We start from the raw sequence: 65065 nt of genomic DNA on the forward strand, positions 1-65065 counted from the left end.
ATTGTAATAAACCACAAACCTAGTGGATTCAATCAATGCAAATGTATCTCCTTATACTTCCGGAGGTAAGAGTTCTGAAATGGGTCTTACTGGGCCTATCAGTAGGGCTGCATTGCCTGTGGGGGATCTAGGATCTGTTTCCTTGACTTCTCCTGCTTCTGGGGGCCACCTGCATTTCTCAGCTTACGACCTCTTCTTCCATCTTCAAAGTCAGCCTTGTATATAGCATCTTTACATCTCTGACTGTGACCTCTCCTCTTGCCTCTCTTTTCCACGTTAAAGGGCCTGCTAGTTCCATCAAGATCAAGATTATAGTTGAACTTTAAGATGAGGAAATTGGACAATTTTCTCATCTTAAAGTCCAACTATAATCTTGATCTCTATAGATATATAATCAAAGTTGCTCAATTAAGAATCAATTGTGAAAAAAAAGAACCAATTGTCAATTTAGCATAAATATGTCATGAGGTCTTACCCAAATGTTGCTATAAGAAGTATTTATTAATCAATCAGCAAATGTTTGGGTTGCTATTATGTGTAAGCACTGTTGGAAATTAAAGGTGAATCAGATATAGATCCAGTCCCCAAATAGCTTTTAGCAAACTTTAACGAAGATAAAGTTTGAATATGTGTAAGAGGAAAACAAGAAAGTGTTAAGTGACAGAGACAAAGCTCTCTGAGAGAAAGTTATATCATTTGAATAGTATGTCCAAGATGGAGAGAGATGGCCAGGATTCCTGAGCCTACTACTGGCTACCTGTCATACCCCCAAATGGATCTCTCATGTCTCTTAATTGTGTGCGTGTGTATGTGTGTGTGTGTGTGTGCTCACATGCACATACATGGGCATGCATACATGTGCACACAAAGGACAAGGACATCCAAAAGCTAAAGTAGAGCTTTTTTCCAAAACATACATGAAACTCCCCACCATGGAAGTGTGTTGACTGTGGAAGCAAAGCGCCTCTCTCCCTCCTACCCCAGATGGAGGTGGAGTAGCTCTCTCAGCCCCCATCCCTCAGTCCCTCAGGTCACCTCCTAACCTAGGCCTACTAGATTGTCGCAGTCCAAGAGGGGAAAGAAGCCAGAAAAGATGAATTTAAGCAAAAACCTGTGAAGGAAAGAGGGCATTTTCCTCTCAGGCCATGACCAGCATTCGAAACAGTTCAGCCCAGTCTCCTTTCTGCTGGGTTTTCCAGGAGCTCATTGGCCGCCCATGCGAGGGGGGAGGAGCGAGCCCCCCAATCCCTTTTAGCTTCATGGCAGAAACATAGAAAGTGAATTCAAAATCAGAGTGAATCACAAGAAAAAGGTCGTAACTCCAAAAAGACGAAATCTCATTAACAATTCATATACAAACACTTGCACGTTTAACCTTCTCCATCTTCACATTAAAATGCCTGTGCCTAGTGCTGTTATCCCATAAGGACTCTGAGGACTCCACGTTGTCCCTGACCCAGGCCACTGTCACCCCCCTCCTCTTCCTGACTTAGATGAAAAGAGTCTTCATTTCCCATTAGAAGAACACACAGAGCATTGAATGAGATGCTTAACCCCTGTTGGAATCTCTCATGTCTTACAATTGTTTCCTTTGTGCATTTTTCTATTCTTCTTACAGGAAATTAAAAAGAAAAGTCTTCAGGGCTATCACTATTTCTGACCTAACTCAGGATCTGAACCACAGTTCAGTTTCACCTACTTTTCATTTTAACACACACATTATTTTCTCTGTGCACAAGAACGAACCAATCTCACCACTCAGTGATCCATGACTACATCTGAAAGGCTTACAGCCATCGCAGTATATTTGCCATACACTCGGTGCATTACCATAAATGTATGAAATGAAGTCATATATTTTTCAATTACTCCATTCATGGAAATGCCTTTTCAAGCACAGCTTCTTACTGTGAGCCCAGCTGTTTGTTTCATATTACAGTTCAAGAGCCAAGTTTCAAGGGCAATAAAAGTTGTGCTATACATCACTGTCTAAAAGACAATGACATACCAGCTAAGCAAAAAAACTAAGGTTTTACAGGCTTTCCATCGTATAAAATCTCCCACAGGTCAAGGGCAACAGTTTTCAATACTGATGAGGATTACTGAAAAAGTAACATAGCTAAGAAAATTTCCAAATTTTGCTGAAGGTGAGTTTTGTTGTTGTTTGCTTGACTGTTGTTGTTGGTTTTTTTGGCTATAAAATCATGCCATTGGGAAGATATACCTACCTAAAAACAGAATAAAGTATAATATTTTATGCTATACTTGTTGGCCAACCCAGACAATTGAGTCCCATGTCTAGTTTAGCCAAAAACTTTAAACAGAATAATGTACATTATTGTTGAAGATATATACAAGGATGAGGAATCCAATTTTTTTTTAAGCTTAAGGTACACAATTTTACCTGCCATTGATACTTTGGAATGGAGGCAATGCGCATGAGTGTCAACCTATTTAATATTTGGGCTGTTAACAATTACAGAGGCTGTTTCTACTTCCACTTGAGAAAATCACTTAAAGTTACATTTACTTAGCTAGAAGTAGGCGTTCATGAAACAAGAGTAGATGAAGAAAGCAGGAGATAGGTAGAATTTCTGTAACCTAAATTTAACACAGCTTACACTGAGCTAGAGAATCAAACTGTCCTTAGGAGCCTTCATCTTCTCCCCCACACATATATAATTGTTTTGATTGATTTTAGAGAAGGGCGGGAGAGAGAGAAACATCAAGTGGTTGCCTCTGATCCAGGATAAAACCCACAACCTAGGTATGTGCCCTGACCAGGAATTGAATCCACAACCTCTTGTGTACAGGACAACACTTGCTCAACGCAGGAGCTTCCCCCTGGTACCAGAAGCTGGGCTCAAGACTGGCGAGTGCAGTGGTGGTGGCGGGAGCCTCTCCTGCCTCCACGGCAGCGCTGAGGATGTCTGACTGATGGCTTAGGCTTGCTCCCCTCGAACTGCAAGAGGGCACAGGGGCGGGACCCCTCTTTCTCCCCCCCAAAGCCCCCCCCCCCCCGCCATGAGTGCACAAATTTTGTGCACCAGGCCTCTAGTTCCTTTATAACTTCATAAAAAATCACATGTACATCAATGTGATTGGGTTAAAATACTGGCATCTGAGGTCACAGGTAAAACATAGAGTTTAACCATTCAATGCTTTATTGAGAAAATATTTGTTATATAGCCACAGTAAGTACCTGTGATTTTATCCAATAACATTGAAATTAAATATCAAATTCTGTTCATTTCATCAAAGAAAATAACACCTAGAAAAATTATCACTCATAGGACTGAAATGAAATCCTATATAATAAAGAGCTAATATGCTAATTAGACCGAACAGCAGAATGTCCAGATGACCTTCCAGACGAAGCCGGGGTTGCGAGGGCTGAAGCACCTGGGGTTGCGAGGGCCAAGCCCCTTGCACAATTTTTGTGCACCAAGCCTCTAGTTTTATAATAATCCCCTCACAATGAGCAAACGGCCATTTTCCATATTACATACACTAGCAGTTCAACAACTAACAATAGCCATGTTTGGACAGTTTACTGTCACTGACAGCCTTAGGCTTAATACTTTCTAAATATACAAGAACTCTGAAAAGTAAAGTGCCTCTGCTCACCCCAACCAACCAGCTTTGTGAATTCTGCAGTCCTGTGCCTGACCCTGCAGGATACCTAGGCTGGTTGCTTCAGCAAAGTCAATGTGTGGTTTTATCTCCTTGACTCTTGCTTGTTTCTGGAGACATGCATTCAATTCTCTTCTACACTTGTAGACTGAAAAATGTTTTTCAGTGATGTATGTTGTTCAGTGTTTATCTCTCTGCATGGTCAGGAGAGAAAAACTGAGAGAAAGTAAAGACTTTCCTGGAAAATACACACAATCTAATGTCTTCTTTTACAATCTAAGACTGTGGGTGTAAGACTCTTGAGTGGGTCTAACCCTTAGTCTGGCTAACCGCCTTTGATTCTTCCTGTTTATATACAAGTTAATGTGTTTAGAATGCTAAGGATTTCACTTTACCTAATCTTAGCTGAGGAACTAAAACTACATAAACAGGAAGACTGAAAAAAATCAATTTATTAAATAGACCCAGGTTAGATCAGAGGTTAGCCTCAGATTTGAAAAAGAAAGTGACAGACTTTTGTACAAATATGTACATTCTTTTTTCTCTATAGACTATTTTAAAACAATAGGTGTATAACTGAACTATTCTTATGTAGCATAGTGATTTCTTATGTGAATATTATTATACACATAGGAAGGTCTAAACACCATTCATCATTTTTTTAAAAACATTACTATAAATATAAAATTAAAATGTCAGGTCATCAGATCCCAATCTACTAACCATGTTAAATTCATCCAAAAATTATGTGAGCTTTTGAAAAGCTAAGCTCCTTTAGACAGGCTCATGACTTTGCTGTTGTCATTGTTACTAACTTCTTGTAATGCCTGACATAGTCCATGATGATGTACAAGTGCAAATAATACTTGGTATATTTTGACAGTTACAATCTATCAGATCATTCCAAATAACATAATCCAGGAATGACAGTGCATGGGCAGACAGTAAGCCTATTTGGAGGATGTGAAAGATAACATCATTATAATGTTATTTCGTATTTTGATAAGATTATTTAAAATTCACTATGTAATAATACCCATGATTACTGGAATGGATAAAGATACACACGTTTAAATTCTTCTAAGCAACAGTTTTGCAACAGTGATAGTATCTCAAAGAGTAGGTTTTTTTAAAAAAAAGAAAAACACTTTCTTCATCTAAATTATTTTGTTTCTTAATGCTTGAATAATGGTGCCATTCCTTTGACATAAATTTCTGGTAGACTTAATAAATTGAGAAAATAGTGGCATGTAAATAAAAGGCAAACCATAAATATATTCCTAGTAGTAGTGCGTTAATTGCATATTCAGTTTTAACATGGACATTTAATTCATCCAAGGGAAGTTTATAATTATTCAGTTATTTCTAAAAATTATTGTCAGTGAAGATCTATAGCTTAAACTTCTTAAATTATTCTTAGTCATTTTATGTTTTTGAATGGTGTTTTCAACCTACAATATTTCCCATAAATTGCTTATAAATTGAGTAGTTTCCCATTTCTGCTTATTGTCTTGTTAAGCAGCCAACTTGCCTCTTTGCCCGTTTGTTTGTTTTAGTTCTTGGTTTTTCAAAGAAGAAAAACAGAGATGCAAATATTGACACTTTTTTCTTCTGGATCTATTTTTTTTAATCACAGTTCTTACTGCACTGATTAGAATTTTTCAAATGACATCAAATAATAATGCTGTTACAAACAGTACCTGCGATGTTACACTAGTAAGTATGTTGTTAGCTCTCATTTTATGCTACACATTCCACATTATGTCAAAAAATTCTCATCCACCCTCGCTGGTTTGGCTCAGTGGATAGAGCATCAGCCTGTGGACTGAAAGGTCCCAGTTCAATTTGGATCAAGGGCACATTCCTCAGATACAGGCTCAATCAGGGCCGGGTTGCATGCAGGAGACAACCAATCAATGTGTCTCTCTCACATCAATATTTCTCTCTCTACCTCTCCCCTTGCCTTTCACTCTCTCTAAAAAAATCAATGGGAAAAATATCCTCGATGAGGATTAACAAAAACAACAACAAAACTTTTGCATTACCTTCTTATGTTTGAGGATTTCTATGCATTATTGAATCTATGAATCCCCAAGTTAGAAGCCAGAAATTCATTTCTCCAAAGAGAATCTCGTTTCTCCTTTTACAAAGAGAAGCCCCACCACATAACACAGATCAGCTAGTCAGATATACACACAGAATAACCTAATGTCTACGTCACTGCCATGGAGAAGCAGGTAGTGCATAAACTCCAATCTGGTGAGCATGGCTGCTGGAAGGCCCAGCTGTTGAAAGCAGCAATGGCCAGGTTCCTGCATCCTCCACATCAGCAGCATAGCCGTGAAGTCTGTGCCCAGCAGGACCGGAGAGTCTCCTGAGCAGCCCCATGGCTGGGTGTGTGGGCCTCAGCCCCATCTGCAGAGCCTCTGCCCTGTGAAAGTGTAAGCTACACCTAGTAATTTTATTTCTACTAAAGCCAGAGTGGATTCTGGCTACAACTGATTGAATTAACAATCTCTGATTAAATTGATGTTCATTGAGGTCATTAATATATAATTAATTATATATATATATACTAGAGGCCCGGTGCACGGATTCATGCATTGAGGTGGGGTCCCTCGGCCTGGCCTGTGGGGATTGGGCTGAAATCAGCTCTCTGACATCTCCTGAGGGGTCCCAGATTGTGAGAGGGCAGTTCTCGGGTGATGCACCCCAGAATCGGGCTCCCTCCTCTCTGGTTCTGGGTGTGTCACCGGAGAACCACAGCTGCCAAGTAACTGCAGCTCAGCAGCTCCTGCGTTGAGCGCTTGCCCCCTGGTGGTCAGTGCGCATCATAGTTACCGGTCTGATGGTCAATGGTCGGATGGTCACTTAGGCTCTTATATATATAGATACAGCATTCTTCCCATATACAGTGTTATTTTATAAATAAATAAACTTTAAAAACTAAACCTCAGAGAGGTTGGAACTTGCCAAAGTAACTTAGATAAACATGTTTTCATTTCTGACACAGAGTCTTCTCACTTCTCATTTTTGCAGAAAGATTAAAATAATATCATTAGAACTACTACCATTGGTTGATATCCTATCTAATAAAGAGGGTCTAATTGACCCTCATGCTGTCACAAAGATGGTGGCACCCACAGCCAATAAGGAGGCAATATGTTAATTGACTGCCCTACCCTCAAAGATGGCAGTGCCCACAGCCACAAGATGGTGGTGTCCAGTCCCCTCAGCCCCACTGGGGCGGCAGGCTCTTGGCAAGGCCGGGCCTGGCCTTGCTGCCTGCCTGCCTCTGGAGTCCCCCAGTCTCCTCAACCCCCCAGCCACCCAGGGCAGGCTGAGGCTTGCGCTGCTGGCAGTGGCAGCAGCAGAGGTGTGATGGGGGCATTGCCTTCCCCTGATTGCCAGGTCACCTCCCACCCCTGAGAGCTCCTGGACTGTGAGAGGGGGCAGGCCGGGCTGAGAAACCCCCCTCCAGTGCATGGATTTTCATGCACCAGGCTTCTAGTTCAGTGGTTCTCAACCTTCCTAATGCCGCGACCCTTTAATACAGTTCCTCATGTTGTGGTGACCTCCAATTTCATTGTTACAAATTGAACATAATTAAAGCATAGTGATTAATCACAAAAATAATATGTAATTATATATGTGTTTTCCAATGGTCTTAGGTGACCCCTGTAAAAGGGTCGTACGACCCCTAAAGGGGTCATGACCCACAGGTTGAGAACCACTGTTGTTCTAGTTCCTATATAATAGGTACTGTTCTAATGCCTTCTTATTTGAGTCTCATTTGATGGGGGGGGGGGGGGGGTAAACACTATAAAAGTAAAATTATTTTCCCCACAATTGAAACTAAAAATAATTCATTCACCCAGGCATGGGAAGCCTGGAACAGAGGCCTAGTTGTTCCTCCAGATGTAAGGAGTGGGATAACGTTTCCTGTCTCCTTCAGCAAAAATAATCTCACAGTTAATGTCTCTCAGTAAATTATCCAGAGGGAAGGAAGGAAGGAAGGAAGGAAGGAAGGAAGGAAGGAAGTATGGAAGGAAGGGAGGGAGGGAGAGAAGGAAAGGAAAGGAAGGGAAGGAAAAAAAGGAAGTAAGGAGGGAGAGAGAGGGAGAAAGAGAGATTGTAGTCTATAATACTCTGCTTCAAATAATGCTGCATTTCTTTGTTAAAGAGAAAAATTACACCTGATGCTTGTTAAAAATAGCATGAAAGACTTTATTCAAGACTATTACAACAGTGGGTTAGGAAAGAGAGATGGAACTCAATCCCACTGAGACCAAGTGGGGCTGGGCACTGTCACTAGGCTATCTGCAGTGGCTAGTGGGTGCTTCTCAAAGTTGGATTCCAACCCTCACATGAGACTGAGAGACAGGGGCCTTGTTTCTTCATGATTGAATTCCCAGGTCCTTGAGAAAGACATTCCTGGACTGTAGAAAATTTACATGTCAAAGAGGCAGAGAAAAATTTACAATTGCAAATCAGGGGCCTCCAGTCTGGACAAAAACCTGTCTACAGTTTGCCAAGGTGAAAGAAACATTAAGACTGTGTTGGGCCTGACCAGCATAGCTCAATGGTTGAGTGTCAACCTGTGAACCAGAAGGTCATGGTTCGATTCCCGGTCAGGGCACTTGCCTGGATTGTGGGCTCAATTCCCGGGGGGGAGGAGGGGGCATGCAAGAGGTAGCCAATCAATGACTTTCTCTCATCATTGATGTTTCTCTCTCTCACTCCCTCTCCCTTCCTCTCTGAAATCAATTAAATAAATTAGAAAACAACAACTGTGTGGCTTGGTGAAGTATGTCATTGTCTAACCATTATACACATCTGAAGGGAATACAAAATACCATTGAATGTCAACTGCAATTGAAAAGATAATAATAATAAGGCTGTGTTGATCATCTTTGTCTCTAAATCAGATAAATCTACCTCACTCATCTCCTTAGCTGTCAAGTTCTTCTAAATCATAAGTGGTTAAGGAGAGGACTCTCTCACTGTTCAGCGTTTTGGACGAATTTCAAATGCTTCACAAAACTTGGAACATTTCGGGGTGGGGAGAGGCTCTATCTCAGTCCGCACTAGACACTACTGACACACGCACTGCCCAAGTTCTCATGGCCACTCACGAGGAAGCTCAGAGCTCCAAGCCGTCCTTGCCAATCTGCTTTCTGGGAATGCCTCATTGACCTCCCAAGATCACAGCCCTTGGGAACCTCCAGACTGCAGGGGCCACCTCACTGCCCCTCATGATCTGCCCTATGACCCATAACCCCCAAGGGGGAAATCCAAATATCAGCAAAAATTTGAATACTTTTTTTTCTGAAGAATGGCCTGTTTTTGCCTTTCTCATCATATATTTAAAAACAAAAGTATAAATGTACATTATTTTCTGAGTGCCTGGATACTTTTTCTTTTGGTCAGCCAACACAAAAGTCATAAATAAGAATTTTGGAGCTCAATATATGGCAACCTTCATAAGAAGCAAATATGATAATTCTTTGTATTTCTTCCAGATTCCTCTGGCAGTGAATGAAACAGAAAATAATAACAAAGTAAACTCATTCTGTGATTTAATTAGAAATATATAAACTTTGAGAATGAAGATAACAAAGATTAGCAACGCTGCCTTTTTCCATATAGATAGCAAATTAATGGACGAGTAGTATTTTATTATTTATGTTCCATTATCATTTGTTTTGATTTGTCTGCATGTTCTATGATAGCCAACATGATATCAGGGATCTCTTTTGAAATGAAGAAATAACAGAAATTACAAAAATCATTAAATATTTAATGTAGGTGAAGCTCATAAAGAAAAGAAAATCATTAAAGAAAGGAAATAGGAAAAAACCTTATATCAATAATTTTAGCGCTCCCAGAAAATGAATATTGTAGGTGAAAACTTGACATGAATAGCTAATATGAGATTTTAGGCATAGCAATCCAATTTTTTTCCCCATAATAGTCTCAACTATAATGGTCTTAGGAGAAATTAAATGGTGAAAAGTGACATATTGATAGAAATTTGAGCATGCACCTGGACATTCTAGGACAAAGTGTCTACTAATAACCTTGTGTGAGGGTTTCACACAGAATATCTGTTACAAACATGCTTCCATCTTATATTCCCCACACAATACCAAGCCACTATTAGTCTCAACTATTGAACCAGTTCAGTAAACATTAGTCGAGTAGGCTATTCTTCTCTTCAGAACAGTGCTTCAAATAGTAAAGAAAGTTCTACATTCTATGGGGGATTAGTTATATAAAAAAGCTGCTACTAAGAATAGAACAAAGGTACCGTATTACAAAAAGGTTTCTTACTCTCATATTTTCATTGTATATCTTTTTCCCTCTAGGGCTTGCCCCTGAGTTCCTCAAACAAAGTTTCCAATTAACTAAAAGGAAGTCCTGTCTAGACTAGATAACATCAGGTTTTTCTTATCTAAAGGATAACATTTCTTATATTTCTTGTTAATGTTCTAGATATGTTTGCCTATTTCAACTAGAATGTTACAGTCCTTACAATCTTGCTTCTCGAATCAGTGATCAAGGAAAGCAGCTTTAGAATAACTAGTGTTACTATAAATGGCTACTTTTTATTTTTAAGAATCAATAATTTTTTTAATAAATAGTTTTGGGAAAACTGGACAGATATCTGCAAAAAATTTGAAACTGAACCACTTTCTTATATCATATACAAAAATTAAACTCAAAATGGATTAAAGACTTAAATGTGAGACTTGAAGCCATAAAACTTCTTGAAGAAAACATAGGCAGTAAACTCTATGACACTGTTCTTAGAAAGAAAATTTTATATATATAAAATGTGTGACTTTTAATGTGTGACTATTTTTATAAATATATATCATCAGGCAAGGACAACAAAAATAAACAAATGGGAATACCTCAAACTAAAAAGCTTTTGCATAGCAAAGAAAACTTTCAACAGAACAAAAAGACAACTCACTGAATGGGAGAAGATATTCGCAAATAATATCTCTCATGAGGAGTTAATATCCAAAATATATAAAGCTTGTATAATTCAGCACAAAAATAACCACACACACAAAGAATCTAATGGGTAGAGGATCTTCATAGACACTTCCTAAAAGAGAACATACAGATGGCCAACATGAAAAGTTGTTCAACATCACTAAATAAGAAATAAAATGATATATAGATAGATGATAGGTGGGAGGGTGAGTGGGTGGATGGAGGCATAGAAGAATGCATGCATGGATGGATGGATGGATGGATGGATGGATGGATGGATGGATGGATGGATGGATGGATAGATGAATGAACAGACAAGTGGACAGACAAACAGACCAACTGGACTATTCCCCAACAATCTTAGAATTGTTCAGCTATTTCCCCAAATAGAAATTCCTCTGTCTATTATCAGATCCTGCCTTAACAATCTATTCTTTTTCTTCTGACTGCCCAATTTAAACTCCCAAATTTCATTTATACATTTCTTAGAATCTTAATGCCATGAGATACTTATTTGTATAAGGATTGGGACTGCCACCTATTCTTTCTATTTTCTAACATGCATTGTGAGTTGATCCCTGAGACATCCTGCAGTAGGGAAGACTGTTTATGTGTGTTTAACCAGCATTTCTAAACTCATTTGACCTTGCAACTCTCTTTGGGTATAAACTTTGAAAAAAATGGCTCTTTTCTATTTAATTTCATTTTATAGATCCCAGTCACTTCACCTGGGATAGAGAAAACAGAAATCAATCATATCTGTCTATTTAAAAGGGAAATCATATTAAGTATATCACAACAGCACAAATTCCAGCACACACATTCCTTTTTTATTTTCCTCTACATTATAATGTGTGACTATTTTTATAAATGAATACATGCTCACTGCAGAACAATTCAGGCACAGATTTTTTCACTGGTCATTCCTGATTGAACTCCTTTCTGCAGATACCTTCAGAAATGTGATCTAGCATATTCAGATCCTGGTCCTACCTCTTTGCTTGAAATAGGGTGGTGAATTAGACACAGCCTCCCTAAAAACAAACAGCGGGGGGGGTGGGGTGGGGGGAGCTCTGCAATTATCTGTCACTGTCAGTAACACACCTGTAACAGGTGAGGGGCCAAATATAGCAGTGCAAGAGGCAAATGGACTCATTTTTAATAGTAAAAAGTAAATCCGGTCACCTCAATACAAATAAAGCAAAGTAGTTTCGATAATCCAGCAGAGCAGGAATATCATTACAGGGGTAAATGTCCTTAAATATTTTTTCAAACAATATCTTTATTTGATGATGTTAATAAGATTAAAAAAACAACCCTTTATATTTTAATTTTTATTAAAGCAATATGTGTATATGCTTTTAAATTTTAAAAAGCAATCACTATAAAATAATCTTCACATGGAAAGCAAAAGTCTCCAACCCCACCCCTACCCACCCAACCCCATATACCACTTCCTACTTCAGTTTCTGTTTTTAATTCTTGTCGTGGTTCCCTGTCCCACTCAAAAATAATACGCATAATGTATGATTTATTTTGCTTAAACATTTAAGGCACTATCTATTTACTTTAGCTCTCAGAATGAGAATTCATTTTGTTATGTTTATTTTAATTGTATTAGCTACACTTGTATCTGCTAACTGTATACTTATTTTGTTATTCTGTTTACCTTAAATATTGATAGTATTTTTGTTCTGTGCTGCAGCTTTATTTTTTTTTTTTACACCTTCCATATTTTACCTATAGGTTGATTCTAAAAATTGGAAATAAATTACCTGATGTTATCCTTAGTGGAGGATTTTGCTTATTGGTAACCCACATGCATTCCCAATCTGTTGTAAACTCTGTCTTCTACTGCGGGGGCGGGGCGGGGGCGCATTTCCCTCATACTCCCTCAGTAAGATTCCATTCAGAGCGGTCCAGTGCGATGCATTTGGAGAAATGTTGGCCGGCAGAATGGAGGCAAAAGCCATTCTCTCCCTGGCAGAGGTGGTGGCAGGCACACCAGACTTGCAGTGGTGTGAGTGTGTTTAGCCGACAGATAGATTCCATGTGACCCGCCAGCCCCCTGCTCTGGGGCCAGCAGAGTGCCGTAACTTCTGGGATGATTTCCTGCACCTTTCACCCTTCTGGGGCAATTGCAGCTTCCAGAACTCCAGATCCATCTTGCGCAGGGGGGACCAACGATTCTACTAGTGGCAGCTTCCTTTTCACTCCTCCAGTCCTTTCCATGATCACAGGAGCCCCTGATCCCCTGCCTTAAGCCCCTTTGTCTTTGGAAGACTTTGCAGTGTTTTTCCACAATAAAACCTGACTGGCACGTATTTGTGTATTTTTCATTGAGAGAATAGCCAACCAATGTGTTAGAAGTACATTTTCTTCTCCATAGGCCCAATGTCATTATCACTGTGCCACTCAAAAGAGAACATTCTCTTATTCCACATCACCTGCTCCATTTCACACCCCATGTCTGTGCTTCACACATGAGCCATGGCTTTGTTTATCATAGAATTGGCCTGTTTTCTGGTTGAGGACAACTATGCTTTCATCACAATGTCATTAATATCATCTAGCTTCTTAATCATATCCATTTCAATTTTCTTCTTTAAAACAATGCTACCTACTTTTTAGAACTATTGTCTTCCAGGTCTGCTAATACAAACACTCTCCTAGGATTAACTCAAACCAAACTCCTGAATTAGCACCACAGTTTATCATATCCTTTAAAATCTTCCCTTCCCTTCCCCTTCGTCTTAGCATATTTCTTTGAGTAACTTCTTCCAAATAAAGATACATAAATGTATAGTAAAGGAAGGAAATTTGATTTTGGGTGGTGCACACAAAATGCAATATGCAGATAATGTACTATAGAATTGTAAACTTGAAACCTATACAATCTTATTAACCAACTAGAGGCCCGGTGCACAAAAAATTGTGCACTCGAGGCGGGTGGTCCCTCAGCCCGGCCTATGCCCTCTTGCAGTCTGGGACCCCTCAGAGGATGTCCACCTGCTGGCTTAGGCCCGCTCCCTGGGGGATCAGGCCCAAGCTGGCAATCAGACATCCCTCTGGCAGCCCAGCAGCCCTCAGGGGATGTTCACTTACCAACAGGGAGCAGACCTAAGCTGCAGTCAGACATCCTTAGTGCTGCTGAGGAGGCGGGAGAGGCTCCCGCCACTACCGCTGTGCTGGCAGCCATCAGCCTGGCTTGTGGCTGAGCAGAGCTCCCCCTGTGGGAGCACACTGACCACCAGGGGACAGCTCCTGCATTGAGCATCTGCCCCCTGGTGGTCAGTGTGTGTCATAGTGACCAGTCATTCCAGTTGTTCTGCTGTTTGGGTCAATTTTCATATTACCCTTTAATTATATAGGATAGAGGCCTGGTGCATGGGTAGGGGCCGGCTGGTTTGCCCTGAAGGGTGTCCCAGATCAGGGTGGGGGTCCTACTGGGGTGCCTGGCCAGCCTGAGTGAGGGGGTGAGGACCATTTTCAGGTTGGCCACACCCATTTTAGGGAGCGGGGGGTCTTGCTGGGGTGCCTGGCCAGCCTGGGTGAGTGGCTGATGGCTGTTTGCAGGCTGGCCAAGGCCCCCAGTGGGGACCCTCACCCCATGAGCATGTGGCAAGCCTGGGTGGTGAGGGGCTGATGACTGTTGCAGGCTGGCCACAGCCCCTTCAGGGTGGGGGTCCCTACTGGGGTGCCTGGCAAGCCTGGGTGAGGGGCTGAGGGCTGTTTGCAGGCTGGCCACAGCCCCTTCAGGGTGGGGGTCATTGCTGGGGTGCCTGGCCAGCCTGGGTGAGGGGCTGATGGCTGTTTGCAGGCTGGCCACAGCCCCCAGCCATCCAAGCTCCCAGTGGAGGCTGGCTGGAAGCAGGTATCTGGGATTTATTTGTCTTCTATAATTGAAACTTTGTTGCCTTGAGCGGAGCCCACAGCAGGCCAGGGCAGGCAGGAAGCTTGGCTTCCTCCATCACCGGGGCAACCAAGCCTCCTGCTTGCTCTGGCTCGTGGCTGCCGGCCACTTCTTGGTTGGGTTAATTTGCATATAGTCACTCTGATTGGCTGGTGGGCGTGGCTTGTGAGTGTAGCAAAGGTACAGTCAATTTGCATGTTTCTCTTTTATTAGATAAGATGTCACCCCAATAAACTTAATTTTAAAAACTATACTTCCTAGGTCCCTGTGCTTTGAGGCACTGTAGTTTGCTTTCCCACTGATTAATAGTTTGGTTGAGGATAAAATTCTAGGTTGAGACAATTTTTTTCTCAGACTTTTCCTGGCATTGATGTTGTTCTCTGGTATCCAGGATTTCTATGCTGTTCTGATTCTTCCTAATCTATGTGAGCATTTTCCCCCTGACTTTCCAGTAGCATTTAAGACTCTGCATTAGTATAAGAAGGGAATACAGATGTGTCTTCATTTACTCTGAAGACTCAGTTCTCTCTTTAGCTGTGGGAAGTTCCTTTCTCACATTTCTTTGAAACTTTTCACCCCACACTTTTCTTTGTTCCCCATTTCTGGACCTCCTATAACATTAAGGTTGACTTGTCTCTGTTTTATCTTTTCTTTCAAGTTTCCTTGATTTTTGTCATTGCCTCATTTTCTAGGCAATTTCTTTAGCATTCAAACACTTGTCTGAAAGATTTCACTTTAGTAAAGACATGTTTCATTTCTAAAACTTCCTTCTTATTCTCTAATTTTTCATATGTTCTTGATTTTTTTTCATTACTTTATCTTTTGTTTACGAATTATCTGTTTCTTTTGGAATCTATTCTATTTCTTTTTGTTGTTTTTTCTCTTTCATGCTATTGGCCGTCTTCATGTATCTGGGATGTTTTCCAAATTTAAGAATGAGGGCCTGGGTTGTATTCCCAAGTAGTTGGTAGGTTTCCTCTGCCTGGTATGTGTTGACTTCCTTCACTTGGATAAATAAATATATGCATTTATTCTTTAATTCTAGTTATTTTCAGTGTGTAGGAATGTGTGTACATGGGCAGGACTTGGAACCCACTGCCTTTGCTTGGGTCCTCAGATAGGAAACCAAGCTTTAGTTGAGAAAGTCCTCCAAGTGCCAGATTTGGGGAGGATTTAATCTAGGGCAGAGGTGCCCACCCTGGGAACCTTACATTTCAGAACAGGAACTCCCTTTTTTTTTATTTTTGCCTGCTCTGAACACAAAGACAAAAACAGAGGGAAGGCAAAGAGCTTAAGGATGAGACAGTTGTAGAAAAATGGAGATCTACCTACTGAGGATGTTTAGAGGAAGGGTGGGTGGGAAAAACCATAACCAGAGAGCCTCCTGAGGAAACATCAGGCAGCCTCAGTAGCTGTGAATGAGGGGAAAAAATGTAAAAAGGAAAGTGGTACCCAGGGAATAAAATTTATCAAAGGGCTCAATCATTTAATAAATTACAAATGAGCACTCTCTGTGCTTAGATCTACTTTTTAACTTGATTGTAGGTGGGTAATTCTTCTTACTTCTGACTTCAACAATCTAACTAAAGAGTTTTCTTCCTGCTCCTGCCTCTCAGAAGACTACAGCACAGGTCAGAGTGGCCTATGCATGTCCTTACCTGCTGGCAAGGCCCTGGCTCCTGGGAGGGGCAGAATCTTGGCTCCGTTAACATTTATATCACCACAGCCTTACAAAGCTGAACTCCATAAGGAAGTTGCAAAAATTGGAGTCGGGCTGGGAGCAGCTTCTAATTCTGATCATGTTATTTGTCCTTCCAATTACATACATTAGGTACACAGTATTATTTGGAATTATTGTAACAGTATGAAAATGTATGACTTTATTTTTATAAGCTCTTACATATATAGGATGTCTCTATATTACATATTTATTATAAATGTATGTCTTTATCATTTGCTTACTCTTTAGACCCTGGAAAATCTGATGGGATTTTTTAACTTTTTGAATATTTTCCTAAATCAAGATTTCACAAAGTGTCTGTGACTCAAAAAACAGAGGCGCTTGGTGACAAAGGCGTCTCCTGGAAAGTTTCTCCAAACCCAGGCTATTAAAATGGGCCTCCTGCACATCTGCATTTTAACATGTGTACCCAGGGTGATGCATTAGCTCTTTATGAATCTTTAGGTGCATAATTAAGTACTATAGGGGATGCAAAAGACTACCCTGACCACCCTGTGTTGTGAGGACTAGAGACTGGCAAGAGAAGCCCATAGCCCTTCATTGTCAAGTACAAAGGGAATGCCAATAGCAGCTGTACACTCAATGGTCTCAAAGGCCTTAGGCCTCTTGAATGGAGTTGCCATTGTGGGAGTGTCAGCTTGGAAAAACCCATGAGATTGAGTGTTGGGTCCAGGTTTTGACAAGGATAAGCCTGGACAACAATAAGAAAAAGTATTGGTCACCATTAGCAATTTCTTAATTAGGAGTCTGTTGTTTCCTCTTTAACTTTACCTTAGAGTAAACTACACATACACAGACAACATCCATTCCTCCCTGCTTACCAGGTGAGCTAGCGTCTCACTAGTATTTTCTAGCAGGGCCAGGTAGTCCAGGGCTGCAAGTGTGCACATATACGGAGAATTAACTAGCCAGGCATGGGGAAAATACTCCTGGGAAGAGTAAACATTACATTCTTTGTTTAGATGAAAATGTTGATTTTCCTTCCTTAAAGGTGAGAAAAGAGGTTTGTTTTGGTTTAGACCTTGGGACTGCTGAGACGTAAATATACATAAACAGTGAGCAAACAGCCCCACCCTCACAGCCAAATGTGCAGCCCTATTACCTCCCATGTTCCAAAAAAGTACCAGCAAAAGCGGTGGGTTAGTTTAAGGTGGAAGCTCATGTAAGTGAACGGGCATTTTAATATCCTGACAACAACCTCATAATGACTTCAGTGTTCTTTTGAAAGCATGGATTCTGATGAAACAAAAACGAATTTTTTCAAATGTTAATTAAAATATGAGTCAGTATACTGTCACCAACATTATGGATAGCGGAAGGAAAGAATTGCACTTAGAAGGAGAAGTTCAAAGGAAAGAGGAAGCTGGATATCAAAATGGGAAATAGCTCGGAAGAACTAGAAAGACACAGGAAGAGGGAGTACAGCAGAGGAAGTAGCTGGGCCTGCCCCCGTCTCACAGCCATGGACCCGAGAGACAAACATCCCTGCAGCCTACTACCCATGTTTTCAGATACAGATGCTGAAAAGCGGCACCATTTTCCATGGCTCATCACACCACAGCTGAAACAGCTGTTCTCTGCCCTTTTGGTAGGGGCAGAAATAGAATCTTGGGGACCAGCTAGACTTGTAAGAAATATTCATCATGGTCTGTTAACTGGGATTGTTTTGTTCTGATTAAAGAAGGCACAGTCTAACCTGGCTGGGAGTTGCACGTGGGACCTGGGAGCTTACCTGGAAACGTAGCCCATCCTCCCCAACAGGGAGCTGCCTATTGTTATGGAAAAATTAACAACCTTGTTGCAGAAACCAACCAGAGCGACCAGCTCTTTGAAGACCCCCGGCCTTTGCATACCCACAGGCCCTTGCAAATCTCCAGCCCACATTACCTGTAAACTGCCCATTTTGCATCCCCTTTGTCTACTTCCCCATGTACTCTTTGTCCTCCTGCCCTATATAAGCGGCTGGCTTATGGTGGGGTGCCGAGCAGATTTTTGTGGATGACCTGCTGCTCTCCCATACAGCTGGCAACATTAGAATAAAATAATATATATGATTCAATCCTGTCTCTGCTTAATTGGCTCAGTTTAGTGCAGGCAGCCTAGACCCATTGGTTGTCCCTTTATACATTTGGTTTAAAAACAAAAAAAGGGGGGGGGCACCATAAAAATGACTACTCTTTTTGTTTGTTTGTTTTGTTTTTAAGTATATTTTTATTTATTTCAGGGAGAGGGAGAGAGAGAGATAGAAACATCAATGATGCGAGAGAATCGTTGATCGGATGCCTTCTGCACACTCCCTACTGGGTATCAAGCCTGAAACCCAGGCATGTGCCCTGAGCAGAAATCGAACCATGACCTCCTGGTTCAGAGGTTGATGCTCAACCACTGAGCCACACCAGCCAGGCAAGATGTCTACTGTTTTGACAGTGTTTTCTCATGCAGATGAAAACCTGCAGGAGCCTGGGTATAAAAGATTTTAGTTGTTCTTTGTGTTGTCGGTCCATTTTATTGTTGGCAGGACCAATGCAAACACATTGGAGCAGTGGTTCTCAACCTTCTGGCCCTTTAAATACAGTTCCTCATGTTGTGACCCAACCATAAAATTATTTTCATTGCTACTTCATAACTGTAATGTTGCTACTGTTACGAATCGTAATGTAAATATCTGATATGCAGGATGGCCTTAGGCGACCCCTGTGAAAAGGTCGTTTGACCTCCAAAGGGGTCGTGACCCACAGGTTGAGAACCGCTGCATTGGAGGCATCGCTTACTCCAATCTTATCACATGGTCCTCAAAGTGGAGAAGCAAGAGGAAAGTACCATGAGGACAGGAGACGGGATATAAAAAGCCACAGCTCTTAGTACTGAGGAGTCACTTTTTATTTGATCTCACCATCCTAAATTTTAGTTAATTTATGAAAAAAGAGATTTCATTAATATAACTTTACAAATTTTATAATCTACTGAGGATTTTTTAACAGCTGTCTTTGTTGTTTCTCTAAGGTAGAAGCCATATCTCCTTTTTTTCCCCACTTCTGCTTAGAGAGAAAGCAATTCATTCTGTCCTACTTGGGACACACATGCCACATTCCTCCTGAGACAAGTAACGAAGAAATTATTTTTTATTTTTAGCTCCTGTTTCCAAAATAAATCAGAGCAATATAGGACTGTTGGCAGAAAGAAACAAAAAGTTCTATCAAGCAAAAACGAACTCACAGCAGATCCCATGCCGCTACCTTTTCCCATCAGCCGAGATCATTGTCCCTCCTTACCCCCTCCGCCCGCCCCCCCCCCCTCCCCGCGCGCGCACACACACACAAGCACAGTCTTCACAAACCCACAGCAATAGTCATACTCATGCCTTCAGGTGTTCACCCAGCCCTGCCTAGTAACAGCACAGGAAAAGACCCTCCCATTAATAAGATTGAAGCAGTTGCCAAGAGGACCAGGAGCAATGCAAAGCTCTGCCTAAGACAGTGGTTCCCAACCTTGCCTGCCCATTAGAATCACCTGGGAATCTTTCTAAAATCCTGATTTCCGGGCCTCATCCTTCGGAAATTCTGTTTCTTTGTTACTAATGTTGTCGCCCCACCCCATAACAAAGAAACAGAATTTCCGGAGGATGAGGCCCGGAAATCAGGATTTTAGAAAGATTCCCAGGTGATTCTAATGTGCAGCCAAGGTTGAGAACCACTGGCCTAAGAGCAAGCATGCCCAAACTGTCCAAAGCACTCTGCACTGAGGGGCCTTCTGAAGTAAAAAAGAAATTACCGCCTGGTGGTTGAGGTGGTTGAGCATCAAGCTATGAACCAGGAGGTCACGGTTCTATTCCCAGTCAGGGCACATGCCTGGTTGTGGGCTCCATCCCCAGTGCGGGGTGTGCAGGGGGCAGCCAATCAATGATTCCCTCGCATCATTGATGTTTCTATCTCTCTCACCCTCTCTTTTCATCTCTGAAATCAATAAAAATATATTTTAAAGAAATTACAGTTTTCATTGTGTTTCAAACCTTTATAGTCATAACCACTTATAAACTCAGAAATGCCTATCATCTCTGAGGTTAAAAAAGTAAATTCGACTAAAGAAAAAAAACTAATGCATTTGCCATCTCAACCTATACCTAAAAAATGTTGACATATACACACACACACACAAAAAAAAGCCCTAGCTGGTTTGGCTCAGTGGATAGAACATCGGCCTGGGGACAGAAGGGTCCCAGGTTCGATTCCTCAATTCCGGTCAAGAGCACATTCCCAGGTTGTGGGCTCGATTCCCCAGTAGGGGGTGTGGAGGAGGCAGCCAATCAATGATTCTCTCTCATCATTGATGTTTCTATCTCTCTCTCCCTCTCCTTTCCTCTCTGAAATCAATAAAAGTATATTTTAAAAAATGTTGACACTATTATTTGTTAAATATATATATTTATTATAGAAATTTTTAGAAAACATTTTAATTTTATATAAAAGGTTTTTTTGTTTGTTTCTGTCGCATCACTGTAGAGTTAGTTCTGCTTTTAAATTCAAAATCCTGCACGGGGCAAACATAAAGCATTTTGAAAGTAATGTTAAAATACGAAAAAAAAATAATTATTAAATGTTGAAATTTCTAAATGAATTGAAAGTTTTGAGGGGGAAAAAACTTTCTCTCCAAAAACCGTTCTCTCACTTCCTCATACATCCACCTTCATAAGAGTGTCAATACTATTTCTCTTAGTCATTACAGGGTTTAATAGGAAAATGGCTAAATTTGTTTATGTTTCTTTCTAGTAAGAGGAAAATGTGTTATGTCAGTTAGATCAAGACCTTTAGAAAAAAAGAAAAGCTTGGATTTCTAATAAAACACGTCAAATAAGGAAGTTAGAAGTGAATGCTAATGATCCCCTACGGACCTCCCCTTCAACGAGTATCTTACATAGCTAAAGGGAGTGGAGTGGGAAGACTTCCCAACTTTTAATATAGTGGCCTCAATGTTTCACTCCTCTTTTTGTAAGTTGACTTTTAAAATAAAAGTTTGGGGATGGGCGGGAATAATTAGTGGTTGAACATCTACTTTGCCAAACATCTAAAGGGAAATAAGATTACTCAAAAATAAAGCAGCATTTAATATTGGCTAGGCAAAAAAAAAAAAGTAAATTCATATTTGGAGTGAAAGTGAAGGAGAGCTTGGAAATAAGTCATGGGAAATTTTCCGTGACATTGTCAGTTGTCTGACAAAATGGGGACTAAAGAAGAAAAGCACACTGGAAAAGCATATTCAAAAGAGTGGATAGGGAATTCATGAATGATATCTCAATTTAGTCTGGACAATCATAATGCTATCTACAACAAAGGTAGTGAAAGCATTAATTTTTTTAAGGAATTTAAATAGTGGATTAGAAAAGGAGTACCATCTGATTGATTGATTGATTGATTTAAAAAAAAAAAACCAGCTGGTATGGCTCAGTGGTTGAGAGTTGACCTATAAACCAAAAGGCCACAGGTTTGATTCCCAGTCAGGGCTCAATCCCCAGTGGGGAGTGTGCAGGGGGCAGCCAATTGATGTGTTCCTCTTTTATCAATGTTTCTATCTCTCTCTCTCCCTTCCTCTCTCTCTAAAAAATCAATTAAAAATATTTTTAAAAAAGAAGAAATTCTGGAACTTGTATTGTTAGACGGGAAAACACAGGCACAGATGCTAGCATGCTGAGGTTGACACCCTGTGGACCATGGCATTGGTGGACCTCTTCTGAACTGTACAGCTCCTTCTTTCTCTGCCAACTGTTAGCCCTTAGTGTTCTCCTTAACATGTTTAACCTCTTTGGACAGGTGTCTAAGCTCTACCAATAGACTTGGAGAGTCTACAGTTGTAAAGAATGTCTTCTATTTCTGGACGTTCAGCCTTTACTATGTAGACGGAAATGCTGTTTGTTTGGTGTTAGTGGTATCCCTTACAACATTAATGGAGAATACTGTATTTACCTATAAAGGCAGCTTTAAAATTAAGAGGAAAATGCTTGATGTTCAATAGATATACAATGACCAAACTTTAAATGGAATCCAGTTGAGAGATTTTAAAAACTAGGTAAAAAAAAAATAAGGACACAGGCATGTGCATTGCACCAAGTTCTTGGTAAACCTAATGTGATTGAATCATAAGATTTAAGTCATCCTCTCTTCTCAAGTGTGAAAAAAAGAAAAAGACAGGGAATATCTCTCTATGTATAGAGATTGGATTGAAAGGAAATGTGAGAAAATGAAACTTAGGCAACAGGATTTTAAAAATGGACATAGTTCTTTAAAAAACAGATTTGACCACAAAACATCCCAATTACCACCAATAAATGAAAGGGTGATAATCACTAATGTATTTATTGCTAAGATTTCCTGTGTCTACGATTTTGGCAATGTCTCAAAATATAATTTTCCCTTTTTTAAATACAGTCTTTTAACAAACATTTATAGAGGACCTTTTGCTGAGGACTAAGATTCATTCCAGGTACATGCACATAAGCAAGGCAGACACAATCCCTGCTAACTTTTCAGAGAGGGAGACAGATGATGAGGGTGAGGGTTTCTCAATTAATCCCTCGTGCCACGGATAGTCATTGAGTGCCTCCTACCTGACTCTACTGGACCCTTGAAATATAGCAGTGGACAGAACACACAAACCTCTTGTTTCCGTGGAATTTAAATTACAGTGACAAAGAGATGCCATCACTAAAAAGGTAAGTATAGGAAAAGTTTAAAAATGCATCAGAGATAAATAAAGCAGGGCCATGGGACAGGAAATAGACTGGTTTGGCTCAGTGGATAGAGCGTCGGCCTGTGGACTGAAGGGTCCCGGGTATAATTCCAGTCAAGGGCATGTACCTTGGTTGCGGGCACATCCCCAGTAGGGGGCGTGCAGGAAGCAGCTGATTGATGTTTCTCACAGATGTTTCTACCTCTCTATCCCTCTCCCTTCCTTTCTGTAAAAAATCAATAAAATATATTTAAAAAAAAAAAAAAAAAGAAAGAAAGAAACCTGGGGGAGGGAGGTGTCTGGCATGAATTTATATAGAACTAGAGGCCGGATGCACGAAATTCATGGAAGGGCCTTGGCCTCAGCCCCCGCAGCAGCCCCCACCCACTGCGGCTTCGTCCAGAAGGAAGGACATTCGGTCTAATTAGCATATTCTGCTTTTATTATTATAGATGGTCAGGGGAGCCTTCCCAGAAGGAAGGGAGACAGGGAAGAGATGGTGATGACAGCACTAATAACCGGTGACAGACACAGAGGCCTTGTTATATGCCAGGCAGTGTTCCACACACCTTGCATGTATTAACAGGCTTCATGACAGCCCTGTGTGGTCAATATTATGCTCACTTTACAGGTGAGGAAACTGAGGTATGGAGCAGCCCGTGATGCGTCAAGGTGCACAATTCACAGTACGGATAGCCACAGTTTGAACCCAGGTAGACCTAGAAAAAAATTCTTTTTGAAAAACAAACAACAAAAACAAGTGCAAGCTCTGGTGAGTGGCTAAATGCTGTGGATAAAGGAAACGTCTGCCTAAGATAAGGTCAAAAGGGAAGGCCTCTCCGAAGAGACCACATTTCACCTGAAAACTGAAGAATGGAAAGGAGTCCTCTAAAGGGGCATTCCAGGGAGAGGGGCGAGCAGGTGCCTATGCCCTGTGGTCAGAGGATCCGGGCTAATCGGAGGAGCCGGGGGAAGACCGGTAAATCTGGAGCTCACGGATAAAGGGAAGTGCCTTGAGAGATGAGGTAGTTCTGAGAAACAGGCAGAGGTTGTGTTGGCCTGATAAGGATTTGGATATTATTATAAGTCACTGGTGAGCCACCAGGTTTTTATCCGGTTTTGCTTTTAAAGAATGTCACTTCAGTTCCATGTGAGAAAAAAAATCAGGTTTTTATGAACAGTTGATAGAAACTGTATTGGGAAGGGGGGGGTTAAGTCTCATATTTTCTTTATACATAAAGCATACAGGCAAACAGCTGCTATGAGTATGATATACTAGTATGATGCACACACATATATATATATGAATCCTTGTGTCCAATATTTACTTACAGACAAATCAAAACTGTTTTTAAGATAATAGTACAGTGATTACAAGAGGAAAGGAAGGAGTGGGGAGGTAGAAGAGGGCATGGGAGGGGGGGTAAACAGTGATAGAAAAAGACATGTAAATACACAATACAGTATACAGATGGTGTATTACAGAATGATACACCTGAAACTTACATAATTTTATTAACCAATATCACCCCAATAAATTCAATTTAAAAAGTAAAAAACAAAAACAAAAAAACCCCACAAAACTATGTTTAGGAAAACTGTGCAGGCTGTGCTCACTTTGTGTTTTTAAAACAGGCCTCATGCAAGGGGCATAGCCTGCCTGCGTTCCCTGGGATTGCTGAATCCTCGCTGTCACTGGACTGACGGAGCGAGGGAGGGGCTGTGTTCCCTGATGCTCGTGAACTTCATCCTCTAACCTTTTGGCCATTTCTCTAACTCCAGCAAGTCATCCGAATGCTAGCTATGGTTTGCCTGGACGTGACATGTCCAAATACCTTCGGCCACACATGAAATGTGAGAAGAGGCTGTTGACAGAAGACCGCTCTGGAACTGCACAAGCTCCACCTTCGTCTGTTCTCACAGGATGTTCGATGTTTTATTGCACACTGTGGTTTCCACTGAGGATCAGATTTGGAACTGAGCAGCTTTCTGTTCAGTGGAGCGGAACTAAAATGTCACAGCTGTGAAGATGTCTTTTTATTTTTTTATTTTTTTAAGAAGAGAGCATTGTCCTGTCAAGAGCACCCCCCCGTGGCCAGGCAGTGCTGTATCCCAAGATGTCACTTGGTTGCAAACTCCCGCCCAAAGACCAGACTGGCTGTTTACATGGAGAGGATCAAGCTTCAACCTTCAAGCACACCTTTTGATAAATGAAGTCCATGACTCAGGGAATTCATTTGTTAAACTTTTCCGAAATTTAATGAAAGGATAAAAATCACAGTATTTCAGAGTCTGAAGTATTGCTATTATTAAGAAAAATACACACCAAGATTGCCGGTTCAATCCCCAGTCAGGGCACATGCAAGAATCAAACAATAAATGGAACAACAACTTCTCTCTCTCTCTCTCTCTCTCTCTCTCTCTCTCTCTCTCTCTCTCTCTCTCTCTCTCCTTACCTCCCTCCCTTCCTCTCTCTCTCTAATCAATCAATCAATCAATCAATCAATCAATCAAAAAGAGAGATGCACCGCCTCATTTAGAGTTAAGAAGACTGATTGTTTCAGAGAAAATAAATTATTAGTTGGTGGCCAAGAGCTGCCAGCTAGAAACAGGCCAAGCTGCTTCTCTCAGCAACAATCAGGTGAAAGTTGAGTTTTTAAAGCACCACAGTGTTTCTTTTACTTTTCCCAGGACTCCTGCAAGATGGGTAAAGAAGACGTCATTGCTAATTAACCATTTAAAAACTGGCATTAAAGGGGGAAGTAATTTGCCTAAGGTCAGCCAGAGCTAGAGCTGGGAGTAAAACTCTAACCCAGTTTACCTCCCTACCATTCTTTTCTGCTACAATCTATATTTTTTACGTCATCTACTATAAGAATAAAAGCTGAAGTGACTAAAAGACCCAAAGAAATTGGGAAGCATAATTAGACAGACTTTTTCCTAAGAAAAAGTGGGACTAAAAATGGAAACTATCTATGTTATAATATTTACACACAATCATCAGAAAGAGTAAAAGGGCATATGCACAAAAATCATACTTTATTTTCTTATTGATTTTTAGAGTGAGAGAAAGGGAGAGGGAGAGGGAGAGGGAGAGAAACATCAGTGTGAGAATGAAGCATCGCTCAGCTATCTCCTGCACAGCCCCTACTAGGGATTGAGCTAAAAACCTACGCATATCCTTGACTGGAAATCGAACCAACTGGCAACCTTTAGGTGCACAGGAAAATGCCCAACCAACTGAGCCACACCAGCCAGGGCACAAAAGTCATACGTTGAAGTCATACATTAAAGAAAAAAATGTCTGTGCAGGTTAATGAGTTAGAAGACAATAAAGAAAAGAAATGGCCCTAACCGGTTTGGCCCAGTGGATAGAGCGTCAGCCTGCGGACTCAAGCGTCCCAGGTTCTATTCCTGCCAAGGGTAGGTACCTTGGTTATGGGCACATACCCAGTACGGAGTGTGCAGGAGGCAGCTGATCAATGTTTCTCTCTCGTCGATGTTTCTCACTCTCTATCCCTTTCCCTTCCTCTCTGTAAAAAAATTAATAAAATATATTTAAAAAAAAAAAAAAGAAAAGAAATGGAGGAAGTCTGAAAGTATGTCAGTGAATTTAGACTTCAATTGCCACACAACGTTTTTCCGCAATTACTGGCCTGAGAAACATAGTCTGGTCTATAAAAATGCCACTTGCCTGGAGATTTTATATTTGGCAACAAAAGAGTACGAGACAGGTGAAGATTCTAAAGCCACAGCCTTCCAGTCTGGTGACTAATCAGGTTTGGAAGCTAGATTGGCACTTTCATGTAGAGTGGGATAATGACAGGCAGCATGGGACAGGGAGTGGAAAGACCCTCATTCTGAAGCTCGCTGCTGACACCCAGGACTACCCAGCACCTACAGTCCTAGTTCCAGCTCTACCCTGCCACTCGGGAGCTAGTCAAGTGCTCTCAACCTCAGACTCCTCCATTGAAACGTGGTGTGAGTAATGAGGTGACTCCACTTATGTCAACCAGATTTTGCATGCACCTCTCAATCATTCTGCACACAGTCCCGTTATGTAGGTACAGTTGTCCCTCGGTATCCACGGAGAATTGGTTCCTGGACCCCCACAGATACCAAACTCTAAGGATGCTGATGGTTGGTTCTTATATAAAACAGCACAGTTTTTGCATATAACCCACATTTGCATATGGGCTCCCGCAGGGTACACCTACACCTCACTTTAGGCGCATGGGTTTAGCTTGGTGCTCAGCGCACGGCAAATTCAACTTTTGCTTTTTGGAACTTCCAGGTATTTTTTCCCCAATGTTTTCCATATACAGTTGGTGCATCTGTGGATACAAAACCCAAGGATAAGGAGAGCTGACGGCATTACACTATTCCCATTTGGCTAAACCAAGGTCTGGAGAAGTTGTTAATGTGCTGGTCAGAGACACCACTGGTCTCTTAACCTGCTTTACTGCATAATTTCTTTTTCATGGTCAAGTAATACACTGGCATTCCGCTTTCACACGCGAGTCTCTCAGGAGCTTTGCTTGTGAATTAGTCCCTGCAAGTCCAGCTCTAAGAGTGATGTCAAATGTCCGACACTTCAAACTCTGGTAACAGCGAAGCTTTTGTGTTCATGGGCCAGGGAGCCAGTCACTGGAGACACCCCTCAAGGTCTAGTTCCTGCAGAAATCCTGGCGACTCCCATCATGTTGCCATCACCTCTTATAAACTGTAAAGGGAGGAGAAAAGGCAGCAGGATTCCAGCTGAGGTCTCGTTCCCAGGCTGGGTGTGTCAGAGCCGCATTTATCATGCAAACATGGCAGGAGTGAAGAAAGCCAGCACCTTGACCCTATCTGGTGACTAATTATCGTGGAGACCACAAAAGAGGTAGTAGGAGGAATAGAAACTGAAAGGCATATTTACCAGAAGTGGGAATTTGAACTCGGCCTTGGGACAGACCTGTGCTGCCACCCTGGGTTCTGTGTAAAGCTGGCTAAGGCAGCTTTGGGGGCAAGCGGAGAGGTGGGCCGAGGGTGTCTCAGAGGGGGAGTTGTGTTGCTTGAGGAAATGGATCTTAGCCGAGGAAAGCAACAAAAGGTTGATTTTACAACAAAGCACGCTCTGGCGATAGGCAGGCTGACACCACCAGTTCCCATTTGCTTGTAAGAGACAGGGATTTAGAGACCAAACCAAGCCCCCAGCTATTAGAGCAGAGAAGAGAGGACAGTTTTGTCCGTGCAGGTTTGGGTTTAGGTAGGTGGAGGTGTGAAGAGGACAAATGTGACCCACCTGAAATGATAGGTTGTGTAGGTGTGTGTGTGTGTGTGTGTTGAAAAAGCATTTACATTTGGGCTAGATGTCCTCTAGTTCTGGGGAGTTGAGGTGGGGTGATACATAAGCAGAAACAAAAATCAGTCTTTCACTAGAGAAACTCTTTGAACTTATAAGATATTCCAATAAAATACACTTCCTGCCTACTCCCTAGACAAATATTTAGAACATACAGAAAGAAAGAAATCTCCCTTGTGTAGATAACACTCCACCCCATTTCTCTAAGACGGACTGGCTCTAGAAAAGGTCTAACCAATCGAACGCCACGGATCACTGCTCAATTGTATAATTTGACCACATCTCTTCATGGCGTGGGGACTTGGACTAGCTGGTGGAAAAGGTAAATCACGAGGGAAATGAGAAACCAGCCTCAGTGGTGAAGGTAACTTCTGAGACGCAGGACTACTGCGCGCGTTCAGAGAGGCAGGTGTACCTGTGTGTACTGAGCCAGAGGACACCACTGGGCCTCCTGATCTGTTAAATATTAATGAACCCACAAGCTACAGAGAACCCTGGGGGCGGCCTAATTGCTTTTAGAACTGCTTCGTCCCTGTCCCTAACCCACTTCATTAATGTTGCCAAGCAACACTTAGGCTGTGTTACACCTTTCATGGCTCATTTCCAAAATGTTAACATTAAGGCAACAACCCTGTTTGCAAACCACAGTGTGGCAAATAAAACATTAAAAGAAACACCAGAAACTTTGAATTACATTCACCCTCCTGGACTGTTCCAGGGGATGCTTTAAAGAGTAAAACCCCTTGATCTAAGCTGCAATGGACGTAAATGCCTCTGCGGGAGATTAAGGAGTAACTCTCCAAAGATGTCCACCACCTAATTCCATGGACATGACCGTAAGTGGAGTAGGGATTATGCAGATATGATTAAGTCAAGGGTTTTGTGTCAGGGAGATTGTGCTGGATTATCCTGCTGGGACCGATCTCATCAAGGGATCCTCCTAAGAGGAAGGTCAAGGACAGAAGAAGGCAAGTAGGAGATGGAGGCAGAGGTTAGAGTGACGTGACGCAGCCTCCAGCCAACAATAGGCAGCCTCCAGCAGCTGGAAGAACCAAAGAACAGATTCTCCCAAAGGAACCAGCCATTCCAGCAGCTTGGTGTTACGTCTGTAAGACTCATTTCAGACTTCTAACCTCCAGGACTGTAAGACGAAAGATTTGTGTTGTTTTAAGCCAGGAGGGTACGCAGCCACAAGAAAGCCTAGACCAGACCCACTTGTAAATGTATGAAAAGTTTGAAACATGGCAAACAGCCCATAGAACACCCTCCGTGTCGGCCTCACCCCTTCCCACTTTTTGAGAGCACGGTGTTCAGACAGTTCGGCGGGTATAAGCTGTCCACTGGCCCAGATACATCTGATTGGACCACCTAGAGTTGCACTCACAGAGGCCTAACGATATCCAGAAGGCTGGTGCAGCCAGTCTGCCTGGTGAGATGGTCCAGCAGGGACAGTGACCAACCAAAGGAATCAGATTCTCTCCCAGGATGTTATGGGTGCAAGACACCAAGAAAGCAGTAACAAAGAGAGATAAAGAGGACCCAGTGAGTAGAAGAGGGAGTAGAGGACACCAAATTCTAGGGGCCAGGTAGCCACGCTTCTCCATGGTTCCCAGGCCTCGCATGGCCCAGCACAGGAAGCTGTGCAAATACCTGTTAAATGGATGAACAGTAGTACACTGCATTCAGTTCTTATGAGACCTGGATTGCTACTGAGATTGGTTCTTGTGTTTTCTTATTTCCCATGTAGCTGTAAATGACCTGACCCTACCTGAGGTGACCTGAGTAGACTCTGTTCTCTATCATCATAAAGAGCTTAATCAAGATTCTCTCTGCCCTAGTCTCATCCTCTTAAAAGATTATTGAGGACAAAGCAATTGACATTTCTTCAAAGAAGCTATACAAATAGCCAATAAACACTGAAAAAGATGCTCAAAGTCATTAGAGAAATGCAAATCAAAAGTTCAATGATACTACTTCACACACATTAGGATGGCTATACTCAAAAAAGTACTGGTGAAGCCCGGCCAGTATGGCTCAGTGGTTGAGCATTGGCTATGAACCAGGAGGTCACCGTTTGGCTCCCCAGTCAGGGCTTGTGCCTGGGTTGTAGGCTCCATTCTCAGTGTGGGGCATGCAGGAGGCAGCCAGCCCATCAATGATTCTCTCTCATCCTTGATGCTTCTGTCTCTCTCTCCCTCTCCCTTTTCATGATCAGATGTTTTTCTGAACGTTTCAGGGGACAAACCAGTCGTTTGTTGTGACACTATCCTGAGTAAAAAGTAAGATACATGAGGCAAAAGTTGAAGAAAAAGCAGGAAAGGCACAGGAAGTAATCCTTCTAGACGTTTCTGATAGACAGTTCCCATGTGTTGGTTTATAAAGGTTATCTGATAAAAAATGAAATCAACACAGTAAGAGTGTTCCCCTCCATCTACTAGTAAAACAACAAATGCTAGTCATGTCTGAAGTAACGATGGACTGGGAGCTTGTCGTAACCCAGCACTCCATATTCCCATTCCATCATTTAATGCCCCGCCTTTCAGGAGGAGAAGGGACACTCCCGCCTTGTGAACGCTATTTTAAAACATGAAATAAGGTTTCCTCCCCAGGGACCTAGGATAGACTCTAGTGAGCTAGACTGGATCAGGTTGTTTCTCTTGTTTCTCTGGCGTAACACAAAAGCCAAATGACTCCCTTTACCAGAAAGTACACCTGACCACGGGCCCATGACATTTTACCTTCCAGAAGCAAATCAGGACAGACCTGAGATGAGAGAAAGCACTCTCTGGCTTTCCCAGGACAGCGAGGCCCTTCTAGGCATAACCTATGACACCAACCCCAGGCAGGGACTTGGGGACAAAAGCAACTCCAAGAGGCCCCAGAGCACAAAAGCATGAGTTCTAATTTATTCATTCCTCACAATGCCCTCCCCACCCCGAGCAGCACAGCCCATCAGTTTTCCTCTTTTAGATATTATTTCTGATGTGCTGGCTACGCATAAATCAAATTGTATTCAAAATATAATGAGAACAGTCAGCAGAAAACAGAAGTATCGGTCAACATGGAATAAGAGTAGGACAACTCCTGTGGGCTCATAGTCGAAGCCCTGCAAATGAGGCAGGAACACCTTGGACGCGATAACCCCTGTCCTCCGGGCTCCAAACATGTAGTCTTTCCTCTCAACCAATACACCTACATCAGTTTGTACATAAGGCAAGTTGGTATGTCAGTTATCAGGAACAACAAAGGAAATAAGTCCATTTTAAAGACACCTTAAATATATTTTTATTGATTTCAGAGAGGAAGGGAGAGGGAGAGAAAGATAGGTTGGCTGTCTCCTGCATACCCCACACTGGGGATTGAGCCCACAACTGGGCATATGCCCTGACCAGGAATAGAACCATGACCTCCTGGTTCATAGGTCAATGCTCGACCACTGAGCCACGCACCGGCTAGGCTCAAGACACTTTAAAATAAACTGTATTTGTCACCAGTAATGAGAATGCTACTCCTATCCCCAATATCAGCACACTCCTTGGGTTGCCCAAGGTCACGCCATCGTGTCAGATACTCATCTGGCTTTCTGAATTTTCAGCAATGTATAAACTCATGATGCCCACTGGAATCATGAGAGGAGATGAATCAAGGCCTCCATCATCGCTTGTGGAAGGAAGATGTTGTAGAGATAGACAGATTAAGCTTCTCCCTAAATCTTTCAGTTTTTCCCCAGGTGCAACCTTCCCATCACTAAAGCCATTTCTCTGCAAAAACTGGCAGTAGGGACCATTATCAAGAGGGAAACAAACTAAACCTTTGATACATGTGTGTAGAGGCTCACCCAGAGATCTTGTGAGCCCTTGATAAGCCGAGCAATATACACACAAGACTGATATCAGCCAGCAGGTACTGATACCGTCATTCCAGTTGTTAATATGTTGAATAGCTTCCTCCATGAGTTGATGAGTAGGTGCTGCCACAAGTCCCCTCCCACACACACGTGGAGCTCCCTTCTTTGCCCCTAGGACTCCTAGCCACCACTAGAGTTAGCATCCATTGATTCGTCAGTACCTATGGCATATGGATCATTAGATACCCTGAATCTGTGCCAACAGTGTATGCCAACTCATACACATGGGAAATACACGTAATACAACATCTCTTGGGAGGATAGATTTTACCATTTTGCCTAATAATAAAAGGAAACATTAGATGGGCTCCATTCTCTCCAATAGTTTGTAGATATTTTGCTTAAACAAATGTGAATTACCTGGTAACTGTACACTTAACACCGGAATATTAGAACTTCCTTCCTAGTAGGAAACAAGTTTTTAATTTAAAGTCATTGAATCTCTTGGTTCTTCACACCTTTCTTAAGCAAAAGAACTTCTTAAACATCTGGTAAGTTATATGATTTAAAAATATTTAAGGGAAAATTTGAAGTTTAAGCTTTACGCTCAGTAGAAGAATTAGATGCCTGGGGAGGTAGTCTGTGAAATTCTCACTTATAACCTATTAGGATTATTCTGCTTTGAAAATTCTTGGGGGGCCTTTATCAATTTTATCATTGATTAGGAGAAGAAATAGTAAGATATACAAAGCAGTTAGTAGTTGGGTCTAATCAATATTTTAGCAAAATGGATGTTTTTGCCATGTCTATTTTAAGATGTTCTTGCCCTAGCCAGTTTGGCTCAGTGGATAGAGCGTCGGCCTGTGGACTGAAGGGTCCTAGGTTCGATTCCAGTCAAGGACATGTACCTCGGTTGTGGGCACATCCCCAGTGGAGGGTGTGCAGAAGGCAGCTGATTGATGTTTCTCTCTCATCAATGTTTCTAGTTCTCTATCCCTCTCCCTTCCTCTCTGTAAAAAATCAATAAAATATATTTTTTAAAAAGATATTCTTTTTTCTGCCGTGGCAATGTGGATATGTAAATCTTGACCATCACCAGTTCTTCTCCAAATACTTTGTACCACAATATAAATATACTTTCCCCTCCACATTCAAGTTCCCCTTCACTGCTCATTTGCTTGCTTGGCTTTCCCTTGATTGTAGTGACACCTAATGTCAGAATCAGAGAATATCTTCAGTTCAGCCCCTGTCAAGCTCCCCAGCTGACTGGGCTCTTCAGGTTAGGAGCTCATTAGAATAACTTGTTGGGCCATGAAAACATGACCAAAACTGCGCATCACGTTTGTTTAAAATGAAAATAGAATTACTGCTTGAAACTATTTGGATCATATTTTTTAAACATTGACTGTTTTTTGAGCCATCTCCTTTTTACCTAATTACCTTTATACCTAAAACCTAATCAGTCCACCTTATTGATAGTTTTCTTACTTAGTTCCTAGTTTCAGTGGGCTCATTGTAATAATAGTTGTAACAATAAATAAGAAAACTAATAGTTACTGTGAATTCATCAAACATAATTTTTATTTTTATGTATTATCACTTCCAAAACAGAAAGCAAGTTGACCTTGGTACTCTCTGTCTTATCTATAGTAATTCCAAGAAGCCTGGTCCAGAGCATTACATGTCTGGAAAGGTACTTTCTGTCTCTTTTGATGTTCACTCTCATTTAATCTTCAAAAGAACTCTGTAAGATGAATGAACATCATTATCATTTCTATTTCTATGAATAGCTTGTTTGAACAGTGGTTGCTAATCTGGTGTTGGAACCCAGACATCATGGCCCTAGAATAGGACGAGTGGGGGCTGGGTGCAGAGGGTGAACGGCCCCATGATCGTTGTTCCTCAAGTGACTCCCATAAGTAACAAGTTGGCATTAAGGCAACGTTAGATGAAGCGTTATGAAATACGGGATTGCAATCAGTGGCCCCAGTGTGCAGTGCATAATAAAACACATTCCCCTTTCAGGTTCTTGCTTTCCCTCCAATCTTCCTTGGAGAATGAGTTCCCCACCACAGGACCGCTCTTCCAGATGTTGGAACCTGTCGATTCCTCTTCCCTATGGCCTATACTCTTAACCGCTATGTTTATCTCCTTAATAGAAAACAAACAAACAAACAAACAAAAAAAAAAGCACACCAAATTTGGGTTCCAAAGATCTAAATTAGAAATCAGTCTCTGTCACTGTGAGGTTGGGCAAATCCCTGAACCCATTTTAGGCTCAACTGGAAGTGAAGTAAATGGTAACTTTCAATTCCAAGGCAAGCTGAACCCATATTTGTCTAAACTCACCTTTGAATATTTTAGGAGAAACGTTTTTGCCTCTTTGTAAACTAGAGAAAGGGATCTTCAGCCAAACCGAATAGTCAAAGAATCCCTATAAGACAGTACAAGCACGATCATCAGAATGAACGAAGGAAAGATATGCCCATAAGCTAAAATACATGAAGGAAAGCCTTTAGGGGCATAAATGAAGGGACTCCTCTAGACAGTTTGCAGGGACGCCTGAGACTAAGGCTAAGTCATGGGATGGTGTAAATCAGGCTTAGGAACCTGCAGTCACCCCCAAGGCCTCACACCTGGCTGGACACACCTCTTTGGAGTCACCTTACCTTAAATGTATAAAATCCATATCTGTAGTTATAAACAGAGAACAATTTAAAAACAGAAAGAGGTTTATAACTGAAAAGTGTGCTTGCTAACTTTTATACTATAAATGGAAGAATTAATAATAAATCAAACACTACAAGAATCATGCCAGTTAGTTAGAAAACAAACTTGAGGAATTCTGGCCTCTGAGGAAGGATAAAGAGATGAAAATATATATGTCTAGGAAATGAAATATATAAATATGTTAAATCAAGAACTAGCTACCAAATAAGAAGAAGAAAAAAACACTTCTAGAAACTGAACACAGATTTGGGTGTTTACGTTAAACAAATGCATTGAGTTCCAGGCAACATTAAAGGGTAGAAATTTATACGTTACAATATCTTCATTAATTTGTTTTAATTTCAAGAGACTCGAATTGGCCTCAAATGTTTCTTCTACACTAAACAATAAACAGAGAAGACATAAAACAAGCAGAACACTAATCAGCTACACCCAGAATTAACTGAACCACAAATAATTTTATATCTGAGCAATCTCTCTCCCAAGAGAGGAACAGAAAGACATCCCAGACTTATACAGATCAATATATATCACCCACATACTCTTGCTCTAAAAATCTATAAAATAAACCAAAAAAATCCGTGAGAAAGATATGACATGAGAAATGCCAAAGAGAAACAAAACCTGTGAAGTGAAATGTCAAAAAAGGTTGAGAGTTTAATTATGAAACAAACAGATTCTACATAATTGTGTCAATTAGAATGCTGCTAAGGGACAGAAAACTCTGACTTAGCTGGCTTAAACAATAGAAACAAAGGTATCCTTTTGTAGAATAAGCCCTAAGTCACAATGGTTCCAAAAATAGTTAAAGCAGTGAGTCTGATATTTAAACACACACACACACACACACACACACACACACACACACACACACACACACAGGGATTCTTTCCATTTTCCTATCAGGAATTTTAAAGCACGTCAACTTTGTCCATCTTAACCGCCCTCATTATAACTGACACAGTTCCATCCATTGCATCCAGACATGACTATACACAATGGAAAAGGGGGCATTTTCTTTATTTTATTGATTTTTATTAAGTGGGGAGGACTTTCTTTTACTTCCCCTCACATTTTAATTGGTGAGAATCATATCACAGGCTCAGGCTAAACCAACACTGGTTTAAAGTGGGACCACCGTGATTGGATGAAAATAGACCAGGGTTTCTCAGCCACAGCACTACTGACATTGGGCTGGATCATTCCTTGTTGTGGGAGCTGTCCTGTTCTTTGCAGGGTGCTTCAAATCATTCCTGGCCTCTAGCTACTGAATGCCAGTAGCACCCTCTCCAGTCGTGACAATCAAAAGCGTCTCCATGGGGCCCACCTCCCCGCAATATACAGCAGCACAGAGAAAAGGGACTCTCTGAACAAAATCAGCCTCTTTCACAAAAGAGGTCTGTATGAAAGAAAAGTGTCCTAAGTAAGCAACCACTGGCATTTAATATAGTAATTCTTTAAAAGGGATAGACAGCTCATTTAAAATATGAAATCAGTACCCTGTATTACCTGAAACAAAATGGAAAATAAAGAGCTTTAGCAGGACTGAGGACCATTAGTGAATGGTTCACTCATCAAGCACACAAAATCTAAGTCTGCACTTAGATACTATATAATAAGCAATTCAGTTGACTTGTAGAATGTCTTCAAGCATTAATTTTCACGGTGGATTTGTATTTACAATACTTTGTCCCTAAGAACCGTGACCAAGTATTCCATTTGGCTTTATGAAATGAAAGATCGGCTGGAGGAGCTGTATCTTCTTTCAGGGTACATTCTTCTATTCATTTTTTTGAAGTTATGAAACTAAGGCGATTCCCTACACAAAGATGTGTAATTCCCCCAGAAACATAATTTGCTCTGTGGTCTGGTGCTTTCATGTCTGCAGCTTATGAATATAATTTAGTTTTGAAAGATTAAATCATAAGCTTTTAAACTCAAATGTATCTCATTATAAACATTCTAGTTGCCATCTTAAGTTTCTTTATTCTCTAACCTCATGACAAGGCCATATCCACACCCCCTCCAGCTCTTTAAATGGAGCCAGCTGTCCCTCCCACACACGGCGAAAGCTTCCACCTCTGTTTACCCCCAGACCCACTGCCTCCTCCTCTCCTTCCCTGGTCCTGGGACACACTGGCTCTTTCTTTTTCCCATTGTCTGAACTGCTCTTCACCCATTTGAAAACCATTTTTGGATACCTTGGCAGACTTGCCATAGCTACTTCCCAACTCTAAACTCTCTATTTTTTTCCAAATGTATTTTTTTAACTTATTGATGAGAGAGAGAGAGAGAGGAGAGAGAGGAAGAGAAAGAGAGAAAGAGAGAGAGAGAGAGAGAGAGAGAGAGAGAGAGAGAGAGAGAGAGAGAGAGATTAGTTGTCCCATTTGTTTATGCATTCATTGGTTGATTTTATATGTGCCCAGACCAGGGACTGAACCTGAACCTACAACCTTGGCGCATCTGGATGATGGTCTAATCAACTGAGCTATCTGGCCAGAGTGCACTCTCCATTTTAATTTCACCCATGATTTCTAAAACTGGCTCTCTCCCAGCCGGACCTGGGGGAACTGAGTGGCCAGTCCAGGTCCCTGATCTCCTTCCCTCCATGGGAGGAAAACTGCTCTGCCTCACCCAGGCACAGAGGCTTCTTTATGGGTAAACATAAAATGTTACCCCCCAGGCTACAGGCAAGAGCCTAATTGAAGGGCTTGAATCTTTAATCCAAAAGCTGAATTCACAATTCTATTTAATCTTATCTGGCCCACAGGACAAGAGCCAAGGAAAGGGATAAATTCCATTTACATTCATATTGTGAAAATACTACACGACTATGATGTGTTTTGTTTTACTAACCTGAAAGAGACTTGAGATGCTTCACGAAAGGGTTATTACTTTGCAATGGGAAATGTAACCATTCTTGAGAGAGCAGGAATCTATAGGTTGCAAACACTAAACATGATAGGTTTATAAAAACACTATGATTTTAAACGTTTAGCATAAAATAACAATTCCTAGATATCTGTCCTTTATTCCAAACATCTGGTATGTCTTTTGTCCCCAGAAACAACCACATTTAAGTTAGTATTTGCATCTACAAGTCTTAGAAAATACAGATAAATTTCTCTACAGAATATTCTTTCTCTTTGATTTACTAAATAGTTTCACAAATACTTGTTCTGATATGGTACACTAGGCACTATTATTAAACAAAAGTAGAGGGTTCAAAATATTGATAGAACGGCACCATTTATGTTAATAATAAAAAAGTACATAGGTGGGTATATACAGAGATGATAAATAGATAGATACATAGGTAATAACTGGATAAGGACATGCTTGAATACAGAGAACATATTTCTGGAAGAAGGCTCAAGAAGTTGGTAATTATTGTCTCTACTTAGGAGACTCATAGACTGGAAGATAGATGGGAGGAAGATCTATTTTCTACTGTTGGCCTGTTTGTACTGTGTATTTTTAATATATATTCTGAGAGACAAACATATGCATAAAGCTGGACAAGTACACATACATACACACATACAGAAAGTGGATAGGTAATCCTAACTCTAAATTGAATTTATGACTATGTGACCAAGTAATCTTATAAAAATATGAGTCACTAGTCTTGAAAAAATTAGCCCCAAGTATGGAATATCTTGATTTACTAAAAGAGTCTTTATTAAATTGGATAAATTTATATTCTGTTTCTAAATATAATGAAAAAGAAAAGAACTACATTTTATAGCTTGGAAATTTAATGAAACATTTAAAATAATGATAAAGAAAAATAACTTATTTTACATGTTTTATCTTATAAAATTCTCTTGAAGAAGGGACTCTAAAAAGATACTAAAGTCAGTATTTAAGGTAATTTTTCAATAAGATTAAAATTCAACTTGAAACTACCCTCCATTGAAATAAATTTTCTCAGGCTTACTAGGTAACCAAGCTTCTACAGAAAGAGTATTTTCCTTTTTTAAAAATTTTTTTTATTGATTTCAGAAAAGGAGAGGCAGAGATTGGTAGAAATATCAATGATGAGAGAGAAACATTGATCAGCTGCCTCTTGCACGCGCCCCACTGGGGACCGAGCTCACAACCCGGTCATATGCCCTGACCAGGAATCAAACCGTGACCTCCTGGTTCATAGGTGGATGCTCAACCACTGAGCTACACTGGCCAGGCAAGAGTGTTTTCTTAATTAAAAATAGAATGGTCTACAGAGAAGTGCCAATTGAAGCTGATGAAAATCCCAAATATACTTACCATAAGGACAACTTTGTAGATGACTGCAGGCAATTTTATGAAAAAGTAAATATAAGATCTCATTGGAAAAATAAAAGACTGATAATACCAGAAAAATACTCAGAAAAAATGCCAGCCACCTGGTATTAGAGACAAGCATGGTTAAGAAACTAATTAACATAAACATATACAAAGAATAATTTTTAAATTTTTGACATAATGTACATGTAGTACTTTAATTTTTTTTTCGTTAAGAATAATCTCTAATAGAACTATTTGTGATCTATTATAGTACAAAAACAGTTTTCCCTGACCTATACATATTTCAAATATTATTTTAAAATGTTGTGACTCACCCTGGCCAGTGTGGCTCAGTTAGTTGGGCATCATCCTGTGGGCTGTAAGGTTGCTGGCCCAATTCTTAGTCAGGGCACAGGCCTGGGTTGCAGGCCTGACCCCCAGTAGGGGGGATGCAGGAGGCAGCCCATCAATGTTTCACTCTTATATCAATGTGTTTTTTCTCTCTCTCTCCCTCTTCCTCCTTCTCTCTCTAAAAATAAATTCTTTTAAAAACTTATGTAATTCCAATCAATTTTATTACCTCTTTTTATTCTCAAAGTTGCCTTGGTTTAGAAAATACGTGACACGGTCACACTAGTGGGAGAGAATCAATGATGTTGATCAGCTCAGACACCATGGGACCTAGTTTCATTACCCTCAGATACTTGACTTCTTTCTCATTCTCATCTCATCATCCACTAAGACAAATAATATGTCAGGGGTTGAACAGGGAGGTCAGGCATTTTTGAGATTTTTCTGTAATCCGCTCCCAGTCAAAAACAAGGTGAAAGCGTTCCCACCCTCCTCTGAAAGAGGAAAACGTGAATCACTGCCCAGCTCACTCCTCGCTTTGCAAATTCTGGACTTCAAATTAAAATTGTAGGTCAAGTTCATTAACCTTCAGCAGGTAGAATTCCACTTGAATAGCCTGTCCCAGGAAGGTTCCCTTTGAGAGTCCTTCATAAGAAAGGAAGCAGAATCTTAAAAATCCACAAGTCAGGGGTATAGAACTAGAATACTACAACCCGGCGATGCGGGGTTCCTCTCGGGATCAGAGGAAGGTTCAGTGAGGAAAACTATACATATCCTATGTGAAATGAGAAAACCCATTTGTCCATCTACAGAGACAAAAATCCAGCATTCCCGATTTTGAGAGGTGTAGCATAGGGACACCTAACGGCTCCTTTCGTAACAGGGGCAACCAGACCCGCACTATGTCTAAAGTTAAAATACTGGAGGCACGCTCACTTCAATGTCAGAAGCAACACCAGCATCACCCCTCTTTAGCAGTGCATTTGTTAATATATCGAGTAATTAGACAAAAGGAGAGAAAGAGAGGAAAGAGGGAGGAGAAAATCAAGGGAGGAAGAGAAGGGAAGAAGAGAAGAAAGAAAAATTTATGGAACAATATCCTTGATTAGGGATCAGCAAACATTTTCTGTAAAAGGCCAGACTGAATATTTTAGGGCGTGCAGGACACACAGTCCCTGTCCTAGGACTCAGCATTGCAGTTACTCTGCAGACATTGCCATACGCAAAACCTAAGGAAAGGTTCCATCCAGTAATCTCCACTATGGACACTGAAATTTCAATTCCATGTAATTTTCACATGTCACAAAATATTATTCTTCCTTTGATCCCCCCCCCCCCGCAACCATTTAAAAATGTAAAAATAATTCTTAGCTCCTGCATTGCCCAAAAACAGATGAGGCAGATTTGGTAACCCTACCCTAGATCGTTTTAACAGTGATTAACTTGGGGAAGTGGAACTTGAAAGGTGTGTGTGTGTGTGTGTGTGTGTGTGTGTGTGTGTGTGTGTGTATGTTGGGTGGGGTGCCCAAGGAAACTCAGTACTGAAGGGGAAAAAGAATTTTACTTTTTGTTTTGATTCAACTCTATACTTGGAAGATGTTGGACCATAATTATGGCTTAATTATTAAAAAAAAATTACATCTAACAGATAAATATAATCACACTTATCTAATTGCCTATTTTTTTGCAGAGTAAGGAAAAGGGTTTTCTAGAAAGACTGTAAAGAGTATTCAAATTATAAAAACATTGAATTTTAAAACAGCGTTTTCTTTTCTCTCTCGGTTAAAAAGGACCCGGTCGCTTTAGCTGTTAATTGCATTCCTGTCAACAGAGTAAGCCTTAGGAATTTCTGTTTGCTTTATATCTAATCTGCAAGCCTCGCTGAGCTTTCATTGAGAACAATGGTGTACACACAGCTCCTGCATTCAGACCAGCTCCTTTCTTCCCCCTGATTTTTTTTTCTGGTGTTGAACTCCAACCAAACATTAAGTTACCATGGGAAGTAAAAGGTAGAAGAGGAAAAAAAAAAACCCCAAAGGTTGTATTTGGCCTCATTTTATAAGGACACTCAATCTGACTTCGGAGAACAAGAGAAGAGGTTTTAGCGTGAGGAGCATGAGAACTGGAGAGGGGTCCCGGGTTCTTCAGACAAGCCTGTTTTTGTAAGTTTGCAGGTGAATGTGCTCTTGTTTCCATGCAGGTGGGGCTGCAGGTCAGGGGTGTGGGTGTGTGTGCTTGTCTGGGTCTATAAATCCACGCCCATTTTTTAACCAGAAACATCCAGAATACACTTCCAGCGAGAGCACTGGCTAGTTCAGGTAAGCAAGCGAAGTTTCTCGATTATTTAACCAGTGGCCAAGCTCTGCTGTACTTAAGTGTTCCACGTATTGCTATTCCACAGTGAGAGCTTCAGTAAAGGGTAGGGAACATTCCATGCAATTGTATGTTTTTCTTTTAAGGCACTGGGTTTCCTTTGCTGGCTTCATACTTTTATTTTCTCTCTTAATGATATTGCAATAAACTAGCATTGACCAAAAATGATCCCTCAAAGAAAGTATGCTACAAGTAACACTTGTTTTTCCCTGTTGCTTTTTAAATGTTTTATTTTTAAAATAGAAATTTTATATGACCTCTAAGTAAATGACTTATGTTAACTTACTTTTGAAAAGTAAAATATTGGTGTCATAAGATGCTCACTGGCCAATGTTTATAACATCTAATTGTAGACATCAGGTTATTGCCTCCTGAGTGCATTGCTGTAGGCTGCCGTAAGGCCGTAACCATGGCATTTTCATTGGTTCCCCGAGCAGCTTAACCTTGCACCTGGGGTTAGGGAACCCTCAGTAGTCAGCATTCTGTTTTCCCAAGGAAAACATGTTCGTCCAAAAATAACAATATATAAATTGATCAGCTTTACCATAGAATATATTTCATATCTATTTTACATTCTTTCACCAGAGAATGTAAAACAAAAATTCAATATTTTGATTATTTTTTAAGAACTGTCTTTAACAGTAATACATAATAACTTGAAATATGAAAAGAGAAGTGTGATTCCCATGCTACTATAAACTTGGCAGCTCTCAGTCAGGAAGGCATGAAGTTACACTTTCTGTGTTTCAATACAGATTTCACCTACGCATCTGTCTCTACTACAGAGAACCTTTCCTGATGCTGCCTTCAGATTAGCTTTCCCTAACTCTGCTTTCTATCCAAGACCCTTGGGAGACTCTTCAGGCAGGTCTTCCCCAGGAAAGTGAACTGAGGCCCATAAAACTTAACATAGAATTTCAGGGTGTTTTGAGCCTCTTGTCACTCAATCATAGACTTTTTGAGAGGTCACTGGGTCAGGGTTGCTTCAATTTCTCTGCTGCCATTTTCAGCCTGACAGAGACTACTCGCCCCACCTCGGACTCTGTGGTCCAGATTCAGCAGCCTCTTTCCCCTACTAAAATCTACCTTCCCTTTGTTTCAGTCTTTAAGGTATAAGATGACCAGTCCTTGAGGTACAAGAAGGCATTCTGAATGCTTTATGGGATTAATAACTTACAAGAGCCTGACTTGTCATTCTTATCAGGCACCGTGGTTCCTTTTTTAACAGGGTTTTTTAATAATTAAGGCCAAAGAAATTAAAAAAATGGGTTCATTGCAGATTAGGAAGGGAATTGATTTAAATAGAGGGGGACTGCAGGGAGAGACCACTGACAAGGAAAAGATACTAGATGAGAGGAATAAGGAAATGTCTAGAGAACCCTAGAATCTATAAACTTCCCACCACCAAACTGTTCTCTCCATGACTATGATTGCTATAATATATAATGAACCTTTAACACTGTCAAACAGTAAGTTATTTTAAGGTGCATTTGTCTTATTAATCTTTCAATTTTCCACAATGCCTAATACAATTACATATAGCAATATTCATGTTCGTGCAGAATTGCAAACCGGTCATTCTCTTATTTTGGTGGGGAATTCACTATTAAATAATGTAAGTCAACAGGAAAACTGCTCTGAAGGAATCTATATAATAAAAGGCTAATATGCAAACTGACCAAACAGCGGAACAACCGGTCACTATGACATACACTGACCACCAGGGGGCAGACACTTGACCCAGGAGCTGGTTCTGGTGGTCAGTGCACTCCCACAGGAGGAGCGCTGCTCGGTCAGAAGCCGGGCTCACAGCTGGTGAGCACAGCAGCAGTGGCAGGAGCTTCTCCTGCCTCCACAGCAGCACTAAGGATGTCTGGCTGCCAACTTAGGCCAACTCCCCAGGCCTAAGCCATCAGTCAGAGATCCCCTGAGAGGTCCCAGACTGCGAGAAGGCAAAGGCCAGACCGAGGGACACCCCCCTCCCCCAAGTGCACAAATTCCATACACCAGGCCTCTAGTTTTAAATAAACATGAAAGATGTCTGTACATTTATTTTATATTTTACAGTGATTTCAAAACTGCACATGTTAACTACTTTTAACGTGGGTTTTATATGCTACAAATGCTGAAACTGTACATCTAACAAGCATTAAACATATCATGTAAGATATTAATCAAGTGGTTGAAGTCCAGCTTAGATCCAACTCTAGACTTTTGATTATATCTTAACGTGCAGAGTATAAGGAACAGTACATTGACTTAAAAATCCACTTGAATCCTAGCTAACCAAGGGATAACTATAGATGCAACAAGCCTGTTCTTCTTTACACATATATTTAATTTATAGCAATGTGACAATAAATTTGATTTCTAAAAGAGCTGGTTTGTAAGCTGAAGGGCAAAAGGCTGAGTCACTGATGGAAGCATGAAAATGATGAATGACTACAGAGGACCTGAAAAACAAGAATCTCCATATTCTATTTTTCCCTCTGAACTCAATTGTAAGCAATAAGTGTTCATGCCTAATCTTATTATCTTGGCACAGAGATCAAGAAGAATCAAATGAATATGCATGCCCACACATCACCTTTGCATTGCACTTTAGAGTTGAAAGGCCTTTAATAAACCTGATCTTATATGAGCTTCACTGTAATGCTGTGAGCACTGAAACACAGTCAGATGTGAGCTTTGAGTGCCCCAATCAGTTTTCTTTCAACGTCATTGTACTGCTCCCAGCATGCCCAGAATGTGGCTTTTCACCAAGTGGACATTATTGAGTTGATAGCATTTTTAAAATATTTTATAAATAGCAAGTGAATGAAAGTTCTGGGAGGTTGTACCATGTCAACTCACACAAGCAGAGCAAGCTGTCTGATTCTTAAATGACTGCTTGAAGTAACCTACTAGATTCTGAACATTATTTTCTACCACCTAGCTTCGTCGGAGGGATTCTCAAGAACACGTGATGTTACACTCGGCTTTGGCCCTCTGCCTCTTCCTGGTTGCAGTGTCTTCCAACCTTGCCATTGCCATCAAAAAAGAGAAGAGGCCTCCTCAGACACTCTCAAGAGGTACTAGAATCTCATTTTATTCTCTAAACTCAGCCATTTGAATGGTTTCCAAATTCCTAGTCTCTTACCCACATTCTACATTTAAAGCAAACTCAATTAACTGCAATATTTTGTTGTTTACCACATTAAAGTAAGCAAAAGCAAAACCCAGAAAAGACTAGTTGATTTTAAAGACTGAACCAGCCCTAGCTGTTGTGTCTCAGTTGGTTGAGCATTGACCCATGCACCAAGAGGCAACCAGTTTCCGGGTAGGGCTTGGGTTGCCAGCTCAATCCCCAGTTGGGGCCATGCAAGAGGCAGCCAATTGATGTTTTTCTCCATCTCCCTTCCTCTGTCTCTAAAGTCAATAAAAACATATTTTTTAAGTAAAAAAAAAAAAAGAGTGAATCAAAGCAATTGAAAACCAATAATAATTTGCTATAGTGTTTATAGAAATGGTGATGAATTGGTTTGGGGGCCTGTAACTTTGGTAACCAGAGTCCTAGAAAATAATAATTGATGTGTCATAATGATATCTTAAAGGGAATTAAGATCTCTCAAAATCTGCTCCAATTCCCTGTCTTCTATTCATGCAAAAATGATGATTTGGAATGATTTTATACAAGAACCCCCAGAAAGTTATATTTTATTCCATCCTCTGAAAAGTTTGGGTAACCAAGTGTTTGTTATACTGACTCCAAAAAACAACTGCAGTGGTTTTTGACATCATAATCCAGGTCTATCATTGGCTACATGTTTAGAAAACATTTCTATTTTGTACTTAGTACTTTCCTTTGACCTAAGAAACAAACATATCTTCATCTGTAAAGAAACAGTTTGTAGAGAAAATTCTCAAAATCAGCTCCTACATTTCCAGGTAACAAAAATGGGAGGAAAATCATTTGTCTCCATATAGCTAATTTAAAAATAGTAGTACAAACCTCAAAACACTTGACCACCACTTGGAATAGCATATGAATGGAGCAAACAAATGGATTATAACATAATTTCAAATTTTAAAATATTGACTTTCCAAGTTCATCATTTCTTAGCAGATGTATAATTACCCATCAAAGTTCAGCCAAGTTAATTCATTCTACTTTAGTTCAAAATCACAAAAACTATAAACTAAAAAGACTAGCGAGTTTTGAAAAAGAAGTAAATTAAAAGAAGGAAATATTTTTCTAAGTATAACTTATCATGAATCTCTCTGTATAAACACAATAGTTATAAAGCAATGAGCTCAGTAGTCTTGGAGTGGAATACTAAACTTATCATTGCCCCTACAGACCTTCCAGGACTAAGTTAAACAACTGTACCATAAAGCACCAACATTCGTGGCCCTGGCTGTGTGGGTCGTTGGTTAGAATGTCACTCCATACACCAAAAGGTTGTGGGTTCAACTCCCCATCAGGGCATATACCTACATTGTGGGTTTGATCCCAGGTCATGAGGCAGCCCATTGGCCCATTGATGTATGTATCTCTCTCTCTCTCTCTCTCTCTCTCTCTCTCTCTCTCTCTCTCTCTCTCAAAAAAAAAAAAAAAAAAGGCAACGAAAATATATTCTCAGGGGAAGATTTTTTAAAAATTGGTGAATTTCATGAGAAATATATTCAACATACATGGTAAATTTTAAACAACTTGATAAGTCTGCTAATTCTGTTATTTAACACTACTTTAATAGGAAGATGACTGATATCAGCTGTGAATCCTATTATTAAGAACTGGTTTACATTTGGTTAAGCCTTTTAGCATCTGTCAGCATATAGGAAACAATTGAGAGAATACGGCTCAGAATAAATGAGGCTTAAAGGTAGGGATAAGAGGGAAGAGTTTGGATACAGTGTACAGAGTCGTACATGGAGCCCCTTAGAGAAAGGGGGCAACACCAAACAATTAAATAGAGAGTGTGTTAGGAAGAAGAGGGAAGATTATTGGGAAAAGGTAACAGAAATTTCAAGAAAAAAAGCAACAGTGACCCCCAAAAGCCTAACTTCCTTTTGAGTCAAAAGAATTGCCCAGCACCCAACACCCAGCTCAGTGCCTGGCATATAGTAGGTATTCAGTCCTATATAATAAAAACCTAATATGCTAAGTGTCCAGTCGTCCAGTCGACTATTCAACCAATCAAAGCGTAATATGCTAATGATATGCTAAGGCCACTCAACCACTTGCTATGATGTGCACTGACCATCAAGGGGCAGACACTCCGACCAGTAGGTGAGCTTGCTGCTGGGGTCCAGCAGATCGGGACTGAGTGAGATGTGGCCGGACATGCCCTGGAGCCCTCCCACGGTCCTTCCCGGCCCCAATCATGCACCAGTGGGGTCCCTCGGCCTGGCCTGCACCCTCTCGCAATCTGGGACCCCTTCGGGGGATGTCGGAGAGCCAGCCGGTTTTGGCCTGATCCTACAGGCCCTTCCCCTCGGGAGGGTGTTCACAACTGGTGAGCGCTGCTGCAGCGGTGTGAGCCTCTCCTGATTGGGACTGACAATAGAAAAATTAAATAGGATCCCAGTCCCACTGGCTGTTTCTGAATAACTCTTAGTTAGTGCAAAATATGGTGTGAAGTTACTACATAGATTTGAGCAAAGTTATAAAGAAAATCTTTCAGGATTATTACAGATAGAAGGGGTATTAAACCAACATAATATGTCTTCCAATGTTAAGATACTAAAATCAGGCAAAAACAAACCAATAACATTACTATTAAGAGTACAAAATAGTGCAATCATTTGAATAAAAATCTGACAGTTCCTCAACTGATTAAATGTAGATACCATGTGACCCAGCAATTCTACTCCTAAGTAGATAGCCCAAGATAAAAATATGTCCATACAAGTTTCCTTAAAAAACTGAAAATGGAACTCCCATTTGACCCTGTGATCCCACTTCTAGGAATATATCCCAAGAAACCAGAAACACCAATCAGAAAGGATATATGCACCCCTATGTTCATAGCAGCACAATTCACCATAGCTAAGATCTGGAAACAGCCTAAGTGCCCATCAGTAGATGAATGGATTAGAAAACTGTGGTACATCTACACGATGGAATACTATGCTGCTCTAAAAAGGAAGGAACTCTTACCATTTGCAACGTCATGGATGGAACTGGAGAGCATTATGCTAAGTGAAATAAGCCAGTCAATGAAGGAAAAATACCACATGATCTCACTCATTCATGGATAATAGAGACCATTATAAACTTTTGAACAATAATAGATACAGAGGCAGAGCTGCCTCAAACAGATTGTCAAACTGCAGCAGGAAGGCCGGGGAGGGTTGCGGGGCAGGAGGTAGGGGGGTAAGAGATCAACTAAAGGACTTGTATGCATGCATATAAGCATAACCAGTGGACATAAGACATTGGGGGGTAGGGGAGGCTAGGGGACTGTCTAGGGCGGGGGGATAAAATGGACACATATGTAATACCCTTTGTAATACTTTAACCAAAAAAAAAAAAAAAAAAAAAATATGTCCATACAAAAGCTTATATACTAATGTTCACAGCAGAATTATTCATAAAAAGCAAAAAGTAGAAACAACCCGTGTCCCTCAACTGATGAATGGATAAATAAAATGTGATATATCCATACCATGGAATAATATTTGGCCATATAAAGGAATGAAGTGCTAATACATGACACAACACAGATGAACCTTGAAAACATTATATTAAGTAAAAACATCCAGTCACAAGACTACATATTGTATGATTCCATTTATATGAAATATCAAGAATAAGAAATGTATAGAGACATAAAGTAGATTAGGTACTTTTTAGGACTGGGGGAGAAGGAGGGATGAGGGGTGATAGCTAAAGGGTACAGGGGTTTTATTTGAAGCTATGAAAATGTTCTAGAATTGATTATAGTGATGGTTGTACAACTCTGTGTATATACAAAAAGAGGGTGCACTTTCAATGGATAAATTGTATTTGCATGTGAATTATATTTTAATACAGTGGTTACCAAAAAGCAGACAAAGCAAAAACAAACCAACAAGCAAAATCATGGAAATGTGTTTATCTTAATTTATAATTCTGCTTCATAATTTTTGGCCATCTTGTAGCCATGGTATCAAAACCAGAAACTGCAGTCTGACAACATGGGAAACATACAAGAAAATCTGGGTCTAAATTAGCCTAGAAATATTTCTATTTTCAAGTTGATTCAATCTTTCTTATCCATAAACCAAGACATTTTCTGAAAATACCCTGTAGTATTTCTGAATGTTTTTTGTGCATTCTACTCCTCAATGATCTTATTCTTTAATCTCTAATACACATTCCCAACTACCTGTATCACTTTTTTAAAAGCTAGTGGGTCCCTCTCTCTACTCATTGCTCTCTGTTTCTCTGGTCTTCACTCTTCTGGATGCTTCCAGAACACCTGTGTCTCAAACATGAAACACCAGAATTTTTTCTGAATCAAAATTCAAAGCAAAAATTTGGAATTCATTTTTCCATTTTCACGATGTTTAAGGACTTAGAATGGGTCAGCATTTCTTGGCACTCAAAATACAAGGGCACTGTATGGTATTGTTCAAAGGTATTCCGACTATACTTACAAAGTGTACAAAGATTAACTGCTATTTCCTGCTGTTCATTCTGAAACCAGAGGTTTTGCACAGTCCAGAGATGTCCTTTCAATCATCACTAATAATAGCATTTATTGAGAGCTTACTGGGTTCAAGGCCATGGACCTTAAGGGTGGAAACACAATCACAAAATCTCAGCTCTATGATCTGGAAGGATACCACCTCTTCATATCTAATTATAATTATACTAGAGGCCCAGTGCACAAATTTGGGGAGGGGAGGGGGGGGGGACGGACCGCAAGAGGTTGGCTGGCCAGCGGGGAGGGACTGCAGGTGGTTGGCCAGCCGCTGGAAGTTGGCTGTGGGAGTGCACTGACCACCAGGGGGCAGCTTCTGCATTGAGCATCTGCCCCCTGGTGGTCAGTGCACATCATAGCGATTGGTCAACCAGTCGTTCCGGCTGTTTGTCCTAACAGTCACTTAGGCTTTTATATAGAGAGACATTCTCTATACCATATATCAGGCAAGTGCTTGGTAGCTTACTAGTACCTGTAGAGAGATATCTGCTTGTCACATGCCTACTTCAGAGCTCCTCTGTGGTCCTGAATTAATGCATTGATTTCTCTTCTATTCTAGGATGGGGAGATGACATCACTTGGGTACAGACTTATGAAGAAGGTCTCTTCCATATTCAAAAAAGGTAAAACACCTCTCAGTTAATTTTGACAGACCATATAGATACCTCTCACAAAAGAGCCAAAACCTTGCAAGTTCACTTTTGAAAAGATATCACATGCATTTGCTCTACTATTGTGCAACTTAGAGTTGCCATTACAATGTTTTTTACAAACAAAAGCTCTAAATACTTTATTTTAATTTCTTTTTAAAATATTTTTATTGATATTTAGAGAGGGAGGGACAGAGAAACATTTATGCGAGAGCCCCCTGCACAACCCCTACCTGAGATTGAGCCCACAACCTGGGTATGTTCCCTAACCAGGAATTGAACTGGCAACCTTATGGTGCCTGGGACAATACCCAACCAACTAAGCTACACTGGCCAGGGCTGTATTAATTTCTTAACTGGACAAGCAAGCTTTTGAATATAAGTTATATAAAAGAACAATATCCATTAGTAGGCATTATACAAGCTTTAACAAAAAACTGGTTTAGAATAGCAGTTCCCAGGACTGTCTGATCAGAACTATTCAGCTAATTTTCTTTAAAATCCATATTCATGATCAATCAGTAAATTAGTGCTGAGTGGCCACAGCTATGTGCCAGGCACTGTTCTATGCTCAATGACCAAGAGTGACATGATTTTTATTCTTACAGACTTACTAAATCTTTGGGGATGGAGCTGAGAAACTTGTATTTTTTTTTAAAGCACCCTGGGAATTTATCAAATATCTGAAGAACATTCTATTCTAATACTCTTTTAAAAAGAAGGAAAGATTCCAAATTAGAATTGAGTAAAAGGCTGTCTCAACACTGAACAAAATATTGCAAAATAAAGAAGTCTACAAAATAATCATTTCTAAAAGGAATATAAAAAACAAACAACATATTAGCAAAGAGTAGCCAGTAGAACATTTAAAGAATACACCCTGATTAAGTGAAATATAGTCTGAGAATACTAGGCAGATTCAAGATTAAGAAATCTATTAATTTAAATAATATTTAATATTTATAAGGAGACATATCATATAAGTATCCCCTATCTCCATAAATGCTGAAAGGCATTTAATAGAATGCAAACTCCAGGTCTGAATTTTTTTAGAAAAATTATTTAACAAGATTAATTTATTTTCATTTATCCTAATAAGGAAATATTCAACCCAGCAAAAAAATCCACATCATGCTTATTGGAAAAACAAACATACAATGCCAGATGATGTATTATAGAATTGCATCCCTGACACTCATATAATATTATTAACCAATGTCACCCAAAAAATTTAATTAATTTTTTAAAAAGAAGTGTCCTACTGAAATCTGAATAAGACAAGAATGTCTATAATCACCACAGTTAGTCCTTAATTGATATGAAACATTTGGCAAAGTTATAATAAAATAATAAAATATTGGTAAATAAATCAAAATTAAGATTATAAAAATAAAACTGGATATTACAGAAAAATGTTTACACAATAAACTAACATTTTAAATCGAGGTAGGGGAGATAAAATATGTAAAATAAATTAATGTTAGAGAGAAGAATAAATCATCTGGGAAAAATAAATCAATTTTGATTCATAAGTCAAATTTCATCATAATAAATTACAAAGATCCTATATAATAAAAGGCCAGGGACCATAAGCGTAATGACCGGAATGACCGCTCAACCATTCACCATGAGGTGCATTGACCACCTCTCAGTCCCTCCCCTCCCCCACCTCCCCCACACCCCACCCTTACCTGCAGGCAAATGGGGAACCACGGGGAAGTGGGTGGGTGGCAGCAGGGCGGGACTGGGGACTGGCAAGCTGGCAGAATGGCTGACCTCTTGGTCCCTCCCCCTGGCCTGCAGGCTCCGATGGATCAGCGATGGTGAAAAGGGGAACCGGGGTGGGTGGCAGGAGGACCGGGCTGGCTGTCAGGCCGTTGGGATTCCCCAGCTCATCCCCCGTGGCTCAGGGACTCAGGCCAGCTGGAGGCGGCGTTCAGCCTGGGGACTGGTGAACGGGCAGAAGATGGCCATGATCACAGGCTAGGCCTAGGGACTCTACCCGCACAATTTCGTGCACTGGGCCTCTAGTTTCATTATAAAAATGAAGCTATTAAGGTACTAGGGGATACTATTGCAAAATACTAATTTTTTAAAAAAATATTTTTTTTTATTGATTTTTTACAGAGAGGAAGGGAGAGAGATAGAGAGTTAGAAACATCGATGAGAGAGAAACATCGATCAGCTGCCTCCTGCACATCTCCTACTGGGGATGTGCCCGCAACCCAGGTACATGCCCTTGACCGGAATCGAACCTGGGACCTTTCAGTCCACAGGCTGACGCTCTATCCACTGAGCCAAACCGGTTTCGGCAAAATACTAATTTTTTAAATTCGTGGAGTAGGGAAGGGCTGGTAGAAGGGTGAGGTAAGAGAGGGTCCTTGGAAGCCAAAATAAGACGCTTAACTTTTTCACCCTAAGGTTTTTCTTACCTCACCCTATTCCTTCTATGGAAAGCATATACTGTATCAAAATTATAAATGCACATACTCTCTGACCTAGAAATTTGACTTCTGGAAATTTACCTACCTATATGTAAAATCTTAAATAACATCACCAAAGCAGTGTTTTTGTTTGGAGATAATCTAAACACAAAAAAATTGGAAGCAATTTAAATATCTATCTTCAATGAACTAATTAAACTAAAGAATATCCATATCCTGAAGCACAGGGAATGCTATGTGGGAGGTGCCATTATGATAAAAAAAAGCAAAATGCAAAAACATATGCATAGTGCACTCATATTTGTATTTTTTTAAAAGAAAGAAATATATACATACATATGGGCATGCATGTGAACATACTCAATATATTCAATAATGGTATATTCATTTGCATAAACATAAACATATACATTTACAGAAATATATGCATGTACATAAACACATACTTATGCTTATTTATATTCATAAGCATGGACATATACATGCACACACACATACACATATTCAGGTACATGGAAGGACACATAAGAAATAGTAACAGTTTACTTCTGAAAGGCAGGAGTGGGAGGAAAAATTTTTACCTTTTTACCTTTTTGATTTTAAACTATTTGAATTTGTAACCCATTTTAAAAGAAAAAAAATATATAAAATTTTAAAAGATCATTCTCCAAATGATGCTGATAAACTGGGCTTGGTCGACTCTGGTGTTACAGAATCTTGGAAGTACAGCATTCAAAAATGTTTACTCTTTCTATCAACTCGTTTCTCATATTCTGGTGGGCTAGTTGTGAGAATGTTAGACCAGGGACCACCTAATTTTATTTGATCTGTGAACCAACAATGATTTTTACGTTTTTAAAAAGTTTTTACCAGAAGAAAACTAGTGTGTAGCCTGGCTGGTGTGACTTAGTGGTTGAGCGTCACAGTTTGATTCTTGGTCAGGGCACATGCCTGGGTTGCAGGCTCGATCCCCAGTCGGGGCATGCAGGAGGCAACAGATCAATAATTCTCATCATTGATGTTTCTATCTCTCTCTCTCTCCCTTCCTCTCTGAAATCAATAAAGATACATTTTTTTAAAAAAAAGATAAGGCTTTATTTATTGGAAGAAAGGAAGGAATGATAGAGGGAGGAGCGAGGAGGGAGGAGAGAGAGAGAGAGAGAGAGAGAGAGAGAGAGAGAGAGAGAGAGAGAGAGAGAGAGAGAGAGAGAGAGAGAGAGAGAAGCAAAGAAAGAAAGACCAGTATTTTGGACACGTGATAGTTACATTATACTCAAATTTAAGGATCTATAAATTAAGGTTTACCGTAATACAGCCACACTCATTTTGTTACATATTGTCCATGGCTGATTTTGTTCAATAATGGCAGAGTTGGAGAGCTGCAAATAAGACACCACCGTCTGCAAAACCTCAAAAATAAAGGATTTGTCTCTTTGCCGAAAAGAGCCCTTATTTTAGACTGTTCCTACTTCAGTGTCTGCCAGAATTACTTCTCTGCTTTTCCTGAAAGGAAAGAGTGTCTTGCTTTGAATGCCTAAACAACCTATCCATAGCTGAACTGTTAACACTGACATTTCTGTGGTCTTGATCAATTTTTCCTTGGACTCCAATTGCCCAGAAATCTGCTCCAAAAATTAGTTCTCCAGGAGTTATGTCAATGTCTTTCCCTACATTATCTGTCGCTGTTGCCACCCGCTGAGCAGGTGCTGGGAAGAAATTGGAATGACTCGTGCCGCTAAAGCGTTCTGTCTCAGGACAGTATACCTACCTAGGCTCAACCAGGCCAAGAGTTACCTACTAGAAAGATTACCACTTAATGCTTACGAGGATCAAGTTCTATACTTGCCTCTAAAAAACTGTAAATAAATATTCTAAGGGTTAGTTTTCCTAAAGAGCAGGAATAATATTTGATTAATCGTATTTCTAGTCTGCTTTTTCACCAATAAGTTTGCAGTTGGCAAATGCTAGCTTTATATCCATGTCATAAATCTTAAAGGTGAGTTATAAGACTTATTCTTACCTAAAATATACTTATAGTTCAAGTTTGAGGATTAAATAAAATAAAAATTCAAAGTTTGCTATTTAACACTTTTAAGACTAAAGTTAAAAATGGGGTTATTCAATGACAAGTATGTCACATGATTATCTCTGTTGTTTTTTAAAAGATTTAGGGTCTATTTTTGTACCCAGCATCCTCTCAAAATTAAAGAAACATTTTAAAAACATCCTATATATCTAAATCATAATTCCTTTCTCCTTCATAATAGTTAATATTCTAATTTCTTTCTAACTCTAACAAGCAGGAAAGTCAAGTAGCTACCACAAAAACTTTTTCTTAGAGAGTTAAAACCAAAATGAAACCGAAAAATGTATAGAAAGGGAACTCTCACTGAGATTGTTTGTAAACTGTGAGTTGTTAAAAGAATGACAGGATGTGAAAATAGTCAAATATTAATAGCATTTTGGTGAAAATTTAAAAAAAAAGTGACATAAAAACTTTGACTCTCCTGAACTCTTACACCAGATGTTCATTGGAAATTAATATCTTGTTTATTATATCCTTTCATCTCTGGAGACAGAATTGATTTTTATTAGTATAACTACTACAGTGTACATAGCAATCTGCTGGTAAGCTTCTTAAGCTACAGGTTCCTGGACCCCACCCCAGAGATCCTGAGTGGGCCTGGGAGGGAGCGTGAGAATTTCCACTTCTATTGAGCTACCTGGTGATGCTAAAGTTCTGGGGCCAGGCACTGGGTAACACTCCTGCAGACTACATTGCTATGCTGTGTCAATCAGATTTTTACTCTAAATCTTGTTGAAAGTGTGAAAACTTTAAATCTAATTTGAATGTACATTCTGACTCAGAGTTAGTCACCTGACTCAACTCCACACTCTTTCTGTTTAGTAACAAGCCATTGATGGTCATTCATCACTTGGAGGATTGTCAATACTGCCAAGGTAATTTCAGCTCCTCACATCGTATTATATTTCTAAGAGAACTAGAAAAAGTGACCTGGTGAAAATTGTTAAGACAGCGCTCAGGCAATCCCATTTAAAAAAAAAGAAAAAGACATCTGCTACATCACCATTTTACTCAGTGCTTAAAGACTACAATGATTGTTAGCAATCTATTGAATATGTGTATATGTTCTTCGGAATTTTATTTCCCTCTTCCTCCCACCAAAAAAAAAGAGGGGGTGGAAAAACTTGCTATTTGCACCAACGAGTTACATGAAATTATAAAATTGGTGGCTTCATTAATTGGATTATACTCTGATATCTTCATTGACAGACCCTGTCCATCATTGCTTCTCAGTGAGAGACAAAGTGGCCATAGGCTAATAAACAGTTTACATCTAAGATATAAATACAAACAAGTAGAAAATACTAGTTTGACTTTGCTATGTTATTTACATTGAAGGTGTCTTTATCTTTAAAGCTGACTGGTGTCCATTATGTTTTCCCCAACAGAACTCAAAAAAGTGTTTGCCCAAAATGAAGAAATACAAGAAATGGCTCAGAATAATTTCATCATGCTGAATCTCATGGTACTTGACTTCTACAATGTTTTCTTAATATCACAATTCAATGGAAAGCTTAAATCCCTTTTTTAAAATCTATTTTTGAGACAAAAAGAGGTATAAAAGATTGGTAGGTATAAAAGATTATATGAACTTGAAAAGGCCAAAATATACAATTTAATGAAAACCTTGTTCACATAAAATATTTTCAAAAACAATTGTCAAAAACAATGCAATCCAATACCAATTATTTTTTTTATTTTCTTCCTAGCATGAGACCACAGATAAAAATTTATCACCAGATGGGCAATATGTGCCTAGGATCATGTTTGTGGGTATGTGTATAATCTCATTCCATCAGATTTACAAAATCAATAGCATTCTTATTTTATTTATTTTTAAATGCTAGTTCAAGGGAAGTCATGTCTAACCCAGTCAATAATAGCTCTTGTTAGTTCTATAATTGAAATTCACTGCATCTATTAAATCAATAGCCCCATATACTTTCAGTAAAGTTCCCCAAACTGTATTGACAGAAAACTATGACACACTAAAATGGAAAAATTTATGTTAACTCATCATAAATTTGTTTAACATTTATTTGTTTTAGATTAAGAGTCAAGAATGATTTTTAAAACATTTAGATAATGCATTAGTGAATTATTTTTTTCTTTGCAGATCCTTCTTTAACAGTCAGAGCTGATATAACTGGAAGATACTCTAATAGACTGTACACATATGAACCACAGGATTTACCGATATGTAAGCATTCACAGATTATCTTGAACAGTGGTACTAGCTGACACTTGACTGTTAGAAAGGTCAATGATGCCCTACGTCAGTGCTTCCCCACAAACAGTACCATCAACAAATCAGAATCATTGGGTTAGATGGTGGTGGTAGTGTTTAAAACTGCAAATCCTTGCACGACCAGTATGGCTCAGTGGTTAAGGGACAACTTATGAACCAGGAGGTCGTGGTTTGGTTCAATTCCCAGTCAGGGCACATGCTCAGATTGTGGGCTTGATCCGCAGTGGGAGCATGCAGGAGGCAGCCAATCAGTGATTCTCTCTCATCATTGGGATTTCTATCTTCTCTCTCTCTGCCTTTCTCTCTGAAATCAATAAAAATATATATTTCAAACAATGCAAACCCTTATCTCCCATCAAAATCAGAATTTCTAGGCACCTCAGAATCTCTTTTTTAACAGGGATGTGTAATAATTTCCACAATCACTAATTTGGAGACCACTAAAAAGAATAGAATACACATTAAAATTCAGCTTTAAGAAAGCAAGCAATCATATATGATTTCCTCACAGTGGTAATAATTAAATCTTTTTCTCTCCCGTTAATGCCTGTAAGCAAGGAGATACAGTCTGTTTTGAGATTTTAATCTAATTTTTACAACATTCATTGTCAATTATGTTTAATTAGAGGCCCGGTGCATAAATTCATGCACCAGTGGGGTCCTCTTGGCCTGGCCTGTGGATCAGGCTGAAACCAGCTCTCTGACATCCCTCGAGGGGTCCCGGATTGCGAGAGGGTGCAGGTCAGGCCGAGGGACCCCACGAGTGCACAATCAAGACCCGGGAGGTTGGCCAGCCGGGGAGGTCCCGCGGGAGGGCTCCAGGGCGTGTCCGGCCCGTCTCACTCAGTCCCAATCAGCAGGACCCCAGGAGCAAGCTAACCTACTGGTCAGAGCGTCTGCCCCCTGGTGGTCAGTGCACATCATAGTGAGCAGTTGAGTGGCTTTAGCATATCATTAGCATATTATGCTTTGATTGGTTGTACGGTCGACCGGACAACCAGACACTTAGCATATTAGGCTTCTATTAGATAGGATAAGACAACTATGCATGTCAAATCCAATGATACGATACAAAATGATTAATTTAAAAAATAGACACTCTCACAAAACCTCTTATAAAACTGTTTAACATAAAGAAAGTTGATTAACCCTATCTGAATGGTATAACCCCTAAATATAAATATACACCTTTAGCATAGTGTGTGTGTGTGTGTGTGTTTGTGTGTGTGTGTGTGTGTGTGTGTGGTGTGAGAAAAGGAACTATATTGGATGTCAGGAGTTCAAATGAGGTCCATGAAGGCACAGTATTCTTTAATGTTGTAAATAAATTCCCACATTTTCATAGCCATTAATTTAAACGGGCCAATTTTAGATTTCAGGGGTTAAAAGAGTATAATATCTGGTATTTTCATTTACTAACAGAATAATATGTTTTTATTGCAGTGATAGAAAACATGAAGAAAGCATTGAAACTTATTCAATCAGAGTTATAAGAGATTACCTCAAAGAGGTCGAATGTCATGAAGACAACCTTCTGGTGAACTCACTAATACTAAATGTGCAACTACATGGACTCTGTAATGTTACCATTTAGCTATTTAATGTGCTTGGTATATTCTTATGAAGGTAAAGTTATATTTCAATAAAGGTCACAATCTGAGCATAACAATGTGGTAGCAGCTTGACTTCTGTCTGCATCAGTAGCAAAGGAAGTTGGCCACGAACTGGGAGTTAGGTTAGGGTAGAGAAAGGGCCTCCAGAAGAGATACCGCCATACACTGGTCGTCTTTATTTCCTCACCTCCCTATCCTCCACCATGTGATCTCACCTTAATTCTGCTCCTCCACTGTACTGAACCTGCCGGCATAAATCATAAGGAATGTGCACGCTGCCAGAGCAAGTGGAGACACTTCTGTGCACTTACCATTTGAACTTTTTTTTTTTAAATATATTTTATTGATTTTTTACAGAGAAGAAGGGAGAGAGATAGAGAGTTAGAAACATCGATGAGAGAGAAACATCGATCAGCTGCCTCCTGCACACTCCCCACTGGGGATGTGCCCGCAACCCAGGTACATGCCCTTGACCGGAATCGAACCCAGGACCCTTCAGTCCGCAAGTCGACGCTCTATCCACTGTGCCAAACCGGTTTCAGCACCATTTGAACTTTTAACAGCATATATCAGAATTAACCTTTTACTTCTTTTCTTACCTTAAATTTAAAAACTAATTATAATAAATTAAAGATATACTTTAAAATTTTAACAATGTGTTTTCCTTAATTATTGGGTGGATATTTAATACTTTTAATAATTTTAAGAAAAGTGTACCAACTTGCCTCTAGAAGACTGAAAATGTTTCCCAGGTAACTAGCAGGAGAGGATTACATCCCTTCTGAAATTATCAAACACACAACTGCCAATTCAATCTTCACAGGAAGCTCTGGAGGGTCAGTACCATGTCTTCTATTCCTTTAAATTCCTAATTTTTTACAGAAAATCTTCCCAGAATCAGCTGGGAGTAATTCTCAGAGGTGAGAGAATGTTTGAGATAGACCAAAATTTTCCCAACCTATAGGATTTGATTGCACTGAAAAAAATTTTAATTATTTTGAGATATAAACGTGCACTTTAATATGAAATAGATGTGTAAAAATACAATGTATATGATATAGATTTTTTTATTAATTCCAATGTTTCCTGATTCAGAGAAAAAAAAAGTTTTCCCAGGTTTTATTTTATCACTATTCCATTCATTTTAAGCCGATTTAGTATCTGACTTATTTGGATATGAGGAGGCTACCTGACCAATAACTAGATATCAGCGCTAGATAGCCATGTGGAAAAGAATATTAAATATCTTATATTTAATTTTTAAAATTTTATACCAAAGTCTGAAAGTTGATGTTTTTAATGAATGCTAAGACACCCAAGTGCATTGGCATTCTCTAACTTAATGATTTAAAGTATGATGACTAAATTAACATAGCTGATTCCATTGTTGCAATGGTAATACAGAGGCAGAAAATGTCAGTGGTCATTTGCCATGAAGTAAGAAAAGGTCAGTTGCTCTTTTAAGAACTAATAAGTAAAATAAAATGTTCATTATTTTTCCTCAATTAGTGTACATAAAAATGTTACTAAATGATAAATTTATTCTTCTTTATCATAAAAATATATGTGCCTTTGTATTTTAATATACATATAATTAAAAGTTATTGTATACAATTTAGTTGTGGATATAATCATATAGGCTAATATTTAATATACATATACAAAATTATTTGGCTCTAAATCCTAGAGTTGATATTTCTATATAATTTCTTCACTTTATGAAATTAGTGGTTTAAATTTTATCAATTCTGAGGTTACCCCTAACTTTGAAATGTAGAACTGTCTTTAGAATATATATACAGGTGGAGCAAAAGTTGGTTTACAGTTGTTCATATGGACAATAATACACTAATAAATAATAAGACAATTCTAAACTGTGTTTCACATACTCACAGATATAAAACTACTTTTTTGTTTGTTTGTTTGTTTTTTAATATATTTTTTATTGATTAAGATATTACATATGTGTCCTTGTCCCCACGTTACCCTCCACCCCCCCACCCCCCCCCGCTCATGCCCTCACCCCCCCGTTGTCCATGTCCATTGATTAGGCCTATATGCTTGCTTATAAGTCCTTTGGTTGATCTTTCCCCCTTACCCCCACCCTCCCCTACCTTCCCTCCAAGTCCCGACAGTCCAATCAATGCCTCTCCGTCTCTGGATCAGTCCTTGTTCACCAGTTTATGTTGTTCATTATATTCCACAAATGAGTGAGATCATGTGGTATTTATCCGCTCTCCAGTTCCATCCATGCTGTGGCAAATGGTAAGAGTTCCTTTTTCTTCTTCCTCTTCTTAAAGAATACCTTTCAGCATTTCATATAATGCTGGTTTGGTGGTGATGAACTCCTTTAGCTTTTTCTTTTCCGTGAAGCTCTTTATCTGACCTTCTATTCTGAATGATAGCTTTGCTGGATAAAGTAATCTTGGTTGCAGGTTCTTGCTATTCATCACTTTGAATATTTCTTGCCACTCTCTTCTGGCCTGCATGGTTTCTGTTGAGAAATCAGCTGACAGTCGTATGGGTACTCCCTTGTAGGTAACTGAGTTTCTTTCTCTTGCTGCTTTTAAGATTCTCTCTTTATCTTTTGCTCTTGGCATTTTAATTATGATGTGTCTTGGTGTGGTCCTCTTTGGATTCCTTTTGTTTGGGGTTCTCTGCGCTTCCTGGACTTGTAAGTCCATTTCTTTCACCAGGTAGGGGAAGTTTTCTGTCATTATTTCTTCAAAAAGGTTTTCAATATCTTGCCCTCTCTCTCCTTCTGGTACCCCTATAATTCTGATGTTGGTACGCTTGAAGTTGTCCCAGAGGTTCCTTACACTATCTTCATATTTTTGGAATCTCTTTTCTTTTTTCTTTTTCGGTTGGGTATTTTTTGTTTCTTTGTATTTCAAATCTTTGACTTGATTCTTGGGATCCTCTTGTCTGCTGCTGGATCTCTGTAAATTATTCTTTATTTCAGTCAGTGTATGCTTAATTTCTAGTTGGTCCTTTTTCATGTCCTCCATGGTCTCACTATACTTATTGAGGGATTCATTAAATTTATCGGCGGTTTCCATAAAATTCTTGAAAAACCTTATAAACGTGGCCTTGAACTCTATATCCAATCGTTTGCTTTCCTCCATTTCTGCCATTTGTGACCTGTTTCTTTGTCTCCGCATTTTGGCAGCTTCCCTGTGTTGATAGAGTGGCCCTGCGCGCCAGGTGTCCTGTAGGGCCCAGTAGCTCAGCCTCCCCAGTTACCTGGGGTGGACACTCTTGGTGCACTCTTGGTGCCTTGGTTGTTGTAGAATCACTGGGAGGAATTGACCTCCAGGCCAATTGGCTGTGAGAATCAGCTGTGTCTAAAGTGGGAGAACTTCTGTGCTGAAGACACCCTTCTGGGGCAAGACTTGCTTCAGTGGGGCTTTGGTGCTCACTGAGTCTGCTCCCTGAGTGTGTCCCTTATGGATCTGAGGAGTTGCAGTCTGGATGGTCCCCCTCTGACCACTGGGTACAGTGGCTCCTGGATCTAAGGAGATGCTAATTCAGCCTCTGCCTGGGGCCACACAGCAGGAGCCACGAAGAGGCTCAGCTGTGAAGCAATGTAAGCCGCTGCAGGGCCTTGGGCCTTCTCTTGGAAGTTCCGGGTCTGCCTGGCTCGGCTGCAGTTAGGTACATTCACATGCAAAAGCCTCTGCCGCAGCCTGGGTGGGGCGGGGTCTCAGGGAGTCAAAGGGCGGAGAAAGTAGCTATGGCTGATTCTCCGCCCGGAGTCGCGGGTCTCAGTGACCCGCTAATTGATGCAAGCACCTCTGAGGGAAAGCCGCCCTCAAGTTCGCCCGCTGCCGGACAGACCAGCTTCTCCCCATATGAGTCCTGGGTCCCCAGAGACTTCCCGGAACCGGAGTTCAGAGCAGTTGGGAGCTTGTGATTCAAAAAGACAGCCGCGTCCTCAGGTGCCACCCCCTTTACTCGCGCACGCGAGCCGGCCGTACCTCTGCACTTGTACCTCTGCACTTCACCTCCGCAGCGCCTCTGGCTCTTAGCGTGCTTTTCTTTCCTTCTAGTTGTAGAATTTACACTCAGCCAGCCTTCCTGTTGTTCTGGATGATGTTTGCTCTGTCCTTTGCGGTAATTTTCAATTGTTGTGTGAGGCGGCAATTTCCCGGTGTTTACCTATGCCGCCATCTTAGTTTCTCCGATATAAAACTACTTTTACCGCACCCTGTATGATTTCCACTTCTCTTCGCCTTGTAGCCTCCAAAAATTATTCCTTTTCCAATGCATCCAGTGTTAAGAATTAAATTACTAACATCAACTACCTGAAATAGCATGCACATCTCTGTGTATAGAAATATTTACAAAGGAGTGTTCAGAGCTCTCATTTGCATTTTAAAGAGATATAGCAGTCAAAAAAGTTACAGATTCAAAAAAAAATTAGAATAGTCAGTAAAGGATATCAGTTCGATTTAAATTGAAGATAAACAAAAATGTTTTAATATAAGTATATACTGTGCAATATTGGAACCTACTTATACTAAAAATATATTCCTTTATGTGAAATTCAAATTTAACTGGGAGACCTGAACTTTCATTTGCTAACCACAGCAACCCTCACTTAGAATTACTGTACTAGATGCTCCTCCTTCTCCTCATTCTCTTTCCCCTTATTTTTTGCCTAAAATAGCAACATTTCTTTTATATTTCAATTCAACCTCTCAATTTCTGAGTTTGAAGAAATACTCAATTATTTTTATAGCATTTAATATTTCCCCAATATTCAAACATTTAATTTCTACTCTTCACCAGACACTGTGTTTGGTATTGTGGACCAAAAGATGAACTAGATCAAAATAGGCAATTTTGTTCCCCTGCAGCATTCATAGGTTAGGGGTAAGATCTATAATTGATGGAAATAACTCCATATTAAATAATGTAACAGGATGATGTGGGAGCAGCGGAGAGATGGCCAAACCTTCTAGTAGGGTTGTGAGGCTTCACACAGATGCAGCACCTGTGAATCTTGAATGATACAGGGATGTACCCCACCATGTAGAAATCAGTACAATGAAACAGAGATAAGGCATACTGCAGGGGCTCAACGAACTCTTGTTCACTGGGTTAATTCTAAAATACAAAAGTAGGCAGGGTTTTCTTGGTAGTCTTTCAAAAGTTTCAATTAGGCTTAAAAAGATACTGTGCCAAGCTCAGAAAAGCTTACCTTTTTAACATACTGATTTACAGCCTATAAAGATTTATAGAGATTTGCTTGTGAGTTTACAGTAGTAATCTTTAAAACACATTGCACTTAAATGATGCATAGTACACAGTTTGTATATTCACAAACATCCTTACTGAGTAAAAGGTAAGCTTTTTTCCCCTGTTTTTTTTAAGAACTGTTTCTTGTCCTAGCTGGTTTTCTCAGTGGTTAGAGTCCCTGCCCATGAACTGAGGGTCTTGGGTTTGATTCTGGTCAAGGGCATGTACCTTGGTTGTAGGTTCAACCTCTGCTGAGGGGTGTGCAGGAGGCAACCAATACATGTGTCTCTCTCTCACACTGATGTTTCTCCCTATGTCTCTCCCCCTCCCCTCCACTCTCTCTAAAAATCAATGGAAAAAAATATCCTCAGGTGAGGATTTTAAAAAGATGTTTCTTATACAATGTCTTTTTCACTAAATGGAAAGCCCTTGAAAGAAAGTTATCTCTCTCTCTCTCTCTCTCTCTCTCTCTCTCTCTCTCTCTCTCTCTCTCACACACACACACATACACACACACATACACACACACATACACACACACACACACACACGAGCTCACTGAACAAACTGTGAATTTTGAGCAAGCATCCACAGTAGGATGCCATTAGATGTGTAACTCCCCTAGTGTTTTCAGTGATTAACTTTATGAATTCTAGTTTGTAAATATCAGTTCATAACAGATGAAACAAATCCACTGTCTACAACTTTGTAACCATGCAACTGGATTTTTTTCAATACCAATTACTGTAAATTATGGAAGTATATTAGCATTATTTCCAGGACAAGACATTGTTACAATTTAAATTTTATGCAACCTGCCCCCCCCCAAATCTTCATAGGCCTATGTACTAAACCCCCTGCACCTCAGAATATGACCTTGCTTGGAAATAGAGTCATTGAAGATAGAATTAATTATGTTAAGATGAGGTCATATTAGAGTAAGATCTGATATGACTGGTGTCCTCATGAAAAGAGGGAACTTAGACACAGAGACTTGCACTCAAAGAGAATGTCTTACGGAGACGAAGGCAGAGATCTGGGCCAGGCAAGGGAAGCCATGGGCCCACCAGAAGGTTGGTGAGAGGCATGGAACACATTCTCCCTCACAGCCTCAGAAGGAACCAGTCTTGGCATCACTTGATCTGAGACTTCTAGCTCTGGAACTATGAGGCAATAAACTTCTGTTG

General features: G+C 40.1%; 1 protein-coding gene across 1 annotated transcript; it reads left to right on the forward strand.

Annotated features, from left to right (window-relative positions):
* Nucleotides 1-41851: 41851 nt before the first annotated feature.
* AGR3 (anterior gradient 3, protein disulphide isomerase family member) lies at nucleotides 41852-58881 on the forward strand. The gene is made up of 8 exons (XM_036326994.1): nucleotides 41852-41871; nucleotides 44862-44997; nucleotides 50156-50219; nucleotides 55599-55651; nucleotides 56165-56241; nucleotides 56486-56549; nucleotides 56893-56976; nucleotides 58468-58881. The coding sequence occupies exons 2-8, from the start codon at nucleotides 44892-44894 to the stop codon at nucleotides 58515-58517; spliced, it is 498 nt and encodes a 165-aa protein (XP_036182887.1). The 5' UTR covers nucleotides 41852-41871; nucleotides 44862-44891; the 3' UTR covers nucleotides 58518-58881.
* The last annotated feature ends 6184 nt before the right edge of the window (nucleotides 58882-65065 follow it).

This window comes from Myotis myotis, unplaced genomic scaffold, assembly GCF_014108235.1.
Source record: "Myotis myotis isolate mMyoMyo1 unplaced genomic scaffold, mMyoMyo1.p scaffold_m19_p_11, whole genome shotgun sequence".
Classification (NCBI taxonomy): Eukaryota; Metazoa; Chordata; class Mammalia; order Chiroptera; family Vespertilionidae; genus Myotis; species Myotis myotis.

Bases quoted from the DNA above. Each gene is read 5' to 3' on its own strand.
- AGR3 (XM_036326994.1), top strand. From the start codon at position 44,892: ATGTTACACTCGGCTTTGGCCCTCTGCCTCTTCCTGGTTGCAGTGTCT. The intron at 44,998-50,155 runs GTACTAGAATCT...CTTCTATTCTAG, and splicing joins TCCTCAGACACTCTCAAGAG to GATGGGGAGATGACATCACT. The intron at 56,977-58,467 runs GTAAGCATTCAC...TTTTTATTGCAG, and splicing joins ACCACAGGATTTACCGATAT to TGATAGAAAACATGAAGAAA.